We start from the raw sequence: 72,089 nt of genomic DNA on the forward strand, positions 1-72,089 counted from the left end.
CTGATGTATTCAGCCATCATCTGCCCCTAACAGCTGTGGGTGGAGCTCTGTCAGCGGCTGTTAACAGGGCCAGCGTCACCACACGGTACACCTGGGAAAGTGCCGAGTCCCTGGACTAAAGGGGGCCCACTCGCTGTCAGGGCCCGGGCCTCTCCCCCAGCAGCTGTGCAGGGCTGCCTCTTATTATTTTGGCACTGTTGATGGCCATCACTTTAGCATACATACAGTTGTGGCCAAAAGTATTGACACCCCTGCAATTCTGTCAGATAATACTCAGTTTCTTCCTGAAAATGATTGCAAACACAAATTCTTTGGTATTATTATCTTCATTTAATTTGTCTTAAATGAAAAAACACAAAAAGAATTGTCCTAAAGCCAAATTGGATATAGTTCCACACCAAACATAAAAAAGGGGGTGGACAAAAGTATTGGCACTGTTCGAAAAATCATGTGATGCTTCTCTAATTTGTGTAATTAACAGCACCTGTAACTTACCTGTGGCACCTAACAGGTGTTGGCAATAACTAAATCACACTTGCAGCCAGTTGACATGGATTAAAGTTGACTCAACCTCTGTCCTGTGTCCATGTGTGTACCACATTGAGCATGGAGAAAAGAAAGAAGACCAAAGAACTGTCTGAGGACTTGAGAAACCAAATTGTGAGGAAGCATGATCAATCTCAAGGCTGCAAGTCCATCTCTAAAGACCTGAATGTTCCTGTGCCTACCGTGCGCAGTGTCATCAAGAAGTTTAAAGCCCATGGCACTGTGGCTAACCTCCCTAGATGTGGACGGAAAAGAAAAATTGACAAGAGATTTCAACGCAAGATTGTGCGGATGTTGGATAAAGAACCTCAACTAACATCCAAACAAGTTCAAGCTGCCCTGCAGTCCAAGGGTACAACAGTGTAAACCCGTACTATCCATCGGCGTCTGAATGAAAAGGGACTGTATGGTAGGAGACCCAGGAAGACCCCACTTCTTACCCCGAGACATAAAAAAGCCAGGCTGGAGTTTGCCAAAACTTACCAGAAAAAGTCTAAAACGTTTTGGAAGAATGTTCTCTGGTCAGATGAGACAAAATTAGAGCTTTTTGAGCAAAGGCATCAACATAGAGTTTACAGGAGAAAAAAAGAGGCATTCAAAGAAAAGAACACGGTCCCTACAGTCAAACATGGCGGAGGTTCCCTGATGTTTTGGGGTTGCTTTGCTGCCTCTGGCACTGGACTGCTTGACCGTGTGCATGGCATTATGAAGTCAGAAGACTACCAACAAATTTTGCAGCATAATGTAGGGCCCAGTGTGAGAAAGCTGGGTCTCCCTCAGAGGTCATGGGTCTTCCAGCAGGACAATGACCCAAAACACACTTCAAAAAGCACCATAAAATAGTTTGAGAGAAAGCACTGGAGACTTCTAAGGTGGCCAGCAATGAGTCCAGACCTGAATCCCATAGAACACCTGTGGAGAGATCTAAAAATGGCATTTTGGAGAAGGCACGCTTCAAATATCAGTGACCTGAAGCAGTTTGCCAAAGAAGAATGGTCTAAAATTCCAGCAGAGCATTGCAAGAAACTCATTGATGGTTACCGGAAGCGGTTGGTCGCAGTTATTTTGACTAAAGGTTGTGCAACCAAGTATTAGGCTGAGGGTGCCAATACTTTTGTCTGGCCCATTTTTGGAGTTTTGTGTGAAATGATCAATGTTTTGCTTTTTGCTTCATTCTCTTTTGTGTTTTTTCATTTAAGACAAATTAAATGAAGATAATAATACCAAAGAATTTGTGTTTGCAATCATTTTCAGGGAGAAACTGAGTATTATCTGACAGAATTGCAGGGGTGTCAATACTTTTGGCCACAACTGTAGAATCATAGATTGTTAAAGTTGGAGGTGACCTCAAGGGTCATCCTGTCCAGCCTCTTGCTCAATGCAGGTTTCACTAAACCATCTCAGATGTCTGTCCAGCTTCTGTTTGAAGACTTCCATTGAAGGAGAACTCACCACTTCTCATGGCAGCCTGTTCCACTCATTGATCACCCTCTCTGTCAAAAAGCATTTCTAATATCTAACCTGTATTGTCTTTGTAGACAGCTATTAAGTCTCTTCTTAACCTTCTTTTTTGTATCCTAAACATCCCCAGATCTTTTAACAGTTCCTCATGGGACATACTTTGCAGTCCACTCACCGTCCTGGTAGCTCTTCTCTGAACTTGCTCCAGGTTTTCAATGTCTTTTTTAAAATGTGGTGCCTAGAACTGGACACAGTATTTCAGATGCTGTCTGACCAAGGAGGAGTAGAGGAGGATAATTACTTCACTTGATCTAGACTTTATGCTTCTCTTAATACATCCTAGAACTGTGTTTGACTATTTTGCTGCTGCATCATGTTGTTGACTCATGTGCACACTGTGAGCTATTGGTATACCCAGGTCTTTTTCACATGTGCTGTTGCTTAGTTCTATTCTTCCCATTCTCTAGATGTGTTTTTTGTTTTTCTTGCCCAGATGTAGAATCTTGCATTACTCCATTAAATGCCATTCTATTAGTTGCTGCCCATTGTTCAAGCTAATCTAGATCCTTCTGAATCCTTTCTCTGTCTTCTCGAGTATTAGCTATCCTTCCTAGCTTTAGATAGTCTGCAAATTTGATCAGTTCATCTTAAGTTCCATTATCTAGATCATTTATAATAATGTTGAACACCACTGGGGCCAGGAGAGAACCTTGTGGTACCCCACTTACAACACTCTTCCAATTGGAGATGCGATCATTTATTACCTCTCTTTGAGTACGATCACTGAGCCAGTTATGAATCCACCTAACCGTAGTCTTGTCTATCCCACACTTGGTCATTTTCTCAATAAGGCTAGTATAAGATACTTTATCAAATTCTTTGCTGATCCAACCAACCAAAGATTCCATCATAAAAGGAAATTAGATTAGTCTGGCATGACTTGTTTGCTTCAAACCCATGCTGGCTCTGGTTAATTACTGTATTCTTATCCATGTACTTACATGTTCTTTAAATTGTGTTCAAAGATCTTTCCTGATATAGAAGTAAGGTTCGCTGGCCTGTAATTTCCTGGCTCTGTCTTCTTTCCTTTTTTGAAGACAAGGACAACATTTCCCTTCTCCAATTTTCTTGGACTTCTCCTGTTCTCAAGAATTTTTCAAAGATTCTGACTAGTGGTTCTGCAATTTCCTCTGCTAACTCTTATGATGTACAGTAATTCATCTGGAACAGGAGATTTAAATTCATTTAAATTAGCTAAGTGTTCCCTCACCATCTGTTTATTGATAGTGTGGATTCTTTTATTCCTTTGATGGCACCGTGAAGATCAGTTGATGTTGGTTTCTTAGAGAACACAGATGCAATATAGAAATTTAAAAGTTCAGCCTTCTCAACATCTTTTTTGACCACTTCACCCTTTTCATCCTATAAAAATCCTATAGCATCTTTGACTTTTCTTTTGCTTTTGACATACCCCCAAATCCTTTTTTCACTGCTTGTAGTCTTCCTTTCAAGCCTCACTTCATTACTGGCTTTAGCTATTGTAACGCTTGACCAGCATTCCATGCAAACAGCATTATATTTTTCTTTAGATATGCCCCCCTCTTTCCATTTAATATACATTTATTTTTTCCTTTTTATGGCCGCGCACAGTCACTACTAGCAGACACAGCCGCACAGTGCACTATGCGTGGTCAGGTCAAAGTGACGGCCATCAAGCAGCGCGCCCTGCACAGCCACATGCCAGAGGAGTTGGACGGGAGACAATCCAATCTGGTGGGATGTGAGTGATGCTTGTTGCTGGCTTCCCCATATTAAAAATATTTGTAATGTGTCTGTATGTCTGTGTATATATTTATGTCTGTTTATATGTATTTTTGCAAATTTGTCTCCTAATATGTACAGTGGGTTTGGAAAGTATTCAGACCCTGAAACGATAATTTAAAATAAGACATAAGATTTCCCTGATGATCACATTTTCTGGAACTGTCAAGACTCTTCTATTCACACATTGAACTCTGCTAAGCCAGTGGTGAGGGATTGACCCCCCTTCCTTTCCTTAGCCTGCTAGCAGCTGCAAATTTCTTCACTCACAGCCTGTAACATGAGACTACAGCTCCCCTCACTTCCTCCCCCCCATGCACACACACTCAGTGTAACCTGAAATACCAGTGACTGGTTTCCCGCCTCACAGCAGGGGGCTACTTTGTCTTCTCATGTGCCCTCACTCCCCATAGACAATAATGAGAATCTAATTATTTGGTCATAAAACAGTGTGAGGTTGTGATAGAATAATAAAAACTACATATTTGTGACATGCGTTGACTAAGCTTCATAGCCCATGTTTTTTCCAGCACCAACAGAACCAGAGAAATGGATTTTTCCTGAACCAAGGTGAATAGACAGCCAGTGACTGGAGTCCCTAGAAAGCTAATATCAAAATAAGATGAATGATGGTTCTGCCAATATTCTGCTAGGTTCTCAAGCCCAGTTATTCTTAATATAAGTTTTCAGGACCAGATCTGTACTCTGAGAGAAGGGGAGGGTGGCCATAACTCAGCCCCTTTAGTGATGTCACAAGCCCAGATGTATAAGCCTGCAACTGTGCCCCCCCAGCCAGTTGCTACCTGAACGCTGTTGTCTCAAGACCTCTACATGCATTGGGATGTGTCGCCCATTCCCCAGCCTGGTTTTGCCTAAGATGATCTGACCAACATGTGAGTTTCTTTCTTTCCTTAATCCTGCTTTAGTTGTAATTGCATTGTACATACTTTTAATTGTCTCATTTTGTAAAATCCTTTTTATATCTTTTGTAAACACTGCCTACCTTTTTTTTGTAGTAAATATAAAATTGATTAGCTCCGTCTCCTTGCTCTGTGATGAATTCATTCGTGTCTGAAGATAATTACGCTACTAATTTGGGTTGGCTTCGTACCCCGTTATTAATTTTAAATATAAATAGAGAGAACGGAAGCTGGTGGCAGCAAAGTGTGTTTTGGGTAGGTGGGTAGCGCTGGCAGTGACTGAGCGGGTTTTATAAACTGATTGTGTGGCTGCGGCCAAAGCATTTATAACTCCCTCTCTGCAAGCGGGCCTAATAGCCATCACACAACAAGTAGCCCATCCGGTGACTAATTATCCTAGGTGCAGTTCTCTGACTGACCTGAGGGTAAGGGGGGCGCTGGAGAGCTGCAAGTTCCAAAGTGGAACTGAAAATGGGATATACATAAATCCCGGCAGCTTGTGACATATCGTGGCAGCAGTGGGATATCTACAATGAGCCCCTGCGATAAATTGTTAGGGCAAGACTAGCTTGCTGTTTTCATCACATTGTTGGCAGCAGTGGGATAACTAAGATAAGCCCCCCTGCACATTTGATAGCCGTGTGCGGCCAAAGGTCATACAAACCCCTGATTGTGACAGATCCTTTCAAATTTTTCACTCTTTGTTTCATTGCAGCCATATGGCAAATTCAAAAAAGTTCATTTTTTCTCATTAATGTACACTCTGCACCCCATCTTGACAGAAAAAAATCCAGAAATGTAGAAATTTTTGCAAATTTATTAAAAAAGAAAAACTGAAATATCACATGGTCATAAATATTCAGACCCTTTGCTCAGTATTGAGTATAAGCACACTTTTGAGCTAGTACAGCCATGAGTCTTTTTGGGAATGATGAAACAAGTTTTTCACACATGGATTTGGGTATCCTCTGTCATTCTTCTTTGCAGATCCTCTCCAGTTCCGTCAGGTTGGATGGTGAACGTTGGCGGACAGCCATTTTCAGGTCTCTCCAGAGATGCTCAATTGGGTTTACGTCAGGGCTCTAGCTGGTCCAGTCGAGAATGGTCACAAAGGATGATGCCGCCACCACCATGTTTCACTGTTGGGATGGTATTGGGCAGTTGATGAGCAGTGCCTGGTTTTCTCCACACATACGGCTTAGAATTATCACCAAAAAGTTCTGTCGTCGTCTCATCAGACCAGAGAATGTTATTTCTCATAGTCTGGAAGTCCTTCATGTGTTTTTTTAGTAAACTTTATGCGGACTTTCATATGTCTTGCACTGAGGAGAAGCTTCCGTCGGGCCACTCTGCCATAAAGACCTGACTGGTGGAGGGCTGCAGTGATAGTTGACATTGTGGAACTTTCTCCCATCTCCCTACTGCATCTGTGGAGCTTAATCACAGTGATCTTGAGGTTCTTCTTTACCTCTCTCACCAAGGCTCTTCTTCCATGATTGCTCAGTTTGGCTGGATGGCCATGTCTCGGAAGACCTCTGGTGGTCCCAAACTTCTTCCATTTAAGGATTATGGAGGCCACTGTGCTTTTAGGAACCTTGAGTACTGTAGAAATTCTTTTGTAACCTTGGCCAGATCTGTGCCTTGCCACAATTCTGTCTCTGAGCTCCTTGGCCAGTTCCTTTGACCACATGATTCTCATTTGGTCTGACATGCACCGTGAGCTGTGAGGTCTTAAGGGGGTTTTACACTAAGCGATATCGCTAGCAATATCGCTAAAACGTCACTGGTTTTGTGACGTTATAGCGATATTGCTAGCGATATTGCTAAGTGTGATACTTACCAACGACCGGCTCCCCGCTGTCCATCGCTGATCGCGCGAGAATGTCCGGCTCCATTTCTCGTTGGGCGCTTCCTGCTGGGACTTCCTGCTGTGACGTCCAGCGATGCGTGGAGGCGGGCGGGAGGACGCAGGATCGCTGTGTGTGAATGGTAAGTATCGTGTGCTGCGTCGCTGCTGCATCGCTGTGAGGTCTTTCTGTATGAAAGCTCACTAGCGATCATTTAGCGATGCACCAGCGATCCTGACCGGGTCGGATCGCCGGTCGGATCGCTGGTGCATCGCTAAATGTAAAAGGGCCTTTATATAGATTGGTGTGTACCTTTACAAATCAAGTCCTAACAGTTTAATTACAAACAGCTGGATTCCAATTAAGGAGTAGAATCATCTCAAGGAGGATCACAAGGAAATGGACAGGCTGTGACTTAAATATGAGTGTTTGAACAAAGAATATGAATATTTATGACCATTTGATATTTCAGTTTTTCTTTTTAATAAATTTGCAAAAATGTCTACATTTTTTTTCAGTCAAGATGGGGTGCAGAGTGTACATTAATGAGAAAAAAATGAACTTTTTTGAATTTACCAGATGGCTGCAATGAAACAAAGAGTGAAAAATGTAAAGAGGTCTGAATACTTTCCGTGTTCATAACAGTCCGATCTATCAAAATATAAAATAAGTTAAACCGACTGGTAAATGGCATAGCCTGAAAAAAAAAATCTAATTGTCAGAATTGCATTTTAGGCTGCAACAACAACACAAAAAAAAGTGATAAGAGGCGATCAAAATATTGCATCTACCCCAAAGTGATATCAATAAAAACATCTACTCAGGGCGCAAAAAATCAAGCCCCCACACAGGTACATATCCTGAAAATTGAAAATGCTGCAAGTGTCAACAGAAGTGAAATTTTTTTTTTTACAAATTTCTGATTTTTTTTCACCATTTAACTAAAATAAAAACGATACTTGTTTGGTATCTGCATGATTGTATTGACCTGTAGAATCATATTGCTAGATCATTTGTACTGTAAAATGAATGTTGTCAATATAAAAAACAAAAAACAATTGCAGAATTGTTTTTTTTTTACTATTTTACGACACTTAGATTTTTTCCCAGCTTACAGAACATTACATGATAAAACAGATGGTGTCATTCAAAAGTACAACTTTTTCTGCAAAAAAAAAGGCTCTTGGAACAAGAAAAGAAAAAACACCCGAAAGCTTAAAAATGGAAAATTGCCCGGTCGGGAAGGAGTTAAAGCTAGAAATGTTCTATTAATCTTCCCTGAACTTTATCTGATAGAATTTTAGATGGTTTTCTCAGAATTCAAAATTTCCATAAAGACTTTTTTGAAAATAAATTCTACATTTTGCACAAAGTTCAATCTTTACAGATGAGCCATGCATCTATCTATGCATAAAAGAATATAACTAGATGACATTAGAAAGAACAGAAAAAATACAATAGTTCATGTCTTTAGGACCTACCATTCAATAGTTACAGAAACATGGAAACTATTGGCCAGATATTGAGTTATGTCGAGCTCATAAACATTTTAGATAATATTTGTGGGTGTGTAGTGCAATGTGATGAAGTCTATGGATCTATGGCTGGCTGAATGCAGCTGTAGGATACCAGGTGTGTAGATTTCTATAATGCATCTGATTATTAATATACTGTACACAGTAATGTATTATTAGGAATAGAATATAGAAGAGAGAAGTTGGAAATATTGTCAAGATTTTCATCTGTAAATAGATTTCTACCTGTGCAAAGAGGACATTTTATTCCCAATGCTTCCATCATAAAGCTGACTTGTAAATAATAAAAATCGAAAGTTATTTTCTCCTGTCAAACATCTCAGACATTGGAGCTTTCTTCTGTTTCTGTTTTAAATTATTTCCCTCTTTGATACATTAACGCTCTCATTGCCAACAAGTCCTGCCAAGCTTGCGGGTTTGTTTTTATTGATGGAAAATGGCTGGTGTACAGTACTGCTGAACTTACCTTGCAGAATTCTAAAAGTAAAGCTCATTTTGCACTAGTGCAATGATTCACCAGTTAAGATTAGAATTTTCATTTATAATGGCATGTGATTAAAGTCCATGACCAAAATATGAAATAATATTTGAAATTACCATAATAATTTTGTATTATAGGTTTACAGCATAAAATATAATGAAAAACTGAAATTTTATAGTCTTCAATGTGAACTTCATTAATAATAAGGATATTCTAATTTATGGCCATCATGATAAAAGCATTTGAGGTCTTGACATATTGTATGTATTAATAATAGTGATCTTACTTATAGAGCACTAGATGTGTGCTGTAGCATCAGGAGGGCAGTAACATCACGATGGGGGCAGCTTTGTGGCGCTGGGGGTGGTGGCCCACCCACTTCCGTGCAGTCACATCCGGCAGGAAAGACGGTGTTTTGTGGCCTGTGCTGGAGATGGTGTGCGGCACCACCAGAGGGTGGCCGCACCGAATCTCCAGCACAGGCCTCAAGCCGCAGTCTTTCCTGCTGGCTGTGACTGCATGGAGGTGGGTGGGCAGGCAGCGGCGGGATCTGGCGTGTAGTCAGGCGGTGGGTCCTGGCGGGGGTCCGGGGACGGCATCCCTCTCATTACACCCCCTCATTACACCCTCTCATTATACCCCCTTCATTACACCCCTCTCATTATACCCCCTCTTTACACCCCTTTCACAGCCTCGTGATCGCAGTGGTGGCCTGGATCCGAGTGGCAGCCTGGATCCGAGCGGCAGCTGGGATCCCAGTGGTGGTTGGGATCGCAGCGGCAGCCTGGATCCGAGCGGCAGCTGAGATCCCAGCGACAGTCGGGATCGCAGCAGCCGTCGGCGTACTTCCGGTGCGGTGCATTGTGGGATTCGAGGATATCCAGATGGAAGTGGATGATGGATAATTTAAGGCAATTATATATATAGATAAACTTACAAAAAGAGAAACAATCCTGCCTGAAGAGCTTGCAATCTAAATAGAATTAGAAGACATTTTCTATTTAAATGCCAAAAATTTCTGTCTTAATATCCGTCAGAATTCCGCCACATGTGCCTAGAGATGATCGAATCCACCCGCTGCGAATCAACTTTGGGTCAAACTTCATGAAATTAGCAGACCTTGGCAAATTTGAACAATATGTGATTAAGTTCACTGGATACCAATAAAAATATGACTGTCTGACACCATTTCACACATTGATAAAGATTTCATCAACCAGAGAGTGGGCTCACATGATGTCGGGTGAGTCCACATGGGCTTCCTCATAATGCCTTGCAGATAGGTATAGAGAAAATCAAGATCTATGAATGCTAGCCATAGGCTAGCCTTAAAGTAGGATCGTAATGGTAGGCATGGGAGTCATCAACAGACCTCCAGCTGTCATGGCAACCGAAAAACACCCTGTGATCACGTCACAGGTGTGCCCCCCCTGCAGGTGCATGTTAAATGATGGCATCAGTGATTGACAGGAGGATTTAACCAGTTATCTGCCATGGGTGGAGCTCTACTCCACACACCGCTGTTGAAGGCACATCATGGCAGATTAAATCAGCAGTCATTTGCTGGGAAAAATGCAGACTCGTCATCTTTTCTTTATAACCAACCTTGCTATAGCTGAAAGCTGAGGGTTAAAACCTGCAGCTGTCAGTTTTGCTTGGCTGATTATCAAAAATACAGGGGAACCCCATGTCCTTTTGGAGATCCCACATTTTATTAACCAAGAAAGGCTAATTATACAGCTGTGAGCTGATATTACTAGCCTGGAAACCTTTATTAATATTGTCTTTTACAGTGGATCCCACTCTTTTTTTTTGCTTTTTTTAATTTTTTATTTACCAGTACAGTAAAATACAGTAAAATACATATCCAAGGTAACATTCGTTTACAGACTTCAGGCATTCCAGCAGCTGGAAACTTCAGTAACCTTAAAATGTACTTCAAAGCTTCATATGGTTTCTGGGCCTGTCAGTTGCACGGAGACCCAGTGGCTGTGAACACTGTTAACCTGAAAGGTTACCTGAGATCAAGCCACCAGGTCTCACGGTAGCTTCAGTGCCGGACTCTTGAATGCCGGAGTGTTGAGTGCCAGACTTGCGGCTGTTCATCAGTCTGGCATTGGCACTGGCAAAGCAAGAGAAACAGCTGCTATGAACTTTGGTGACCTTACTGCTCTTGGGGACAATTAAAAAAGTGATAGAAAAAAAAGCGTGATGGTCCACAATAATTTTAATAATCATCAGAGGGAAAGCCGACGGCTGGAGGCTGATGTTAATATTCTGAGAATGAGACAATATTCATAAAGGTTCCCAGGCGATTAATATTAGCTCAAAGTTGTATACTTATCCTTTCCTGGTTATTAAAATAGGGGCCCCACAGAAAATTGTTGCAGGGTCCCCCTATATTTAATAAACAGAAAAGGCTAGGCAGACACCTACACGCTACTATTAATATTCTAGGAAGAGGCCATGGATATTGCCCCCTCCCAGACTAAAAACATCAGCTCTCAGCTGCCCCAGAAATGGTACATCTGTTAGGGCTGGCGGAACGCACTAGATTATAAAATAATAGTAGGTGCGTTCGCAGCCCAGGGTCCACCGTGCAAAGGTGGTAGACTGCTGCTAGATAATGGCAGATGCTCAATGTGGCGGTATAATGGCGAAACACGCGCGGGTTAAACATCACCCGGTGTGCACAGAGCGAACTCTGTTGCTTCACAGATCTGCTGAACCGCTAAACACAAATACTGAGCCTGTTCTACAGTAGCTCACAGAGCTCGGGGAGATGAACGCTCAGTATATGGTCACAGGACTCGGGCCCAAGGACACAGGACCAGAGTCCCTCTAGACCTACTGAGTATACGGCATCGCAACCGCGAACGCCGCTAACTGAGGCTGACTGCAGCGGAGCGACAGTGACTGCCACGGTACGATAGTGCCCTATAGTAGGTGACACCATTGGACACTAGTGCTGCGGACTGATGTGCACTGTGGCCTATAGCTTAGCCACCGACTGGCGCTGACTCTAATACTGATACCCTAACCACATGCATAATATCCAAGGGAGGGGAATCTTAATAAGTCATTCACCAAGAGCGTGCATCCATCATCATCCACACATATAGCAACTAGAGTCTATACTAGCGCATGGCTGAGCGGCCATGCGAGTCTTTTATAGCCGAGACCTTACGGAACCTTCCAGATGCCCCTGATGGACCAATCAGAACTGGAGAAGGACCTGAGCATGTGACTCCCGATCCCCAATGGGGAATCATCCCATGAGCATGCTCAGTGGAGCGACGGAAGGACTTAGATTCTGGAGTCTTTTGCTGCTGGCCAGGGTGCATGGTCATACCTGAACCAGAGGTGGCAGCAGCAACCGATCCAACGCTGCTGATCTGGGAAGAGCGCCAGGACCGATGAGACTGCTGAGCAGGCTCCACTGCGGCTGAAGGAGAATGGGAGACCGCCGAGTGCAAGGCTCTGGATTCCTTCTGTGCAGTGGCAGGACCCCGACGCCTAACAGCATCCATCAGATGCTACAAATCTGAAACTTAGCCTTGCTCTTCCTACTTGCCCTGATGCGGTGGCAAGTAGGGTGATAGTTGGGAGGTTTATGTCACCTTTAAATTATCAGGTGACACCAAGCCCAGAGGTTAGTAATGGAGAGGTGTCTATAAGACACCCCCATTACTAGCCTCATTGTCATATTGTGTAAAAAAAACACATACCCAGAATAAAGTCCTTTAATTGAAAGAATGACACAGGCTCCTTTAATGAATCTAAGTTAAACCATACTTATGTCATTGCCCAATCCACAGAAGCCTTGGTCTCCTGTAAGAGATTTAAAATAATAAACAACAATATTCCTCACCTGTTCGTAGAGAAGATAATAATCTATTTGTCCCGTGACGGGTCTAGTTCTGCTACCTCTAGATGGCAGGCTGCATTGCTGCATGATGCGACTATACAGCCTGCCATCCAGCAGAAACACTCAGCAGCGTGTGCTACTGCTGCTTAGTGTCTCTCGGTGAACTCCTATGTCCTGACTGACATCACTGTGAGCATGAGCCAGTTCTCATGCTCATGGTACCGTCAGAGAGGTTCTAGGAGTTCACAGCCAGTGAACACAGTTCAACTCACTGTCATCAGCAAGAGCATGTTATATCTTTTACTACGGCACTTGCACTTACATCAATGAGTTGAACTGAGTTCATTGACCTTTCTGAAGGCTCCCAGGACCATTCTGATGGTCTTTTATTATTTTATATCTCTTACAAGGGACAATGGCTTCACTGGAATCAACGATGATGTGAGTATGGTTTAATTAAGAATGATTAAAGGATTCTGTGTCATTACTTCAATTAAAGGACTTCATTCTGGTTGTAGTGTGTTTTTATACAGTATGACTATGAGATTAGTAATGGAGGCATCTTATAGACGCCTCTCCATTGCTAATTCCTGGGCTTGATGTCACCAGACAATACAATAGATGCCTGCAGCTGTCAGTTTTTTCCTAGCTGGTTATCAAAAATACAGGGGAGCTCTACATCATTTTATTTTATTATTTATCTATTTATATTAAGGCCGGTGGCTAATGAATACTCCCATCAGCCGCCGCTTGCTCTTGCTGTTAACAGTTGACTAAAACTCTCAACATTGTCTCCTGCTAGTGCTGATCGAAGCATGAGCAGGGGACCATGATGTGAGTGGTCTTCACTTCAGCACCCGACACCAGGGAACCAGTACCACTTGATTCCCATGCACCGGCACGTATCACACTGATGACACAGGGATGTCATCCATGTGTCATCTGTGTGCACATGTGCAGTACTTTATGTGGCCCGAGCTGCAACCGAAAACACATCTGAAAGAGCCCTTAGTTAACTCGATCATTTACTGAACTTTGGCCGACTTTTGCCTATTTTTAAGAAAAAACCTCGGGAATCTGAAAACGAATCCGAATGAACTATGTTTGTACTGAATTTGAGATTGACGAATGTTTTCTGAGCAAGTTCGCTCATCTCTAGTCACTACACCACTAGATGAACTTTTCAAGCAGTTTTGAAACTGTGGTTATTTGTGGGGAAGGTTTTGCTGTTTTGGTAACTCGGGAGATCTGCAAATGTGAGATGACAATCTATTCCAGACAAATTTGCACTTGAAAAGTCGAATAGTGCTCCTTCTTTTCTGAACCCTGCCGTTTGCCCCAAAAAATAGCTTCTGACCATGCATAATGTTTAAGTGTATTCAGGAGGAATTGCACAGCAAATTGTAGAGTGCTCTATCCTATTACTCTTGTAAAAATGACAGATTTGTAGCAAAAGCAACATTTTAATAAAAAATGTAAGTTTTCTTTTATTTTCACCTTGCCTTTAATTTTTTAAATATTGACTGGTCCAGTTTTTAAAACGGCATTGTTTTGGATTTTTCTGATATATAGGCCCCTCAAAAATCGCTTTAAAGTTTAAGTGGTCCCTAAAAAATGCAGGTTTTCTATATTTCATTGAAATGAAAACCTGAAAAATTCCTGTTAGACTTTTAATCCTTTTAATATCTAAACAAAAAAAGCACAATTTAAAAAAATGATGCTGCTGTAAAGTAGAGATATGGTAAATGTTATTTATTACATTATTTTGTGTGACATGACTATCTATTTTATGGGCATGAGAGTTCAAAGTTCAAAAATGTGACTTGCTCTAAATATTCATCATATTTTACTTATTTTCATACTTAAATGCAAATTATTTAGCCCTAAATTTACCATGAACATAAAGTATGATTTGTGACGAAAAAACATTCTAAAAGAGGATTAGAAGAAGTGTTCCAGAGTTAGTACTATAAAAATTGACACGTGCTACATTTACAAATTTTTACATGATCAGGAAGATGAAATCAAGGCTTCTGCTGCAAAAGGTACAACTGGGTGGCACATGTTAAGGAGCTGAAACTCCTAAACCCTTCATCCAATTTTAATGTGGATACCTCAAATGAAAGCTGAAAGTCTGAACTTCAACTGCATCTGAATTGTTTTGTTTAAAATTCATTGTGGTAATGTCTAGAACCAAAATTAGAAAAATGTTGTCTCTGTCCAAATATATATGGACCTAACTGTACATATTTGATCAGTAAAGCATAGCACATCATATCTTTTGTTATATAAAATGACTTAAAGTTAAGTAGCATCTGTATAAAACAATTATGATGTCTCTGCTACTAAACAAGTAAATTGTTTAACTATTATAGACTGGAAAGTAGATTTCATTTAGCTGAATCCTGAGAATTATTGATCTTGCCAGTTCTTGCTTGCTTGGCTCTTGTACTCAGCATGTGGCTATAATTATTAGGATTTGATACGGAGCCAGTGAGTTTTGAATCAATCCCACAAGGCATTGCTGAAGTGGTGGAGTTAAAGAAGATAAGAAGCCTCGTAACCTAGGGACGGTGGGCCTCACTGAAAATAGCCTTGTCATTGAACAATGAGTAGAGAAATGGAATACAAAATACCTAATGACAAAATTTACAATGCAAAAAGTTTAGATTATTCTACTGAATATTTTAGCTAGTAATGTCAATTAGTAGTTAATCACTTTTGCATTGTGTGGTGCATTAAACTGACATTTATATAAAAAAAAAAGTGTTCTAATTTTTTTAGTTGTTTCTCCTGATCTGTCAGATAAAAATAAAATGATGACCATCAATTGAGGTAGATGGTTTTCTCTACAGATCACATTTTGAAATAACTGTCTGTATTACCCACATGTAACCACAGAAATGAGCACTTTCTATGTTTTTTAGGAGGACCATTTCTCCAAAAGACCCCTTTGCAATGCAATTTCTGGTGAGTTTCCTTTAGAATGAATTGCCATTTTTAATAAAAAATGAAAAATCTAAGGAAGGTGATCAATTATATTTTATTACTCAATTACAATACTTTTATATAGAGTTGAGCAAATAAATTTGAGTTGAATTGAACTCAAATTTCTCAAAAAATCCAAGTTTTCCAAAATGCTGATTTTTTTTTTCAATTTGCTCCCACTTGCAATTTTACCTAAAGTACCTGGTGTCCTATGCACCTTTACAATTATTAAGATTGTTGCCTACCTTAGCAGGCTGCCTTGGGTTACAGTTTACAGTATAGCTTTCCAAATTTCTTATTAATAATCCAGATCTTAATACAGTGAGTACGGAAAGTATTCAGACCCCTTTAAATTTTTCACTCTTTGTTTCATTGCAGCCATTTGGTAAATTCTAAAAAAGTTCATTTTTTTTCTCATTAATGTACACTCTGCAATCCATCTTGAGTGAAAAAAACAGAAATAATCAAAATAATGTCCACCAACATATCAATCTATAAGAGAGGCCTCAGATAGCCTGAAAACATTAAAAAAACACTTCACAAAGAGATATTTAATAAAAAAAATCAATCTTTACTAGAAATATCAACATACAAATACAGAGATAGCATGAACCGTGTGTACCACGAGACATGTATGAGGTATAGGAAAGATAGGGAATCAAGTCCATACATATAGTGGAGCAGACCAAAATTCAGGCTGCAACACAGTTAAATGATCATAGTAAAGCTCCACCAGGTCAGAGGCAACCCCCCCAACCAAATGGAACAGTAATTCATCAATTGATCTTACCCATGTTGCTGTAGACCTCTGTCTGTGATACCACTGAATGCCCCGCAGATGTGATTTCTCAAGGGGAGTGTGAGAAATGTAATGTAGAAATTATTGCAAATTTATTAAAAAAGAAAAACTGAAAAATCACATGGTCATAAGTATTCAGACCTTTTGCTTAGTATTGAGTAGAAGCACCCTTTTGAGCTAGTACAGCTATGAGTCTTCTTGGGAATGATACAACAAGATTTTCACACTTGGATTTGGGGATCCGCTGCCATTCTTCCTTGTAGATCCTCTCCAGTTCCGTCAAGTTGGATGATGAACGTTGGTGGACAGTCATTTTCAGGTCTCTGAGATGCTCAATTGGGTTTAGGTCAGGGCTCTGGCTGGGCCAGTTAAGAATGGTCACAGGGTTGTTCTGAAGCCACTCCTTTGTTATTTTAGCTGTGTGCTCAGGGCCATTGTCTTGTTGGAAGGTAAACCTTCTGCCAAGTCTGAGGTCCAGAGCACTCTGGAAGAGGCTTTCATCCAGGATATCTCTGTACTTGGCCACATTCATGTTTCTTCAATTGCAACCAATAGTCCTGTCCCTGCAGCTGAAAAACACCCCCATAGCATGATCCTGCCGCCACCATGTTTCACTGTTGATATTGTATTGGGCAGGTGATGATCGGTGCCTGGTTTTCGCCACACAAACTGCTTAGAATTATCACCAAGTTCTATCTTCATCTCATCAGACCAGAGAATCTTATTTCTCATAGTCTGGGAGTCACTCATGTGTTTTTTTTAGCAAACTCTATGAGGGCTTTCATAAGTCTGGCACTGAGGAGAGGCTTCCATCAGGCCACTCTGCCATAAAGGCCCAACTGATGGAGGACTGCAGTGATAGTTGACATTGTGGAACTTTCTAACCTCTCACTATTGCATCTGTGGTGCTCAGCCACAGTGATCTTGGGATTCTTCTTTACCTCTCTCCAAGGCTCTTCTCCCACAATTGCTCAGTTTGGCTGGATGGCCAGGTCTAGGAAGACTTCTGGTGGTCCCAAACTTCTTCCATTTAAGGATTATGGAGGCCACTGTGCTTTTAGGAACCTTGAGTACTGCAGAAATTCTTTTGTAACATTGGTCAGATCTGTGCCTTGCCACAATTCTGTCTCTGAGCTCCTTGGCCAGTTTCTTTGACCTCATGATTCTCATTTGGTCTGACATGCACTGTGAGCTGTGAACTCTTATATAGACAGATGTGTGCCTTTCCAAATCAAGTCCTATCAGTTTAATTAAACACAGCTGGACTGCAATGAAGGAGTAAAACCTTCTCAAGGAGGATAACAAGAAAATTGACAGCATGTGACTTAAATATGAGTGTCTGCGCAAAGAGTCTGAATACTTATGACCATGTGATATTTCAGTTTTTCTTTTTAATAAATTTGCAAAAATTTCTATATTTCTGTGTTTTTTCAGTCAAGATGGGGTGCAAAGTATACATTAATGAGAAAAAATGATCTTTTTTGAATTTACCAAATAGCTGCAATGAAACAAAGAGTGAAAAATTTAAAGGAGTCTGAATACTTTATGTACCCACTGTACATGAATACATATGTTCCCTGAGTGTTAGCAGGGAACTAAGCAGCCTCTGCATTATTTTCCATAGAGAGCAGACACATATGGGCTAATGGGCTAGCAGACTGGCAAGAATAAAGAGGCATAACAGAAAGTGTCTGTGTAACCGAAAATTTGCAAGAAAAGGGTGAGTAACACTGCTCGATTAGTGTGATATCCCCCAAAAATAATGTCAAAGATTAGCATGTAGAAAACTCCAGCCAGATCTGCATCAGTGTTGTTTGATCTAGGGACAAAAGGCCAGTTCACCGATATGAGCCATTTAGCTCATCTTGTGTGCCTTACTGGTCCTTGTCGATCCATCCTAGTAGCAAACCAGACTTCTTTCCAGGACTTGGGATGAGGGTAAATGGGTCACTGAGGTCCACAGAGTGAGCCAAAAAACATTAGGCTCACTTAGGAAATTTGAGTGGCCCCTTTCAACTCATTCCTATTGCATGCGCAAAATAAAATATATATTTTTAGTATTTACATTCAACTTTTTAAATAATTTTTTATTTTCCCCTGAAAACATTTTTTTGTTACAAATATTGAAATTTAAAGTACTTTGTTAAAGTTTGTTAAAGTACTCAACTTTGTTAAAGTACTTTGTTAAGTGCTGTGACTCCCATCCCTTCCTACATCTCCCCTGGCTCACTCTCCACATTTGATCCCATAACAGAAGAAGAAGTCTCCAGACTCCTCTCTTCTTCTCGTCCCACTACATGCACTACCGACCCCATTCCCTCACATCTCCTCCAGTCTCTCTCTCCAGTCGTCACAACCCACCTAACTACAATCTTTAATCTCTCCCTCTCCTCGGGCATTTTCCCATCCTCCTTCAAACACGCCATCGTTACTCCACTACTAAAGAAACCTGCTCTCGACCCATCCTGCACAAACAACTACAGACCAGTCTCCAATCTCCCCTTCATCTCTAAACTTTTGGAACGCCTAGTTTACTCCCGCCTTACCCGTTACCTCTCCATTCACTCCCTTCTAGACCCTTCACAGTCCGGCTTCCGCCCCCTACATTCGACTGAAACTGCACTCATCAAAGTGACCAATGACCTTCTGACAGCAAAACGTAACGGTGACCACTCTCTGCTCATTCTTCTTGACCTATCTGCAGCTTTCGATACTGTTGACCACCATCTCCTACTCTCTAGGCTCCAGTCACTAGCCATTAAGGACACTGCACTCTCCTGGTTCTCTTCCTATCTCTCTGACCGCTCCTTCAGTGTTTTGTTCTCTGGCTCCACGTCATCTCCTCTTCCTCTTGCTGTCGGGGTACCTCAGGGCTCAGTCCTTGGCCCCCTTCTTTTCTCTCTCTACACGGCCCCAATTGGACAGACCATCAGCAGATTTGGCTTTCAGTACCATCTTTATGCTGATGACACACAACTATATACGTCTTCCCCCGACCTTACCCCCGCTGTACTACAGAACGCCAGTGACTGTCTGTCCGCAGTCTCCAATATCATGTCCGCTCTCTATCTGAAACTCAACCTCTCCAAAACTGAACTTCTTCTGCTCCCGCCGTCTACTAACCTCCCTAAATCTGACATTTCCTTCTCCGTGGGTGGTACCACAATAACACCCCGGCAGCAGGTGTGCTGTCTGGGTGTTATGTTTGACACCAATCTCTCCTTTACATCCCATATACAATCCCTTGCCCGCTCTTGCCGCTTACACCTAAAGAACATCTCTAGAATCCGCCCTTTTCTTACTATGGAAACAACAAAAACCCTCACTGTTGCATTGATCCACTCTCGCCTGGATTACTGCAACGCTCTATTAATTGGCCTCCCCGTCACTCGACTATCCCCTCTCCAGTCCATACTCAATGCAGCAGCCAGGATCGTCCATCTGGGTAATCGGTACTCGGACGCGTCCGCTCTTCGCCAGTCCTTACATTGGCTGCCCATTCATTATAGGATCCAATTCAAAGTACTTGTTCTCACCCACAAAGCTCTCCACAGTGCGGCACCCCCTTACATCTCTTCTCTCATTTCTGTCTATCGGCCTAGCCGATCGCTGCGCTCTGCAAACGACTTTCGACTAACCTCTGCACTAATCCGTACCTCCCACTCCCGACTCCAAGACTTCTCCCGTGCTGCTCCTATCCTCTGGAATGCTCTACCCCAAGAAATCAGGACTATCCACAATTTGCATAGTTTTAGGCGCTCCCTCAAAACACACCTGTTCAGAGCGGCCTATCACATTCACTAATCAAAGTCATTCTCTGTGTAAGTGTGCGTGCGTAGCCCATTCACTATCTCCATCCATCCTTCACTCCTGCAAGATGGCTGGACCTTCATTGTAAATACACCATTGTAAATACACACCTGTACTCTGTATCTCCCTCACCTCATTGTAGATTGTACGCTCTCACGAGCAGGGTCGTCTTATTTCGTCTTATTTTGCTTTAATTATTGTATTGTTAGCGTTGTTACTTATGACTTGTGTTTTGAAACTGTTAAACTGTAAAGCACTGCGGAATATGTTGCCGCTATATAAATAAAGATTATTATTATTATTATTATTAAAGTTTTAGGCAGCTGCAGTAAGTAAGAATGCTTTCAAAAATAGAACTGTAAATTGTTTATTTTTATCAATTAACAAGAGAAATGAATGCACAAAAAAGAAATCCAAATCAAATGTATTTTTGGGATGACCACTTCCCTTGTACACAGTTTTTGAAGGAACTCGGCCTGAAAGTTGTTCCAAACATGTTGGAGAACTAACCATAGATATTCTGTGAATGTAGGTTTGCAGAAACCCTTCTGTCTCTTAATGTTATCCCAGATAGTAGACAAGAGTTACACAATTTGCTGAGGATCAAGTTTGAGTTGAATTTGCTGATATCTAAAGTCGGCAGCTTTACATGAATTCAAATATTCGCGGTTTGCAAAAATCTTCACCATCACCATCCTTCTTATTGCTTAAGCATCAGAAACAGGGCTAATGTTATTTTTGTGTTGTGCTGTAGACTTCCCTATAATTCTCTGCAGCTATGACATCTTATGGATTATCATAACTTGCACAATGATGGTCAGTACCGGGGTCATCACAGATCAGCGGTTCCCAATGGAACACCGTTTATACGGCAGAGTAATTTTCCATCTACAAAGTCAATGGGTATGTCTTTCTCTCCTTTAACTCACTCTTGTGGTAAACAATGTCCTCTCTCTTGCCTGTAGAGTGTAAGCTCTTATGGTCAGCAAGATCCTCTTTCTCTCTCAATCTCTCCTGTAGAGTGTAAGCTCTTTTGGACAGCAGAATCCTCTCTCTCTCTCTTTCCTGTAGAGTGTAAGCTTGAATGGTCAGCAAAATTCTCTCTCTCTCCTCTCTTTTATGTGCATTTTCTGAGCAATGACAACCTTTCCAGTAGTGAGATTCATGTGAATTTATTTGCCACATATTAAATTTTTGGGGAAATGAATCGAAGTTGGCGAATTTGAATTTCAAAGATCCACAAATCTCTACCAGTCAGACTCAATGATGATAAGACCAGAGACTTGGGGGCCATATCATCACTTCCAGGAGTCTTTGCTCTTCCTTATGCTCCAGATAGTTCTCTATGACATTGGCTGAATTCTTTGGGTCATAGTCCTGCTGCAGAATCAATCAGACTGTATTTCTGAGCAGTGGGTACACCAAGAAACGGGCAAAAAGGACTGTAGACGCCGTTGTAGGAGAAGGAAACTTGGTGCAGCAGACGAAAGACACATCCTGCTTAGATTCTTATGTCCCTTCAAAATCAAAAGATGTCCATCAGTGTCATCAGCTTAGAACAGGGTGCAACCAGTGAGACCCAGCTATATCCATCTGCTGTTTAGAGAAGTCTGAGGGAGGCAGAAGATGCTCTGGACTGATGAGTCAAAATGTGAAATATTTGGCTTTAACAGAGGCAGGTTGTTCATGAATGACTGGAGAGCGGTACAATAACCAGTATCAGCAGGCAGCAGTGAAGCATAGTGGAGATTCTTTCCAAGTTTACAATTCTGCAAATGAAGTTGAGGATTTGGTCAGAATTAATGGGATCATCAATGCTGAGAAATACTATCAAATACCTATCAAATACTTAACCATCATGTAATACCCTCAGGGAGTTGTTTGACCCTCAGGGAGCTGTTTGAGTTGAGACTTTATGGACCTATGTGCAGAAAAAAAACACACAACCCATATATATGTCACATGGATGTGTGAACATAGCATTATAATAATAGCTACTAGTCATTACGATTTGTAGTAGAAGTACTAGTACTACTACTACTACAACAACTACTACTACTACTACTACAACTACTACTGCTATTGCTACTGGTACTGCACACTACTTTTCTTTCTATGATGATAACTATATTCATTTTCATAGTTGTCTCTGCTCACGCTGCATATCAGGAACCAATGCATTGTATTTGTGGTCGAAATTGAAGCGGGTGAGGACACGTTGGGTAGAATTTTATGTCAGAAGTTTAATATGAATAAGTCTACAAAAAACATTTTAAACTATTTAAAAATGTATAATTAAAAGAAGAAAACTATCTCAATTCTTAGTCTCCATGGAGGAGGTGAAATGGTGTCACTAGGTGACAGCATTTTCAAACTGCAGAAAAAGAAAAACATATGGAGTTTTAGTGACTTTAGATGGTGAACAAAACTTTAGGTGCAAGATTATAATTAATGACTGTGAGAGGATCTCACAGAGGAAGGGGGTGTCGACTTCGCTCACCTCAGGGAAGGGGAGAGAAGGACCTGCAGGGATCGGCTCTCTGGCACCACCACTTGCTCCAGGTCAGTCAGGTAAGTGCACCGAGGGAAAAAAGTCACCAGAAAGGCTTTCCTTATAGGTACGAGTTAGTGAGGCGCTCCCAGTGAGGAGGGATATATATCACCAGTCCAGGCTGGGGATATATATTTAAACCTCCCGGCCATCACTGCCAGAGTTCCTCACTAAAACAATACGATATTCTGCCCCCAGTTCCTCGTTCGACATAAGCCCCATCCAAGAACAGGCTTATATCGGGTCAGAAACCAACCCGGGTAGCGTACAATTGACCAACCGAGAGTGCCGACCTGGGGATTCGTGAATGGAGCTAAAAGAGCAGCCCAAGATTAATTTTATATTTAATCACCAAAGAGGTATATATTTACAAGAACAATATACTGGTATACAGTCACAAGTGTAGTACAAGGATAGGGTATTGATAAGTTGCAATTACGGTGTTATGTAGCATGTGACCGCAGGGAGGCGCTGATGGATCACAGGTCCAAATCTTAGTTACGTGGTTACCTTGGCCTCGTCTGATAACGGGTCCTCCTGCCAGTAGAAAAACTAAGTCCAATATGAGGAACTGCCTCATATCTCCTAGGCTGTTCCCTCCCCCCACTTTGCTGCCAACCCTGGGCTGGGCCGCCTCCCTCCTCCCATGTCTGAGAATAAGATTTTCTGTCCAGAATTGTGGATGGCCCATAACTTTGCGCCCAAAGATCTGAATGGGTTAGTTGTGCCGCCACTGGGTTCTGCTGGATTTTATCTGCGCATAGAGGCCAAATATGCCTACTGTATGTAATTCCTGTTAGCAATGCTATATAACTCCATAATGCAGGGTTCTGGAGGTTGCTAAATAATATGGGCATGTTGGGAAAGGAATGCCGATTCCGATAATGTGCTTGGCTAGGTTCAGAGATATTGCGTTCTGCTATTATAGGTCATTTTCCAGATTCAATATCTCAGAGCCTGCTGTGACTTGTTGTTACATGGGGTATCCATGTGCTTCAGTCAAACAAAAGAGCCAGCTGGCTGCAGCTGCAAAAAAGTTTGCACTCTTGTGTTAAAAGCTTCAAAGAGTTTCTTCCTAGCTCTTTTAATTAAAGGAAAACAATGATCCTGTGGAATCCCAAGGGTGGGGGCACATTTCAGGAGGGGAGAGACTTTTATTTCATCCCTCACAATAACCAACTAATTTTAAATAAATTAAAGACCTTGAACTTTATTGCCAACCATGTCACTTCCATCTCCATTGCGATGTTCAATAAAGTATCATACGATAGCGTGTACTATGTCTATAAAAGCCAAGGACAGTATTACATTCGCTTTGTTTCACTGCAATATTACATCTTTTAGCTAGAAAAATATAGCAATTGCAACACATTTTTTTCATCAGTCACAGATTAAAAGTCAAACTAGAATCACACTGACTGGTATCTCCTGTGACCGCACGTTGTTAGTATGTAATAAGAAGCAGTAATATCCCTGAAGAGCCCTTGCAGGATGTGCCATTAATGAGGAGAGATTTCCATCCGCTGGCCAGGTGAAATGAGGAGGAGCCAAATTGTGCAGGAAGATTTGCAAGGGGAGCGACTTTGTGTGCTGGACCTCATCAGATGTCCCACAGGAAGGACTTTCTTGCCATAAAAGCATTGCTCGCCAAACCGTGGACAGATTTGGCACCAGGGAAGAGAGTGGAGCAGACGTGCTCCAGAGATGCCACTGAGACCAGCGTGACTGACCTCAGCGGGAAGTCTGTGCCACACAGGTTCCGGTCACTGCCTGGCAATGTCTGGATTCCCCTCAGGAGAACTCGTTCTCTGTGCGTTGCATCCAGACACCTGCAATAAAAGTACTTGATATTGACTTTAATAGATTGACACAATATCGGTCGAATATTTATTTTCGATGAAACACTTGTCATAATATGGTCCAAAACATTGTGTTACTATAAAAAGATAAATGGATGGATCAATGCATCAATAGATAGAAAGAAAGATGTATATAGCTATTTGAAGAACTAGGCAGTATGAAAGTTGTAGCTGCACTAGATAAGCTTTTTTCCATTTTTGTTTTCAGTTTTTTACTCCTCTTCTACCAAAAGCCAACCTTCAATCCACATAGCCATATCAGATCTTGTTTGACAAGTTGTAGTTTTGATTGACAAAATTAATTTTATTAAGTGCATCGTAACTGCTCAAAAAGTTCACAATTATTTTTTTTGTTTCATTTTTATAACTTTCACTGTGTCTTAAAAATATCTCAAAATATGATCCTCTGGGTCAGTATGATTACCTGGGTACGGTAATAAACATGTATATTTTTTATGAAAGTGGCAACATTTTTTTCAGAAACTTGATAAAAAAATTTTGCTTCTGTCACTACTGTATGTTCTGAAACTTGTAACAATTTAATTTTTTGGTTGATGGAGATGTGTGAGGACTTGATTTTTGTTGGCTGAGCTGAATTTATATTGACACTATTTTGGGTTAGATACTACATTTTGATTGTTTTTTATTGTGTTTTTTTGCTGTGCTGCAACACATGAAAAAGCACACTTCTGGCATTTCTGTTTTTTGTTGTTTTTTGAACTATGCCATTTACTGATTGGGTAAATTAATTTGAAATATTAATAGATTGGCCTTTTATGGACACTGCAATACTAAATATGTTTATTTTTTATTTACTTCTTTATTTTCAAAAGAAAAAATGCAGTGAGTCAAACTTTTATAGATTTTAATATTTTTAAAATACATAGTAACATAGTAACATAGTAACATAGTTATTAAGGTTGAAGGGAGACTTTAAGTCCATCTAGTTCAACCCATATCCTATCCTAACCTGCCCTAGCATGTTGATCCAGAGGAAGGCAAAAAAAACCCATGTGGCAAACAGTAAGCTTCACATTGGGGAAAAAAATTCCTTCCCGACTCCACATATGGCAATCAGACTAGCTCCCTGGATCAACGCAATATTAAGGAAACTAGTGTATATACTCTGTAATATTATACTTTTCAAGAAAGGCTTCCTGTCCCTTCTTAAATTTTAGTAGGGAATCACTCATTCCAACTTCATATGGCAGAGAGTTCCATAGTCTCATTGCTCTTACAGTAAAGAATCCACGTCTGTGAGTATGCTTAAACCTTCTTTCCTCCAGATGTAGAGGATGCCCCCTTGTCCCCGTCACAGGTCTAAGAGTAAAAAGATCATTAGAAAGGTCTTTGTACTGTCCCCGCATATATTTATACATTGTAATAAGATCACCCCTAAGCCTTCGATTTTCCAAACTAAATAACCCCAAGTGTAATAACCTGTCTTGGTATTGCAGACCCCCCAGTTCCCTAATAACCTTGGTCGCTCTTCTCTGCACCCGCTCCAGTTCAGCTATGTCTTTCTTATACACTGGAGACCAGAACTGTACACAGTATTCTGTGGTCGCACTAGTGACTTATACAGAAATAAAATTATGTTCTCCTCCTGAGCATCTATGTCTCTTTTAATGCATCCCATTATTTTATTTTCCTTTGCAGCAGCTGCCTGACACTGGCCACTAAATGTGAGTTTGTCGTCCACCCATACACCCAGGTCTTTTTCAGTGACAGATTTGCCCAGTGTTTTACAATTAAGCACATAATTATACATCTTGTTCGTTCTACCCAAGTGCATGACCTTACATTTATCCCCAGTAAAGCTCATTTGCCATTTATCAGTCCAAGCTTCTAGTTTACATAAATCCTCCTGTAATATAATATTGTCCCCCTCTGTACTGATTACCCTGCAGAGTTTCGTGTCATCTGCAAATATTGAAATTCTACTCTCTATGCCCCCTACAAGGTCATTAATAAATATGTTAAAAAGAAGCGGGCCCAATACTGACCCCTGTGGTACCCCACTGCTAACCGTGACCCAGTCCGAGTGTGCTCCATTAATAACCACCCTTTGTTTCCTATCCCTGAGCCAGCTCTTAACCCACCTACACATATTTTTCCCTATCCCCATTGTTCTCATTTTATGTATCAACCTTTTGTGTGGCACCGTATCAAAAGCTTTTGAAAAGTCCATGTACACCACATCCACTGCATTCCCTTGGTCCAGTCCGGAACTTACCTCTTCATAAAAGCTTATCAGATTAGTCTGACAGGAACGGTCCCTTGTAAACCCTTGTTGATATTGGGTCACGAGGTTATTCTTCTCCAGATACTCCAGTATAGTATCTCTTAGAAAACCCTCCAGGATTTTACCCACAGTTGAGGTTAAACTTACTGGCCTATAATTTCCGAGTTCAGTTTTTGTCCCCTTTTTAAATATTGGCACCACATTTGCTATACGCCAGTCCTGTGGTACAGACCCTGTTATTATGGAACCTTTAACCCCTTCACCCCCAAGGGTGGTTTGCACGTTCATGACCGGGCCAATTTTTACAATTCTGACCACTGTACCTTTATGAGGTCATAACTCTGGAACGCTTCCATGGATCCTGGTGATTCTGACATTGTTTTCTCGTGACATATTGTACTTCATGTTAGTGGTAAAATTTCATTCAAATAACTTGCGTTTATTTGTGAGAAAAACGGAAATTTGGCGAAAATTTTGAAAATTTTGCAATTTTCCAACTTTGAATTTTTATGCCCTTAAATCACAGAGATACGGCACACAAAAAACTTGATAACTAACATTTCCCACATGTTTACTTTACATCAGCACAATTTTGGAACCAAAATTTTTTATGGTTAGGAAGTTATATGGGTTAAAAGTTGACCAGCGATTTCTCATTTTTACAACACCATTTTATTTTTAGGACCACAGCACATTTGAAGCCACTTTGAGGGGTCTATATGATAGAAAATACCCAAAAGTGACACCATTCTAAAAACTGCACCCCTTAAGGTGCTCAAAACCACATTCAAGAAGTTTATTAACCCTTTAGGTGCGTCACAGGAATTTTTTTGAATATTTAAAAAAAAATGAACATCTAACTTTTTTTCATAAAAAAAATATTTCAGGTTCAATTTTTTTTATTTTACCAAGGGTAACAGGAGAAATTGGACTGCAAAAGTTATTGTGCAATTTGTCCTGAGTACGCAGATACCTGATATGTGGGGGGGAACGACTGTTTCGGCGCATGGCAGAGCTCAGAATGGAAGGCGCGCCGTTTGACTTTTTCAATGCAAAATTGGCTGGAATTCAGATTGGACGCCATGTCACGTTTGGAGAGTCCCTGATGTACCTAAACAGTGGAAACCCCATACAAGTGACCCCATTTTGGAAACTAGACCCCCCAAGGAACTTATCTAGATATGTGGTGAGAACTTTGAACCCACAAGGGCTTTACAAAAGTTTATAACGTACAGCGGTACAATTAAAAAATCATATTTTTTCCACAAAAATGATCTTTTCACCCCAATTTTTATTTTCCCAAGGGTAACAGGACCCTAAAAGTTATTGTGAAATTTGTCCTGAGTAAGCTGATACCCCACATGTGGGGGTAAACCACTATTTGGGCGCATGGCAGAGCGCGGAAGGGAAGCAGCGCCATTTGACGTTTTTGGCTGGAATTGAGATCGGACACCATGTCGCGTTTGGAAAACCCCTGATGTACCAAAACAGTGGAGACCCCCCACAAATGACACCATTTTGGAAACTAGACCCCCTAAGGAACTTATCTAGATGTGTGGTGAGAACTTTGAACCCCCATGGGCTTCACAGAAGTTTATAACATAAAGCCATACAATTAAAAAAATCATTTTTTTTCCACAAAAATGATCTTTTCACCCTCAATTCTTATTTTTCCAAGGGTAACAGGACCCTAAAAGTTATTGTGCAATTTGTCCTGAGTACGCTGATACCCCACATGTGGGGGTAAACCACTATTTGGGCGCATGGCAGAGCTCGGAAGGGAAGCAGCGCCATTTTACGTTTTTGGCTGGAATTGAGATCGGACACCATGTCGCGTTTGGAAAACTCCTGAAAAGTTGTTGTCCAATTTGTCCTGAGTATGCTGATACCCCATATGTGGGAGAAAACTACTGTATGGGCACACGTCGGGGCTCGGAAGGGAAGTAGTGACGTTTTGGAATGCAGACTTTGATGGAATGGTCTGCGGGTGTCATGTTGCCTTTGGAGAGCCCCTAATGTACCTAAACAGTGGAAACCCCCCACAAATGACACCATTTTGTAAACTAGACCCCCCAAGGAACTTATCTAGATGTGTGGTGAGCACTTTGAACCCCCCAGTGCTTCACAGAAGTTTATAACGCCCGGGCGTGAAAATAAAAAATTCATATTTTTTCCACAAACATGATCTTTTAGTCACCATTTTTTTATTTTCCCAAGGGTACCAGGAGAAATTGGACCTTGAAATTTGTTGTCCAATTTGTCCTGAGTATGCTGATACCCCATATGTGGGAGAAAACTACTGTATGGGCACACGTCGGGGCTCGGAAGGGAAGTAGTGACGTTTTGGAATGCAGACTTTGATGGAATGGTCTGCGGGTGTCATGTGCGTTTGGAGAGCCCCTGATGTACCAAAACTATTGAAACTCCCCACAAGTGACCCCATTTTGGACACTAGACCCCCCACGGAACTTATCTAGATGTGTGGTGAGCACTTTGAACCCCCAAGTGCTTCACAGAAGTTTATAACACTCGGACGTGAAAATAAAAAAATCATTTTTTTCCACAAAAATGATATTTTTGCCCCCAATTTTTTTATTTTCCTAAGGGTAACAGGCGAAATTGGACCCCAAAAATTGTTTTGCAATTTGTCCTGAGTAGGCTGATACCCTACATGTGGGGGTAAAACACTGTTTGGGCGCATGGCAGAGCTTGGAAGGGAAGGAGCACCATTTTTCAACTCAGAATTGGCTGGAATTGAGATCAGACGCCATGTTGCATTTGGAGAGCCCCTGATGTGCCCAAACAGTGGAAACCCCCAATTCTAACTCCAACCCGAACCCCAACATGCCTCTAGCCCTAACCCTAACCCTAGCCCTAACCCTAGCCCTAACCCTAACCCTAACCCTAACCCTACCCTAACCCTAACCCTAGCCCTAACCCTACCCCAACACACCCCTAGCCCTAACCCTAGCCCTAACCCTAATGGAAAAATGGAAATAAATACATTTTTTTTATTTTATTATTTTTCCCTAACTAAGGGGGTGATAACGGGGGGTTTGATTTACTATTTATGGCGGTTTTTATTTTTGGCAGCTGTCGCACGCTAAAAGACGCTTTTTATTGTAAAAATAGTTTTTGCATCACCACATATTGAGAGCTATAATTTTTCCGTATTTTGACACACCGGGTCATGTGAAGTCTTATTTTTTGCGGGACGAGTTGACGTTTTTATTGGTACCATTTTCGGGCACGTGAAATTTTTTGATCGCTTTTTATTCCGATTTTTGGGACGCAGAATGAAGAAAAACCAGCGTTTCATGAATTTCTTTTGGGGGGGTGTGTTTACACCGTTCCGTGTGCGGTAAAATTGATAAAGCGGTTTTATTCTTTGGGTCAGTACGGTTACAGCGATACCTCATTTAGTTTTTTTTTATGTTTTTGTCGGTTTTATGCAATGAAAACTATTTTATATAAAAAATAATTATTTTTGCATCGCTTTATTCTGCGAGCTATAACTTTTTTATTTTTTTGCTGATGATGCTGTGTCGTGGCTCGTTTTTTGCGGGACAAGATGACGTTTTCAGCGGTACCATGGATATTTATATGCGTCTTTTTGATCGCGCGTTATTACACTTTTTGTTTGGCAGTATGATAATAAATCATTATTTTTTGCTTCGTTTTTTATTTTTATTTTTTAAGGGGTTCGCTAAAGGGGTTAACTAATTGGACAGTTTTATAGGGCGGGTCGTTATGGACGCGGCGATACCTAATATGTGTACTTTTATTGTTTTTTTTTTTATTATTTCCAAAAAATGGATTTATTGGGGGAATATTTTTTTTTTTTTTTCTAATTTATTTGGCGATTTTTTTTTAATTATTTTTACACTTTTTTTTATTTTTCTTTTAACTTTATTAAATAGTCCCAGGTGGGACATCACTGTCCTGTGACAGATCGCTGATCTGTCACATCACAGATCACTGTGACAGATCAGCGATCTGACACAGGCACTGCAGAAGGCTTCCTCATGCCTGCGCTGCGCACATTGTGCCGGGTGTCAGCTGTGATAATCAGCTGACACCAGGCCGCGATCAGCGGCGCTCACCACGTGGGCGCCGCTGATCGCGCCCGACGTACTATCCCGTCCATGGGCATAGGGGCCCAGGTCCCATGGACGGGATATACCGTCGGATGTCAGGAAGGGGTTAAAGATTAAAAATAATGGTCTATCTATGACTGTGCTTAAATCCTGCAGTACTCGGGGGTGTATCCCATCCGGGCCCAGGGATTTGTCAATTTTAGTGATTTTTAGACGCCGCCATACCTCCTGCTGGGTTAAGCAGGTGACATTTAATGGAGAATTTTTATCACTGATCATGTTATCCGTCATGGGATTTTTTGTGTAAATACTATTGAAAAAAAGTCATTTAGCATTGGCTTTTTCCTCATCCTCATCCACCATTTCACCCAGACTATTTTTAAGGGGACCAACACTATCATTTTTAAGTTTCTTACTATTTATGTAGTTAAAGAATATTTTGGGATTATTTTTACTTTCTCTGGCAATGAGTCTCTCTGTCTCAATCTTTGCTGTCTTGATTTGCTTTTTACAGAATTTATTTAATCTTCTGTATTTAGTTAACGCCTCACTACTACCTACTTGCTTTAATTCTCTAAATGCTTTATTTTTATCTCTTATTGCGCCCCTTACAGCTCTATTTAGCCATAGTGGTTTCCTCCTATTTCTCGCATGTTTATTCCCATATGGTATATATTGTGCACAGGTCCTATTCAGGATGGTAATAAACGTCTCCCATTTTCTTTGTGTATTTTTATGTCTCAGTATATCGTCCCAGTTAATTGCACCAAGAAGTTTAGTGTCCTTGTAACCCCTCTGCTACACATCTTATTAAAGGATACATGAAAACTTATTAATTTGTGATCACTATTACCCAAGTGACCCCCAACCCTTACATTTGATATGCGGTCTGGTCTGTTGGTTAATATTAGGTCTAGCAGTGCCCCCCCTCTTGTTGGGTCCTGAACCAGTTGTGAAAGGTAATTGTCTCTCATAGTTGTCAAAAACCTATTACCTTTGCTGAAACTGCAGGTTTCGGTTCCCCAATGTATTTCAGGGTAGTTGAAGTCCCCCATAATAATGACTTCTCCTTGAGTCGCAGCTTCATCTATTTGCTTTATGAGGATATTCTCTGTTGCTTCCATTATTTTTGGAGACTTATAACAAACCCCTATCAGTATTTTATTATTTTTCCCCCTCCCCTTATCTCCACCCACAGGAACTCTACATTTTCATTAGATTCACATATATTATCACGCAGGATGGGTTTTAACCCCTTAACGACCAAGCCATTTTGTAGGTTAAAGACCAGGCCTTAATTTTGAAATCGGATCACTGTCACTTTATATGGTTATAATTCTGGAACGCTTCAACATAGCCCGCTGATTCTGAGACTGTTTTTTCGTGATATATTGTACTTAATGTTAGTGGTAAAATTTCTTCGATATGACTTGCGTTTATTTATGAAAAAAATGGAAATATGGCAAAAAAATTTAAAATTTTGCAATTTTCAAACTTTTAAGTTTTATGCCTTTAAATCAGAGAGATATGTCACAAAAAATAGTTAATAAATAACATTTTCCACATGTCTACTTTACATCAGCACAATTTTGGAACCAAAATTTTTTTTTCTTAGGAAGTTATAAGGGTTAGAAGTTGATTTCTCATTTTTCCAACAAAATTTACAAAACCATTTTTTTAGGGACCACCTCACATTTGAAGTGAGTTTGGGGGGTCAATATAACAGAAAATACCCAAAAGTGACACCATTCTAAAAACTGCACCCCTCAACGTGTTCAAAACCACATTCAAGAAGTTTATTAACCGTTTAGGTACTTCAAAAGAATTGAAGCAATGTGGAAGGAAAAAATGAACATTTAACTTTTTTCAAAAATTTTTTTTATTTGGACACAATTTTTTTTATTTTGTCAAGGGTATCAGGAGAATTGAACCACAATATTTGTTGTGCAATTTCTTCTGAGTACACTGATACCCCATATGTGGAGGAAGACCAATCTTTAGGCGCACGGCAGTGCTCAGAAGGGAAGGAGCATCATTTGAGATTTTGAATGTCAAATTGGCTGGAATCGAGAGCGGACGCCATGTCGCGCTTGGAGAGCCCCTGATGTACCTAAACAGTGGAAACCCCCCACAAGTGACCCCATTTTGGAAACTAGACCCCCAAGGAACTTATCTAAATGTGTGTTGAGCACTTTGAACCCGAAAGGGCTTCACAGAAGGTTATAACATAGAGCCATAAAATTAAAAAACATATTTTTTCCACAAAAATGATCTTCAATGATCTATAATTTTTCCATATTTCGGCCGACAGTCATGTGCGGGCTTGATTTTTGCGGGAAGAGCTGACGTTTTTATTGGTACCATTTTCGGGCACATAAAGTTTTTTGATCACTTTCTATTCTTATTTTTCTGTTCATTTTTTGAATGAACAAAAACCAGCAATTTAGGAATGCTTTTCTTTTTCCCCTTCTGTTCCGCATGTGGTAAAATTAGTATGGCAGCTTTATTCTTCAGGTCACTACGATCACAGCGATACCTCATTTATATCTTTTTTTATGTTTTGGTGTTTTCTACACAATAAAAACTTTTATAGAAAAAATATTTTTGCATCACTTTATTCTGCGAGCTATAACTTTTTTACTTTTTTGCTAATGATGCTGTATGGCGGCTCGTTTTTTGCGGGACAAGGTGACGTTTTCAGCGGTACCATGTTTATTTATATTCGTCTTTTTGATCGCGTGTTATTGCACTTTTTCCAAGCGGTATGATGATACTGCTTGGAAAAAGTATAACTTACTACTTTTTTGTTTTTTTTATGGCATTCACTGAACGGGTTAACTAGGGTGACACTTTTATGGATGGGATTTTTACGGACGTGGCGATACCAAACGTGTATTTTTTTGTTTATTTTATATTTTTTTTTACATAAAAATGTGTAATTTTTAGGGGATTTTTTAGGGAATTTTTATATTATTTTTTAATAATTTTTTTTACATATTTTTTAAAAAAATGTTGTTTTTTTTTACCTTGTCCCTTTCTGGGACTTTCACTTTCGCTTTCACTTTAGGTATAATACATTACAATGCTCCAGCATTGTAATGCATTATACCAATGCTGAGAGCTGCTGACACCATGCTGTGAGCATGATCTCACCAGCTCTCCGTAGGTAAATGACCCGGAGGTTGTCATGACTCATGACACCTCCGGGTCATCATGTCACAGGTCAGGCCCCGTGATTACATCGCAGGGACGCCGACCTGAGGCAGAGGGAGCCCCCTACCCTCTGCCTCCCCCTCTGAACGCTGCGATCACGCTCGATCACAGCAGTGAGGGGGTTAACAGCCAGGGGCGGTGGGGGCTCCGCTCCTAGCTGTCAGTGCAGGAAGCTCAGCCACTGCAACGCTGGGCTCCTACACTGATCAGGCAAGGGGAAGCTCAAATTTCAGCTTCTCCTGCTGATCAATGCTGTGTTTGGTCTGTCATATTGACCGACCAATCACAGTGCTGTGGGTGCAGGGACCAAGTGCAAGGGTCCCTGCCCCCCTTCCTGTGCTTCTCATCTGTCATAGACAGCTGTTGGCACTGAACTGAAACTGCGTGTTTACACGCAGTGACAGTTCAAAGGCAGGACGTGCAGAGTCCGTCATTGTGCTGAAAGTTACCTCCTGCCATGACGGACTGTGCACATCCATAGTCATTAAGGGGTTAAGGATGATTTTACATATAAACACATGCCTCCCCCTCGTTTATTTGTACGGTCATTTCTGAACAGACTATAGCCCTGTAAATTTACCGCCCAGTCATGGCTCTCGTCCAGCCATGTCTCAGATATCCCCACCATGTCATAATTATGTTCCAACAACATTAACTCCAATTCCTCCATTTTGTTGGCGAGGCTTCTGGCATTAGTATACATGCACTTTATGTATCTCTCTGTACCTCTATTTCTTCTTAAATTATTAACTGTTCTAACCCCACCCCCAATTTCATTATTTGTGCCCAGGTCTCTATCTGCACTATCTTCCCCTCCTATAAAAGGAATACCCTCCCCCATCCCTAGTTTAAACACTCCTCCAACCTTCTAGCCATTTTCTCCCACAGCACAGCTGCACCCTCCCCATTGAGGTGCAGCCTGTCCCTAGCACAGAACCTGTAGCCAACTGAGAAGTCGTCCCAGTTCTGCAGGAACCCAAACCCCTCCTTCCTACACCAATTCCTGAGGCACTTATTAACCTCCCTAATCTCCCGTTGCCTCTCTGGCGTGGCACGTGGTACAGGAAGTATTTCCGAAAATACCACCTTGGATGTCCTTGCTTTAAGCTTACAGCCTAATTCCCTGAAATCATCTTTAAGGACCTTCCACCTACCTCTAACTTTGTCATTTGTGCCAATGTGCACCATGACCGCTGGATCCTCACCAGCCCCTCCCAGTAATCTGTCAACCCGATCAGCGATGTGTCGGACTCGAGCTCCAGGTAGGCAGCACACCGTTGGACGAATCCCTGTCTTTGTGACAGATTGCCTTATCTGTTCCCCTAATAATTGAGTCTCCCACTACCAGAGCCTGTCTGGCCTGCCCTGCTCTCCTAATTCCCCCCTTACTGGAGCAGACACTCCTCCGGCTTTCAGAGGACATGCCTTGCTGCAGCAGTGCTACTCCTGCACTAACACTCCCATCATCTGCCAACTTAGCAAACTTATTGGGGTGTGCCAGATCAGGACTAGCCTCCCTGGTGTTCTTCCCTCTACCCCGCCTTCTAACTGTCACCCAGCTAGCTGCTTCATTGTCCTGCAGTTCTAGTCTAGCATCCCCTCCTCATCTATCCCATTGAGCGTCTGCTCAGTGAGCAGAAGAGTCCTTTCCATATTGTCTATGGATCTCAGTGTTGGCAGCTGCACATTTAGATCCAGTATCTGGGCTTCCAAATGCACAATGTGCTCACATCTCGCACAGCAGTATGCACCCTCGACCGGCTGTTCAAGGATTTCATACATGCGGCAAGACGTGCACTGGTGGCATTGGCAATAGTGGAGCACATCCTAATGGGGATTGCACCAGACAATAAGATAAGCAAAAATAAATAAAAAGTATTAATAAAATATAACAGCAATTCAGTAATACCTCCCTTGGAAACTCCCTGAATCCAAAGTCACTGAATCTCAAGTCACACACTTACCACAGTTCGCACTTACACTCAGGTCACACTCAGCTTGTTCACACTCGCTCAGGCAGAAGGTTTAAAAGATTTTTTTTTCCCTTTTACCAGTACACCACCCTGCTGCTCAATGCACTTCCAAAAATATATAGTAAAAATTATGGTCAACTATGAAGTCCACCTACACCCTAGGAGGTTAATATGGTGAGTACTGCAGCTAAAACTTTCATGTGGTTTCATACTTGCTAAGTATCCTCTTCAAAGTACTAGGAAATGGAAAATGGAACTTCAATAACCATCATGTACATTCTAAATTAATAAATGAATATATATAGTGCATAAAATTATCTGCACATGCACGCTCCATAAAACTTACCAAACTTTTTTGACAGGTAATGCTGCAATTCTCTATACTCTGGGCCTGAGGCCTGGAAATCTGGTGATTTTGGTGTTGGCGGTTGAATAGCTGAATCATGAATCCAAAATGGTGGCTCCCATGTTACATTGGGGTTTAATCTGGTCACTAGAGTTTCCGCTTCTCAGCTGTAGTGTTCTGGTCATGCATAATGTTACAATAATGGATACAATGATACATAGCATAAGAAATAGCAATGAAAAGTATCTATTTCTCATAGTCGTCAATGTTTTTAAAAAAAAGTTGTGCAGACTACTAAAAACAGATAGATAGAAATAAGGCAAATAGAAGACATTTTATGAAACTTTCATTTCTACTATTGTAATGAATGGGTCTTGTTCTGGAATGTTTTATTTCTGTTTTTAATGATTTGTGATCTCAAAATTCATTTAAAATTGAAAATATCTACTTGATTTGGTAACATCAGGAGCACGTGGCGGTTGATGGGCATAGTCATCAGCTGGCGCCTGTACTCTAAGTAAAGAAAAAAAAAAGTTAAAATAAAGAAATAAATATTGAAATAAAAAAGATAAAAAACATAGCACACACTCATTTTGCACTAATCCCGGCAGCCATTGTCTTCTGTAAAAAATAAAAAAACACATATTCACATTAACGCCTAATCCCCTATGTCCTTATCACCTTGAAAAGAGAAAAAAAAATAAACTACCATATCCCTCACTTATCCACCATAATCCATACTGTCCCATGATGATTCGGATCACTTGTAGAGCAATTACATCAGCTCATGGGACTGCTCTACCCAGCAGCCGGCGACAGGAGTGTGTCTAATGCTATGTGTAATGCTGAGCTTCGGTAAGAAAGAAAAAAATGAGGGGGTATCCATTACGTTTTTTAAAATTATTTATTTAAATAATTATAAAAATAGCATGGGAACTCCTGCTTTCTTTATAACCAGCCTTGAAGCTGACAGCTGAGGGTTGCAGCCTGTAGCTGTCAGCTTTACCTGGCTGGTAATCATAAATACAGGGGGACCCACATAATTTTTTTTTAAATTATTCATTTATAGTGCAATTAATGGGTCAATTGATGGCACTTTTCCTGGTGTCTGCCCCATAATTTGACACTTTTGGGCCTCCTTGATGGTGTTGTCTATGCGTTTGGTTTTGCCTCCCATTGAATTCAATTGGGTTCAGCTATGTTCGGAGAACTGTTTCAGCAAACATCAGGAAGTTTGCCGAATCGAGCCAAACCAAACCTTAAAAGGTTTGCTCATCTCTAGTCTTCTCCTTATAGTTTATTCAAAGTTTTGACTGCTGGAGGTTTTTTTGAGTATTTTTGTGTTGACTTCTGTTCTGCCGTTTTCCAATAATTATATTTTTATCCATTTAACATTTCCTTGAGAGGAAAAAAGGATACAAGATGCACTGATCCTAAAGGACTTTTGCTGAAAAACAGGTCTTTTGTTGTCTAAAACATTTCAGACCTGCTTTGTCCTTTCTCAAATGACAACCCAGTGTTGTCACTTGAAAATGGAGCAAGCAGCTCCAAAACGCGTTGTTTTAGACATCAAAATAAAGAGTTTGGATCTGAGCAACTTGGATCCTTTTTTGTTTTTTCCTCTTGAGGAAATTCATCATGTTTTATGCAGCGCAGCAACCTTGGCTGGGTAGTGTATGGAATCGGAAAGCATCCTGTAAGCAACAATCTATGCATATCAAAGACTTGTGCCTAGCATAGTTAATTAAAATCACATGGATATTTAAAAGAAGAAGAGACCAAAAAATATGACAGTAATATAACCAAATCCAAAAAAGACACAATTAGTAAAGGACAGCTATCCATAATTTTTGAAAATACTGAACACACATACACAACCGATACAATCTCAATGATGAAACATCAGTTCTTTGCGGGCATTTGGATTTGGTTATATTTCTGTCTGATTTTTTGGTCTCTTCTTTTAATTATCCTTGTGATTTTAATTAACTATGTTCGGCATCATGTGATGAGAGAATCATTTCTTATTGGTTAACACCAGTATAAATTATATGGAGGTTTCACTATGTGTAGCTTGAGAAAGGTCACTTTGTGTTCGAAACATGTAGCTATTCAAGCTATTCAGGATGTCTATATTATGTCAATCATCATTTTTTAATTTTTGTCAAATAAAATTGATTTTATAAGAAGCTGTAGCAGGACCCATTTTCCTTGATTATTGCACATGAGACTACATGGGCTCTGTGCTTCTACACGCCGCATGCTGCTGCAGGTGCGCTGTTATGTGCTTTTCCTTTTTTACATTTGTCCACTATCTATTCTAGCCAATTTTGCACTTCAAGAGTCAAATGGTGCTCTTTCACTTCCAAGCCCTGCCGTGCACCCAAACAGTCGTTTGGCTCCACATATAGCATACAGCATACTCAGAAGAAACTGCACAGCAAATTGTATGCTTCATTTTTTCATGTTACCCTTGTGAAAATGCAAAATTTTGTGCTAAAAAACATTTTTGTGGGAAAAAGTAAAATGTTATTTTTTTCCTTCCACATTTCTTTAATTCCTGTGAAGTGAAGCACCTAAAGGATTAATACACTTTGAGGGGTTATGCTTTTTAAAATTATATTACTATTGGGTATTTTCTGTCATATAGGCCCCTCAAGGTCATTGCAGATGTGATTTGATCCCTCAAAAAATTGGTTTTGTAAATTTTGTTGGAAAAATAATAAATTGCTGATAAATATTTAATCTTTCTAACTTCCAAATGAAAAAAAATTATATTTCAAAAATAATGCTGATGTAAAGAAGACATTTGGGAAATGTTTTTCATTAACTATTGTGTGTGATTTAACTCTCTGAGAGACTAGTTGTACTTTTGAACGACACCATTGGTTTTAACTAGAGTTGACATTCATCCACTCAATGCTGACTTTTATTCCCCATTGACTTGCATTGGGGTCGGGTTTCGGACGAAACTCTGACTTTTTTTTGCCCTAGTTGGACCAGTTTCATCTGAAACAAATTTTGTTTCATGAAACCCGATTCGACCAAAATCGCTCAACTCTAGTTTTAACATATAGAATTCTGGAAAATGGGATAAAAATTCCAAGTGCGGTGAAATTGCAATTTCCACAGGTTTTCTTTTATCATGTTCACTAAATGCTTAAACTGAGCTGCCATTATGATAGTGCCATTTTCTGAGGCGTGTACCATCTCCATTTTTCGTGATCTGGAGCTGGGTTAGGGCTTTTCTCTAGAGCTGCAGTTTTTATTGATACCATTTTGGTGCAGATGTGATCTTTTAATTCTTGCATTTTGATTTTTTTGTTGTTACGAAGTTTAGCGATCGGGTTACTTCTATTTTTATATTGATGGATCGGACAATTCTGAACGCGGTGATACCAAATACAGTGGGGAAAAAAAGTATTTAGTCAGCCACCAATTGTGCAAGTTCTCCCACTTAAAAAGATGAGAGAGGCCTGTAATTGACATCAAAGGTAGACCACAACTATGAGAGTCAAAATGAGAAAACAAATCCAGAAAATCACATGGCAAGATTTATTTTTCAAATTATGGTGGAAAATAAGTATTTGGTCATTAACAAAAGTTCATCTCAATATTTTATTATATATCCTTTGTTGGCAATGACAGAGGTCAAACGTTTTTTGTATGTCTTCACAAGGTTGGCACACACTGTTGGTGGTATGTTGGCCCATTCCTCCATGCAGATCTCCTCTAAAGAAGTGATGTTTTGGGCCTGTCACTGGGCAACATGGACTTTCAAATCCCTCCAAAGGTTTTCTATGGGGTTGAGATCTGGAGATTGGCTAGGCCACTCCAGGACCTTCATTTGCTTCTTACGAAGCCACTCCTTCGCTGCCCTAGTGGTGTGCTTGGAGTCATTAACATACTGAAAGACCCATCCACATTTCATCTTCAATCCCCTTGCTGATGGAAGGAGGTTTGCACTCAAAATCTCACGATACATGACCCCATGCATTATTTCATGTATTTCAGTCATCTTGGTCCCTTTGCAGAGAAACAGCCTCAAAGCATGATGTTGCCACCCCCATGCCTTACAGTACGTATGGTGCTCCTTGGATACAAATCAGCATTCTGTTTCCTCCAAACACAAGTTTTGTTTCTACCAAACAGTTCTACTTTGGTTTCATCAGATCATATGACATTCTCCCAATACTCTTCTGGATAATCCAAATGCTCTCTAGCAAACTTCAGACGGGCCTGGACATGTACTGGCTTAAGCAAGGGGACATGTCTGGCACTGCAGGATCTGAATCCCTGGTGGCATAGTGTGTTACTGATTCATTACCTGTAGTAATGGCACCTATTTGAACTTGTTATCAGTATAAAAGACACCTGTCCACAACCTTAAATAGTCACACTCCAAACTCCACTATGGTGAAGACCAAAGAGCAGTGAAAGGACACCAGAAACAAAATTGTAGCCCTGTACCAGGCTGGGAAGACTGAATCTGCAATAGGCAAGCAGCTTGGTGCGATAAAATCAACTGTGGGAGCAATAATAAGAAAATGGTCCCAGCTCTATGCAGGTCATTCACTAGGTCCCCTCGTGTGGTTCTGAGATTTTTGCTCGCTGTTCTTGAGATCATTTTGATCCCACGGGGTGAGATCTTGCGTGGAGCCACAGAACGAGGAAGATTATCAGTGGTCTTGTATGTCTTCCATTTTCTTATTATTCCTCCCACAGTTGAGTTTATCGCACCAAGCCGCTTGTCTATTGCAGATTCAGTCTTCCCAGCCTGGTGCAGGGCTACAATTTTGTTTCTGGTGTCCTTTCACTGCTCTTTGGTCTTCACCATAGTGGAGTTTGGAGTGTGACTATTTAAGGTTGTGGACAGGTGTCTTTTATACTGATAACAAGTTCAAATAGGTGCCATTACTACAGGTAATGAATGGAGGACAGAGGAGCCACTTAAAGAAGAAGTTACAGGTCTGTGAGAGGCAGAAATCTTGCGTGATTTTAGATGACCAAATACTTATTTTCCACAATAATTTGCTAAATAAGTCTTGCCAAATCAGACAAGGTGATTTTCTGGATTGGTTTTCTCATTTTGACTCTCATAGTTGTGGTTTACTTATGATATCAATTACAGGCCTCTCTCATCTTTTTAAGTGGGATAACTTGCACAATTGGTGGCTGACTAATTACTTATTTTCTCCACTGTATGTGTGTGTTTGATGTTTTCATTGTTTTATTTTGAATGGGGCAAAAGGGGGGTGATTTGAACTTTTATATTTTTTAAATTTATTTTTTACTTTTTGCATACTTCAATAGTCTCCAGGGGAGACTCGAAGCTGCAGTACTTTGATCGCCTCTGCTACACACAGTCAATTATCAGATCGGGGCGGCGTTCATACCAATCTGGCAATGACAACTATCAAAGTCTGCTGCAGACCTCTGGTTGTCATGCCGACCCATCGGTGACCCGCAATCATGTGACAGGGTCACCGATGGGTGGGATTAGTGACACGTTTCCTATAAGTGTGAGTTAAATGGCACTGTCAGAGATTCACAGCAGCATTTAACTAGATTGCGATTCCACCTGCGACTGTTGTGGGCACATATCAGCTGTACAGTTCAGCGCCGAAGCCTGCACCAAACTGGGGGAGTCCGACATGTGCGTACTATGATGCCACATGTCGGAAAGGGGTTAAAATTTGGAAAATTACAAAATTTTTGCCAAATTTCCGATATTTTCACAAATGAATGCAAACAAAATCCTAATTTTACTACTAACATAAAGTACAATGTGACAGGGAAAAAAATAGTCTTTGAATCATTGGGATTCGTTGAAGCGTTCCACAGTTATTACCACATAAAGTGACACTTGTCAGATTGTGAAATTTAGTCTGATCAGGAAGGTGATAACAGACTGTGTGGTGAAGAGGTTAAAGAATAACCATCATTTTTTTTCCCATGAAGCAAATAGTATACATGAAAATAAGTAACATTTGTAATTTTTCTTATCAGAGAAATCTGTTTCTTTCTCTGCCAGACTTTCTTTGATAAGATATATTTCAAAGTTGTTTATTTTTGTATATACTCTTTAAGTATAGCGCTTCTTCTGAACGGAGGGTGCCTGAAAAATGGATTGGTCACTTCTTTAAGCCACTTGGATTCTTTTGAAGACACTCAAAAGACTAAACGTGTTCATTCTTTTGAGCATATTCTGAGTCATTTTCCAGGTTTTTTTGTAGCCGACCAACCTGAAAAAGATGTCGTGTGGACAAAATCCTATTGGTTACATTCCTGCTCTGGCGTCTTCAATATACAGAATAAGTTCGATGGAAGATCAGCTGGTAACTGTAAAGAAAAAAGTGAACCACATCTAAGTAGGAAAGATCAAAACATCATGGTTTCAACTGCTATTATAACACAAGATTATCTCGCTGACACTAAATCTTTCAGAAACTGAGCAGCAGTAGGCGTTTCTGTGATAGGATTAGAGATGTATCATCTAAAATAACTCCTTATAATGAATAAATGCCCCATTGCTATCGTAAACACGCTCTGTAAGACTTTCAAAGTATCAAATAATTTATGTGCTACGGTCTACTACATCTCCATAGCCCGGTCTGTTTCTGTTTAATTCTGGGATACCTAATTGCAGTGGAACACTTTAACACCGTTAAATTAAAACAAGCTCGGCTACTAGCTTGTTCTTGCCTAGGACCTGGCACAACTTCAAAAAAGTAAAATCCCAAAGCAATCTCAGATGTTAAATTCCTACCAAATATTCAATGTAACAAAGGCCACGCAAAATACCATTATCAGCCTGAAATAATTCGGAGAGGGGGAGACACGTGAAATGAGATATTTCATCTGCAAAGTGCTTTAATAGCTCTATCAGTGTCTATTTGGAATACTTTCAGCCACATTAAAGCTCGGGGTTCGGAGCCAAGCAAGGATGTGTTTAAATGAGAGTACGGACAAATCAGCGTAATTTGATGTTTGTGTATTATTTTACACCACAGCGTTTACATTTTCATCACGTGTCCTTAACAATTGCTTTGTATGATCTCATTTCTTTCCGACTTTGAAAATTAACTTACAAATTAGAGAAGGTAAAACTTCTACTAAACTGTGGAAGAGACTGATAAAGTGAAGCAACTCCAGTGTCGTAGCTTCATTCACAGACATATTTTGTTTAGCTGACAGTTTTTCTTTCAAGATTAATGTGCTTATGAAAACCGTGTGCGTTACTCCATGAGGCAAGCTCGAAATCCATCAACATTACCATCATAATGACACAATGCTGGGAGAGCAAACTAAATGACAAACAGAATCTAGTTTTCACAGAGACCAGTGTGTGTTAGGGGAAATGGTCTGTAGCAGATCCTGGCTTGGATCCAAAACTATTCCTGCTTGGTTTTTAACACTCGAAGAAAAAAAATACATATATGTGGGATGTAGACTTATTGTGAAAAAAACCTCCTCTCTGGTAACATTAATCTTCACGAGTTGTGCAAGTGGTAATTTGCTTAATCTGTCATATCAGTGGTGTAATATTGTCAAGTAATAATATAGATATGAAATATGACACATTTCACCTGCACTGCCCTGGTGGTGATCCCAAGGAAGAGGGCAAAATATTTTTATTACTGTCTTCCTTTGCAAATTTCAACAAATTTGATGGGGAGAACAGTGTGGCATACTGCACTATTTTTTGTTGTAGAACAATGGACACCACTATAAACCTCACTATCAGGGCCCGCTCACACGAGCGTAAATCCCGGTCGAATGCTATCCAATGTTTTATTGCATCAATTTTATTATATGGGGCACTGCAGATTTACATGCGTAAAAAAAGTAGCATGCTGCGAGTGGCTCCGCAATTCGGATAAGATGCACCCATTCAAGTCTATGGGTGTAAAATGTCAGACTGCAGTCTGATTTACGCAGAGACCCAGACAATGGAGAAGATGGAGAAATTAAGTTCTCAGTCTTCTCCACACCTTTGATACGATTCTCTCACGTGAGAGAATCAGGTCACATTAAACTGACACTCAGCTCGATCTCTAAGGTAGTTCATGGTTGTGGACAGGAAGGTCGCGCTTCTTGGCGCAAGACTCTTTTCAGTGACATGTGCACCGAGATGAAGAGGCGTGGGGATCTCGTTTTTGTGCGCGAGATGTATATTACATGGTCCTAATGATATGCGCGAGACACGGATCAGTGACATGCGCACTGAGAAGAAGGGTGTGAGTATAATGCCTTGTGGAGCAAGATGCGAGGCACACGCCTTACGGACATGCGCATTGGGGGTATTAGGTGTGTCCTTGCACAGCGTTCGGGGTGCTGGCGAATACTGTGGCGGTATGTTTAAATGGAGGGGTATCATGGCCGTCTAAGCTACTATACCACATCAGGACACAAGTCATGTTGAGATCGGGCCTCCTAATGAGCCCAGACGGGGCAAAACGCATTGAGGCGCTATAAGCTATATGGCAAATGGCGGGTAATACGATGAGTAGAGTTGAGCGAAACGGGTTGAACAATTTCAAAAGTCGCCGACTTTTGGCAAAGTCAGGTTTCATGAAACGAAACCCGACCCTAGGATGAGGTCGGCCACGAGGTCGGCGACTTACGCGCCAAAGTCGCGTTTCAAAAGTTTGTTTAGCGCTCTTTTTCAGCCAATCAGGATCCACGGACACTGTGGGCAACGTGATGACATAGGCAGGGGTCGCCACCATCTTTCAGAAGGGCATACAAGTGATTGGCTTGCTTTGGTGGGCGTCACAGGGGTTATAAAAGGGCGTGCACGCCGACCGCCATCTTACTTCTGCCGATCTTAGCATAGGGAGAGGTTGCTGATTCTGTAGGGAGAGCGTTAGGCAGGGAAGAAGACAAAAAAACTGCTTCTGCTGCTAGCGATTTTGCCTGTGCAACACACTAGTCACTGTGTGTGCAGTGCAAGGGGAGGCTATATTGTGGTGGATCAGCGGTGTTGGTTGTTAGGCTGCCTTCTAAGGCTTCCTGACAGCTGCATTGCTGTTTCCCCACTGCTCTGCAAACTGCTTTTTTAAAAGCAATCCCAATTTTTTTTTTGTCCTGCTAAGGTACTGAGCGTGCATTTATTCACACACCATACAGCGGTGTACGCTCCTCACACAGTACCGTTTAACGGCTGTTATCACAGCCACAGTGAAGCTATCTGTGTGTCACTGTGGAAGGATAAGTGGAGGACTTGTTCTGTTCTTACAGACCTACACTCTAGGGAGATTCCTATTCTGCCCAATTCTACAATTCACTTTTTTCACACCTGTGCCATCGAGCCTGTGACATAGCGCTGTGATATTCATTGGGCCTCACACAATCCAAAAGTGTCCAGTGTCCACAAGTGTCTGCAGAAATTCAAAATCTCCCTTATCCTGTAGTCACTTTTTTCACACCTGCTGCATCGAGCCTGTGACATAGCGCTCTGATATTCATTGGGCCTCACACAATCCAAAAGTGTCCAGTGTCTGCAGAAATTCAAAATCTCCCTTATCCTGTAGTCACTTTTTTCACACCTGCTGCATCGAGCCTGTGACATAGCGCTCTGATATTCATTGGGCCTCACACAATTCAAAAGTGTCCAGTGTCTGCAGAAATTCAAAATCTCCCTTATCCTGTAGTCACTTTTTTCACACCTGCTGCATCGAGCCTGTGACATAGCGCTCTGATATTCATTGGGCCTCACACAATCCAAAAGTGTCCAGTGTCCACAAGTGTCTGCAGAAATTCAAAATCTCCCTTATCCTGTAGTCACTTTTTTCACACCTGTGCCATCGAGCCTGTGACATAGCGCTGTGATATTCAGTGGGCCTCACACAATCCAAGTGTCCAGTGTCCACAAGTGTCTGCAGAAATTTAAAATCTCCCTTATCCTGTAGTCACTTTTTTCACACCTGTGCCATCGAGCCTGTCACATAGCGCTCTGATATTCAGTGGGCCTCACACAATCCAAGTGTCCAGTGTCCACAAGTGTCTGCAGAAATTCAAAATCTCCCAGAAATTCAAAATCTCCCTTATCCTGTAGTCACTTTTTTCACACCTGTGCCATCGAGCCTGTGACATAGCACTGTGATATTCAGTGGGCCTCACACAATCCAAGTGTCCAGTGTCCACAAGTGTCTGCAGAAATTCAAAATCTCCCTTATCCTGTAGTCACTTTTTTCACACCTGTGCCATCGAGCCTGTGACATAGCGCTGTGATATTCAGTGGGCCTCACACAATCCAAGTGTCCAGTGTCCACAAGTGTCTGCAATCTCCCAGAAATTCAAAATCTCCCTTATCCTGTAGTCACTTTTTTCACACCTGTGCCATCGAGCCTGTGACATAGCACTGTGATATTCAGTGGGCCTCACACAATCCAAGTGTCCAGTGTCCACAAGTGTCTGCAGAAATTCAAAATCTCCCTTATCCTGTAGTCACTTTTTTCACACCTGTGCCATCGAGCCTGTGACATAGCGCTGTGATATTCAGTGGGCCTCACACAATCCAAGTGTCCAGTGTCCACAAGTGTCTGCAGAAATTCTAAATCTCCCCTGTCCTATAGGCACCTTGTACCTTGTTTTACATTACTATATAGTTTGTAGGATTTTGTCTACATTTCTACCAAAAATGAGGAAGGCTGGTGGAAGAGGCCGTGGAATTGGGCGGGGGTTGGCAGCTGGTAATGATGGTGTTGGTGGTGGATCTGATGGTAGTGGCAAAAGCAAAATAGGACCGAATGCAGGAGGTGTTGAGCCTGCGTCATCGTCTGGCTCCATAAGGCTTCGAAGGCTTAGTTTTCTAGGAGTTGGCAAACCGCTTTTAATGCCAGAGCATCAGGAAAAAGTTTTGTCTTACATTGCTGACTCAGCCTCCAGCTCTATCGCCTCCTCTTCTTCAGTTGTAAAAAGTAAAAGCACTGAGTCGTCATTGGAGGCTCATGTTCATGAACCACACCTTTTCTTGTGTCCTTCACCACAACCAAGATTGAAGGATGACGCAGGCCATACTACTGATTTCTCCATGGAGCTGTTTTCACATACCATGCCTGGATTATCAAGTGAAATGGTCAATTACCCAGGTCAAGATGAATCTGACATGGAGTGCACTGATGCACAGCCGCTGATAGATGATTCTGCTGGTACATTCACTCAGAGCACTACATTGCCCTCGCAGTGTACAGAGCCAGATTCTGACCCTGATGAGACTCAGGTGCCCCTTCCCGCACACTATACCACCATAAACGGTGACACAGAGGAAGGTGCACATGACATTGAAGAGGAGGTGATGGATGACCCAGTTGTTGACCAAGATTGGCATCCATTGGGGGAAGAGGGTGCTGCTTCCAATAGCTCAGATGAGGAGCATCCACAGCAGACATCAACATCGCAACAGCTGTTATCTGGCAGGCCCGGAGCACTCCAAAGACAGGTTTCAAAAATCAAGAGTTGCTGGACAGCTTGTCCAGAGGGTCAAAACATCACAGCGTGCTAGGCCGCAAAATGTCTGCCAAAGTAGGAAGAGTGCAGTGTGGCACTTTTTTGAACAAAATCCTCATGATCAGGCCAAGGTTATCTGTAAGAAGTGCGCAAAGACCTTTAGCCGAGGGAAAAATCTGAAAAATTTGAATACCAGTTGCATGCTTAGAAATTTAACCAGCATGCACTTGCAAGCGTGGACACAACACCAAACCTCAAGTGCCACATGTGCAACTGATCACAAAGAAGGTAGTCAGCAATGCTACATTGTTTCCCCCACTGTAAGCCCACCGGTTAGCACAGCAGCAAATGTTGAGGTGTCGTTGCAAGGCCACAGCAGTCATGGAATCCCACTGTTATATCAACGAAATACTGAATCTAGGCCATCAGAAAGAACACCAACTCCATCACCATCATCAACCCTCTCTCAGTCCGCCCTGTCCACCGCTACTTCCACCATATGCAGCTCTCAAGTCCAGCTCACCCTCCCAGACACTATGAGTAGGTCAAGAAAGTACTCAGTCTCTCATCCACGTACACTGGGTTTGAACGCCCACATTGTCAAACTAATCTCGTTTGAGATGATGCCCTATCGGTTGGTGGAAAGCGCAGCTTTCCGCTAACTCATGGCCTATGCAGTACCACGCTATGACCTACCCAGTCGCCACTTCTTCTCTCGCAAAGCCATCCCAGCCCTCCACCATCATGTGAAAGACCGCATTGTCCATGCACTCAAGCAGTCAGTGAGTGGAAAGGTGCACCTCACAACTGATGCATGGTCCAGTCGGCATGGCCAGGGCCGTTACGTGTCCATCACTGCGCACTGGGTTAATGTGGTGGATGCAGGGTCCACAGGGGACAGCGGTGGTGGGAAAGTGCTGCCTAGCCCACGGTATAGGAAACAGTTGGCTATAGGCGTTCCACCCTCCTCCTCCTCCAGAAGCGAAAGCTCGTCCACAGAGCGCAGTCATACGAGCACACCATCTGCAGCTGCCACTGTTGCACACGAGGTGTCCCCCTATCGAGCAGCTAGTGGAAAGCGTCAGCAGGCTGTGTTGCAGATGATGTGTTTGGGCGACAGACACACCGCCGAGGTGCTGGCCGAGTACTTGAAGTGACAAACTGAGTCATGGCTGGGCAGTGTACATCTTGAGGCAGGCAAGGTAGTTAGTGATAACGGCCGTAATTTTGTGGCAGCCATAGCCCTTTCAAAACTCAGCCACATACCTTGCTTGGCTCACACCTTGAACCTGGTGGTGCAGTGCTTCCTCAAAAATTATCCGGAGTTAACAGCCCTGCTCCATAAGGTGCGAAGACTGTGCGCGCACATCCGCCGCTCGCCTGTACACTCCGTTCGTATGCCGAAGCTGCAGCGAATGCTCCACCTTCCCAACCACCGCCTCATTATCGACATTGCAACAAGGTGGAACTCCACCCTGCACATGGTGGAGCGGCTGTGCGAGCAGAGGCAGGCCATAATGCATTTGTGGGAGGATACACGGCCAGGCACTTTGACAGCAGACATGGAGTTGACAGGTGTGCAGTGGTCGAAGCTGAAAGACCTCTGTAAAGTCCTTCAGTGTTTTGAGGAATGCACACGGCTGGTAAGCGCAGACGACGCCATCCTAAGCATGAGCATCCCACTTATGCATCTGCTCATGCAAACTGACGCACCTTAAGGAGCAGGCGTCTGCAGCCAATGTTGATGAGGAGGAAGAGGTGGAGGGAATCCTTGATGACATTCAGCCATTGTCTGCTCAGGGACCTCTCCTGGACGAGTTGGAGGAAGAAGAGGAGGAGGAGGATGATGATGGGGATGATTACTTAGGGGAGGAGGATGCATCTCGCGGGGCAAGTGAAAATGTTGGCGTGGCAAGGTCTGGTACAGGGTTTGTGCGTGACTGGAGGGATGTGGATTTGCCAGAAAGTGCTCCTCCAACCAGCACTCGCAGTGCATCATTGACACCGGGAACATTGGCCCACATGTCAGATTATGCCTTGCGGATCCTAAAAAGGGACCCCCGCATTGCCAAAATGATGAACGATGACGACTACTGGTTGGCCAGCATCCTGGATCCACGCTATAAAGGCAAATTACAAAACATCATGCCACAGGAGAACCTTGACCTAATATTGGCTAATAAACAAGCAACTCTGGTAAATCGGTTGCTTGAGGCATTCCCAGCACACAGCAGCGGTGATGGTTCTCACACGAGCCGTACGGGCCGGGGGCAGCTTGGCAGAGGTGTTCATGGTGCACACAGCAGAAGTGGCGTTGGAGACAGGGGTTTCATGACAATGTTGTGGACTGATTTTTCAAGTACCGCTCACACAACTGGTAATACAGCATCGATGGAAAGTGACAGGAGACAGCAGTTGTCAACTATGGTTACAAACTACTTTTCCTCCCATATCGATGTTCTCCCACACAGGTCATTCCCCTTTGACTATTGGGCTGCTAAACTGGACACCTGGCCTGAATTGGCACAATATGCCTTACAGGAGCTCGCTTGCCCAGCTGCAAGTATGCTATCGGAAAGAGTCTTCAGTGCAGCTGGATCAATCCTGACAGAAAAAAGGACCCGTCTGTCAACCCAAAATGTGGATGATCTAACCTTCATTAAAATGAACCGTGCATGGGTTTCCAAGGATTTTGTCCCACCTTCCCCTGATGACACATAGGGTGACAGAAAAATGGCTTGCTTTGGTCCACCTCTTCCTGGGACTTGACCTATTTCGCCTTTTGCATCAGCTGAATGTCCAACATCAGCATATGCCACTTTCTAAAACTCCCTAACTGTGCTGCCTCCCCCCCATGGCCGGGGTCACCACCTAGCGCACGACACCGTGCGAGTGCCGTTGCCCTGGACAGGTGGGTAGGCCGACTCTTGGGCGCGGGCACTGGCACAGGGTCCCTCATAGTGCAATCAAGTGTCTCTGACGGTGGTGGTGCACACCCGCCGTCAGACACACCGCCGTACTATGAGGGGCCCAGTGCCAGTACCGACGCCCACGAGTGGGCCCCCCTTGCTTGGGCAGGGCCCCAGCATTTGCAATCTTTACCTCTCCCTGCTCCTCCGCTGTGTAGTCTGGGCCGTCAAATCCATACTGTGCCTGACACCGTCTGAGCCTGCCTCCTGGTGTATTGACATAAATTTTGAATGTGTACGCTATCCATACATGTTATCCGGTGATACGTTACCCTTTCTCACCTTTGTGCAATCACATGCAATCCATACTGGGCCTAACACCATCTGAGCCTGCATCCTGATGTATAGACATATCTTTTGAATGTGTACGCTATCCATACATGTTATCCGGGGATACGGTACCCTTTCTCACCTTTGTGCAATCACTTGCAAGCCATACTGGGCCTTTACACCGTCTGAGCCTGCCTCCTTTTGTATAGACATATCTTTTGAATGTGTACGCTATCCATACATGTTATCCGGGGATACGGTACCCTTTCTAACCTTTGTGCAATCACTTGCAAGCCATACTGGGCCTTACACCGTCTGAGCCTGCCTCCTGATGTATAGACATATCTTTTGAATGTGTACGCTATCCATACATGTTATCTGGGGATACGGTACCCTTTCTCACCTTTGTGCAATCAGGTGCAAGCCATACTGGGCCTAACACCGTCTGAGCCTGCCTCCTGATGTATAGACATATCTTTTGAATGTGTACGCTATCCATACATGTTATCCGGGGATACGGTACCCTTTCTCACCTTTGTGCAATCACTTGCAAGCCATACTGGGCCTTACACCGTCTGAGCCTGCCTCCTGATGTATAGACATATCTTTTTAATGTGTACTCTATCCATACATGTTATCCGGGGATACGGTACCCTTTCTCACCTTTGTGCATTCACGTGCAAGCCATACTGGGCCTAACACCGTCTGAGCCTGCCTCCTGATGTATAGACATATCTTTTGAATGTGTACCCTATCCATATATGTTATCCGGGGATACGGTACCCTTTCTCACCTTTGTGCAATCACTTGCAAGCCATACTGGGCCTTACACCGTCTGAGCCTGCCTCCTGATGTATAGACATATCTTTTGAATGTGTACGCTATCCATACATGTTATCCAGGGATACGGTACCCTTTCTCACATTTGTGCAATCACTTGCAAGCCATACTGGGCCTTACACCGTCTGAGCCTGCCTCCTGATGTATAGACATATCTTTTGAATGTGTACGCTATCCATACATGTTATCCGGGGATACGGTACCCTTTCTCACCTTTGTGCAATCACATGCAATCCATACTGGGCCTAACACCGTCTGAGCCTGCCTCCTGATGTATAGACATATATTTTGAATGTGTACACTATCCATACATGTTATCCGGGGATACGGTACCCTTTCTCACCTTTGTGCAATCACGTGCAAGCCATACTGGGCCTAACACCGTCTGAGCCTGCCTCCTGATGTATAGACATATATTTTGAATGTGTACGCTATCCATACATGTTATCCGGGGATACGGTACCCTTTCTCACCTTTGTGCAATCACGTGTAACCCATACTGGGCGTGAGAACGGCTGGCGAGCTGTTAAGCAAGCTACAGCACCTGTGGTTTGCACACGTAAGTTTTTCATTTTTTTCAGGAATGACGGTTAGGCCTAATTCCGGAACTGCGGTTGACCTGCACTTACTGGGAAATCATCGTTCGCGAGTAGAGTTGAGCGAGTTTTCCAAAAGTCGGGTTGAGCAAGATCGTCCGACTATAGGGAAAAGTCGGGGTCGTCCCGAAACACGAAACCCAATGTAAGTCAATGGGGAATAAAAGTCGGCAGTGAGAGGAGGACAGGAAACACACCTACAGTGCCCATTTGAATGCCAAAAGCATCAATTCTTCTTACTTAAGCTTGTCAACCTTAATTAACTTCATAATACAAGTTACGCACTGAAAAATGGGGGTTATTTGGCTAAAGTTGTGGGGGGGAGGGCTGGCTGCAGGTTTTCATGTGCCCTGGGCGAAAGAGCGCCCCTTTAACACATACCACAACTCATCATGCTCCGATACGGCAGAGAAATAGCGGTATAGTACAATGAAAAATACTTCACTTTTTACATCTCATGACGAGGCCCATCTATTTCTCCATACAGAATCATTGGTCCCATATAATGTTTGAAACAGTATATGATGAGCTCCACATAATGCTACAGTATGTGTTGGTCCCCATGGATGAAGCTCCACTGTCTTATGGGCCCAAATAATGCTCCAAACATAATGGGCCCCATTTCTAATGCTCTAGTGTATAATGGGCCCTGTAAATGCTGCTCCAGTGTCTGATGTCCAGCTTTGGAATGTTCCAGTGTATGGTGGGCCCCATCTATCATTCTCCAGAGTATAGTGCTCCCCAAAAATTGCTGTCCCAACATTGAAAACAATCAAATAACTCTCCTCGCTAGGGAATCCCTGTACTTGTCTGGACTCCTCGTCGTCCCCATCTTCCATCTCACTGCACAGTATTTCAACTTTGCAAGTGCTGTGATCCTGAGCAAGCAGGGGGGGCCCACTCGTTGGCGACGGCACTGGCACAGGGCCCCTGATAGTACGGTGGTGTGTCTGATGGCGGGTGGGCCGAACCTGCACTTTCATCTGCAGCTTCCTCTTTGTCACCGTGTAAGATGGAACTGTATATGGGAAGGGTAACCTGAGTTTCATCAGGGTCAGATTCAGGTCGTGTAGCGTGCGAGGGGAATGTAGTGGTCTGGGTCAATGTACCAGCAGATTCATCGAGCAGTGGCTGGGCATCAGTGCACTTGTGTCGCCCCCAGGAGTACGGTCGCCACAGTGGCATAACCTTCTTCCTAGGGAGTGTGATGTCATGCTTGGGAGCAACGAACGATCTCTCTAGCAGGTTAACTGATTGGGCGGCGTTATTCCCACGAGTCATGACCCTACAAACAGCGTTCATGAAGGCAAAGTGTTTGTTTTACGTGGGCAGTATGGTTGCAAAGCTGAACCTTAAAGGAATGTCCAGAAGGGCACCACCAGGAGTGGAGCCTACGGTTAAATTCGACTCCACCTGGGAAACCTCAACCATGCCAGCTACAGAACAGATGCATACATTGCAAGCTTAATTCCGTTAACGAACGAGACTCCGTCATGCCCCGCGGTCCGAGTCCGGCTTACTAGAGGGACACGTGAGGCTCTGGCACATGAGATTGGCCAATAACTGGTGTGTCATGCCCTTACATGTCCGTGGCTGCATGTGCGCTACACTGAAAAGGCCAGCGTTTGTTGCTTACAGGTGCAGATAACCCGCTGAACAACGTTAGTGATGGGGATCACTGATTACAATTATTACCCGCGAACAATGATTTCCCAGTAAGTGCAGGTCAACCGCAGTTCCGGAATTAGGCCTAACCGTCATTCCTGAAAAAATGAAAAACTTACGTGTGCAAACCACAGGTGCTGTAGCTTGCTTAACAGCTCGCCAGCCGTTCTCACGCCCAGTATGGATTACACGTGATTGCACAAAGGTGAGAAAGGGTACCGTATCCCCGGATAACATGTATGGATAGCGTACACATTCAAAATATATGTCTATACATCAGGAGGCAGGCTCAGACGGTGTTAGGCCCAGTATGGATTGCACGTGATTGCACAAAGGTTAGAAAGGGTACCGTATCCCCAGATAACATGTATGGATAGCGTACACATTCAAAATATATGTCTATACATCAGGAGGCAGGCTCAGACGGTGTTAGGCCCAGTATGGATTGCACGTGATTGCACAAAGGTTAGAAAGGGTACCGTATCCCCAGATAACATGTATGGATAACGTACACATTCAAAATATATGTCTATACATCAGGAGGCAGGCTCAGACGGTGTTAGGCCCAGTATGGATTGCACGTGATTGCACAAAGGTTAGAAAGGGTACCGTTTCCTCGGATAACATGTATGGATAGCGTACACATTCAAAATATATGTCTATACATCAGGAGGCAGGCTCAGACGGTGTTAGGCCCAGTATGGATTGCACGTGATTGCACAAAGGTTAGAAAGGGTACCGTATCCCCAGATAACATGTATGGATAGCGTACACATTCAAAAGATATGTCTATACATCAGGAGGCAGGCTCAGACGGTGTTAGGCCCAGTATGGATTGCACGTGATTGCACAAAGGTTAGAAAGGGTACCGTTTCCCCGGATAACATGTATGGATAGCGTACACATTCAAAATATATGTCTATACATCAGGAGGCAGGCTCAGACGGTGTTAGGCCCAGTATGGATTGCACGTGATTGCACAAAGGTTAGAAAGGGTACCGTATCCCCAGATAACATGTATGGATAGCGTACACATTCAAAAGATATGTCTATACATCAGGAGGCAGGCTCAGACGGTGTTAGGCCCAGTATGGATTGCACGTGATTGCACAAAGGTTAGAAAGGGTACCGTATCCCCAGATAACATGTATGGATAGCGTACACATTCAAAATATATGTCTATACATCAGGAGGCAGGCTCAGACGGTGTTAGGCCCAGTATGGATTGCACGTGATTGTACAAAGGTTAGAAAGGGTACCGTATCCCCGGATAACATGTATGGATAGCGTACACATTCAAAATATATGTCTATACATCAGGAGGCAGGCTCAGACGGTGTTAGGCCCAGTATGGATTGCACGTGATTGCACAAAGGTTAGAAAGGGTACCGTATCCCCAGATAACATGTATGGATAGCGTACACATTCAAAATATATGTCTATACATCAGGAGGCAGGCTCAGACGGTGTTAGGCCCAGTATGGATTGCACGTGATTGCACAAAGGTTAGAAAGGGTACCGTATCCCCGGATAACATGTATGGATAGCGTACACATTCAAAATATGTGTCTATACATCAGGAGGCAGGCTTAGACGGTGTCAAGCACAGTATGGATTTGACGGCCCAGACTACACAGCGGAGGAGCAGGGAGAGGTAAAGATTGCAAATGCTGGGGCCCTGCCCAAGCAAGGGGGGCCCACTCGTGGGCGTCGGTACTGGCACTGGGCCCCTCATAGTACGGCGGTGTGTCTGACGGCGGGTGTGCACCACCACCGTCAGAGACACTTGATTGCACTATGAAGGACCCTGTGCCAGTGCCCGCGCCCAAGAGTCGGCCTACCCACCTGTCCAGGGCAACGGCACTCGCATGGTGTCGTGCGCTAGGTGGTGACCCCGGCCATGGGGGGGGGCAGCACAGTTAGGGAGTTTTAGAAAGTGGCATATGTTGATGTTGGACATTCAGCTGATGCAAAAGGTGAAATAGGTCAAGTCCCAGGAAGAGGTGGACCAAAGCAAGCCATTTTTCTGTCACCCTATGTGTCATCAGGGGAAGGTGGGACAAAATCCTTGGAAACCCATGCGTGGTTCATTTTAATGAAGGTTAGATCATCCACATTTTGGGTTGACAGACGGGTCCTCTTTTCTGTCAGGATTGATCCAGCTGCACTGAAGACTCTTTCCGATAGCATACTTGCAGCTGGGCAAGCGAGCTCCTGTAAGGCATATTGTGCCAATTCAGGCCAGGTGTCCAGTTTAGCGGCCCAATAGTCAAAGGGGAATGACCTGTGTGGGAGAACATCGATATGGGAGGAAAAGTAGTTTGTAACCATAGTTGACAACTGCTGTCTCCTGTCACTTTCCATCGATGCAGTATTACCAGTTGTGTGAGCGGTACTTGAAAAATCAGTCCACAACATTGTCATGAAACCCCTGTCTCCAACGCCACTTCTGCTGTGTGCACCACGAACACCTCTGCCAAGCTGCCTCCGGCCCGTACGGCTCGTGTGAGAACCATCACCGCTGCTGTGTGCTGGGAATGCCTCAAGCAACCGATTTACCAAAGTTGCTTGTTTATTAGCCAATATTAGGTCAAGGTTCTCCTGTGGCATGATGTTTTGTAATTTGCCTTTATAGCGTGGATCCAGGATGCTGGCCAACCAGTAGTCATCATCGTTCATCATTTTGGCAATGCGGGGGTCCCTTTTTAGGATCCGCAAGGCATAATCTGACATGTGGGCCAATGTTCCCGGTGTCAATGATGCACTGCGAGTGCTGGTTGGAGGAGCACTTTCTGGCAAATCCACATCCCTCCAGTCACGCACAAACCCTGTACCAGACCTTGCCACGCCAACATTCTCACTTGCCCCACGAGATGCATCCTCCTCCCCTAAGTAATCATCCCCATCATCCTCCTCCTCCTCCTCTTCTTCCTCCACCTCGTCCAGGAGAGGTCCCTGAGCAGACAATGGCTGAAAGTCATCAAGGATTCCCTCCTCCTCTTCCTCCTCATCAACATTGGCTGCAGAAGCCTGCTCCTTAAGGTGCGTCAAAGTTTGCATGAGCAGACGCATAAGTGGGATGCTCATGCTTAGGATGGCGTCGTCTGCACTTACCAGCCGTGTGCATTCCTCAAAACACTGAAGGACTTTACAGAGGTCTTTCAGCTTCGACCACTGCACACCGGTCAACTCCATGTCTGCTCTCAAAGTGCCTGGCCGTGTATCCTCCCACAAATGCATTATGGCCTGCCTCTGCTCGCACAGCCGCTCCACCATGTGCAGGGTGGAGTTCCACCTTGTTGCAATGTCGATAATGAGGCGGTGGTTGGGAAGGTGGAGCAATCGCTGCAGCTTATGCATACGAACGGAGTGTACAGGCGACCGGCGGATGTGCGCGCACAGTCTTCACACCTTCTGGAGCAGGGCTGTTAACTTCGGATAATTTTTGAGGAAGCACTGCACCACCAGGTTCAAGGTGTGAGCCAAGCAAGGTATGAGGCTGAGTTTTGAAAGGGCTATGGCTGCCACAAAATTACGCCCGTTATCACTAACTACCTTGCCTGCCTCAAGATGTACACTGCCCAGCCATGACTCAGTTTGTCGCTGAAAGTACTCGGCCAGCACCTCGGCGGTGTGTCTGTCGCCCAAACACATCATCTGCAACACTGCCTGCTGACGCTTTCCACTAGCTGCTCGATAGGGGGACACCTCGTGTGCAACAGTGGCAGCTGCAGATGGAGTGCTCGTACGACTGCGCTCTGTGGACGAGCTTTCGCTTCTGGAGGAGGAGGAGGAGGATGGTCGAACGACTACAGCCAACTGTTTCCTATACCGTGGGCTAGGCAGCACTGTCCCACCACCGCTGTCCCCTGTGGACCCTGCATCCACCACATTAACCCAGTGCGCAGTGATGGACACGTAACGGCCCTGGCCATGCCGACTGGACCATGCATCAGTTGTGAGGTGCACCTTTCCGCTCACTGACTGCTTGAGTGCATGGACAATGCGGTCTTTCACATGATGGTGGAGGGCTGGGATTGCTTTGCGAGAGAAGAAGTGGCGACTGGGTAGGTCATAGCGTGGTACTGCATAAGCCATGAGTTCGCGGAAAGCTGCGCTTTCCACCAACCGAAAGGGCATCATCTCAAACGAGATTAGTTTGGCAATGTGGGCGTTCAAACCCAGTGTACGCGGATGAGAGACTGAGTACTTTCTTGACCTACTCATAGTGTCTGGGAGGGTGAGCTGGACTTGAGAGCTGCATATGGTGGAAGTAGCGGTGGACAGGGCGGACTGAGAGAGGGTTGATGATGGTGATGGAGTTGGTGTTCTTTCTGATGGCCTAGAATCAGTCTTTCGTTGATATAACAGTGGGATTCCCTGACTGCTGTGGCCTTGCAACGACACCTCAACATTTGCTGCTGTGCTAACCGGTGGGCTTACAGTGGGGGAAACAATGTAGCGTTGCTGACTACCTTCATTGTGATCAGTTGCACATGTGGCACTTGAGGTTTGGTGTTGTGTCCACGCTTGCAAGTGCATGCTGGTTAAATGTCTAAGCATGCAACTGGTATTCAAATTTTTCAGATTTTTCCCTCGGCTAAAGGTCTTTGCGCACTTCTTACAGATAACCTTGGCCTGATCATGAGGATTTTGTTCAAAAAAGTGCCACACTGCACTCTTACAACTTTGGCAGACATTTTGCGGCCTAGCACACTGTGATCTTTTGACCCTCTGGACAAGCTGTCCAGCAACTCTTGATTTTTGAAACCTGTCTTTGGAGTGCTCCGGGCCTGCCAGATAACAGCTGTTGCGATGTCGATGTCTGCTGTGGATGCTCCTCATCTGAGCTATTGGAAGCAGCACCCTCTTCCCCCAATGGATGCCAATCTGGGTCAACAACTGGGTCATCCATCACCTCCTCTTCTATGTCATGTGCACCTTCCTCTGTGTCACCGTGTATGGTGGTATAGTGTGCGGGAAGGGGCACCTGAGTCTCATCAGGGTCAGAATCTGGCTCTGTAAACTGCGAGGACAATGTAGTGCTCTGAGTGAATGTACCAGCAGAATCATCCATCAGCGGCTGTGCATCAGTGCACTCCATGTCAGATTCATCTTGACCTGGGTAATTCACCATTTCACTTGATAATCCAGGCATGGTATGTGAAAACAGCTCCATGGAGTAATCAGTAGTATGGCCTGCGTCATCCTTCAATCTTGGTTGGGGTGAAGGACACAAGGAAAGGTGTGGTTCATGAACATGAGCCTCCAATGACGACTCAGTGCTTTTACTTTTTACAACTGAAGAAGAGGAGGCGATAGAGCTGGAGGCTGAGTCAGCAATGTAAGACAAAACTTTTTCCTGATGCTCTGGCTTTAAAAGCGGTTTGCCAACTCCTAGAAAACTAAGCGTTCGAGGCCTTATGTAGCCAGACAATGACGCAGGCTCAACACCTCCTGCATTCGGTCCTATTTTGCTCTTGCCACTACCATCAGATCCACCACCCACACCATCATTACCAGCTGCCAACCCCCACCCAATTCCACGGCCTCTTCCACCAGCCTTCCTCATTTTTGGTAGAAATGTAGACAAAATCCAACAAACTATATAGTAATGTAAAACAAGGTACAAGGTGTCTATAGGACAGGGGAGATTTTGAATTTCTGCAGACACTTGTGGACACTGGACACTTTTGGATTGTGTGAGGCCCAATGAATATCTGAGCGCTATGTGACAGGCTCGATGGCACAGCTGTGACAAAAGTGACGAGGGGATAAGGGAGATTTTGAATTTCTGCAGACACTTGTGGACACTGGACACTTTTGGATTGTGTGAGGCCCAATGAATATCTGAGCGCTATGTCACAGGCTCGATGGCACAGCTGTGACAAAAGTGACTAGAGGATAAGTGAGATTTTGAATTTCAGCAGACACTTGTGGACACTGGACACTTTTGGATTGTGTGAGGCCCAATGAATATCTGAGCGCTATGTGACAGGTTCGATGGCACAGCTGTGACAAAAGTGACGAGAGGATAAGGGAGATTTTGAATTTCTGCAGACACTTGTGGACACTGGACACTTTTGGATTGTGTGAGGCCCAATGAATATCTGAGCGCTATGTGACAGGCTCGATGGCACAGCTGTGACAAAAGTGACGAGAGGATAAGGGAGATTTTGAATTTCTGCAGACACTTGTGGACACTGGACACTTTTGGATTGTGTGAGGCCCACTGATATCTGAGCGCTATGTCACAGGCTCGATGGCACAGCTGTGACAAAAGTGACTAGAGGATAAGGGAGATTTTGAATTTCAGCAGACACTTGTGGACACTGGACACTTTTGGATTGTGTGAGGCCCAATGAATATCTGAGCGCTATGTGACAGGCTCGATGGCACAGCTGTGACAAAAGTGACGAGAGGATAAGGGAGATTTTGAATTTCTGCAGACACTTGTGGACACTGGACACTTTTGGATTGTGTGAGGCCCTCTGATATCTGAGTGCTATGTCACAGGCTCGATGGCACAGCTGTGACAAAAGCGACTAGAGGATAAGGGAGATTTTGAATTTCAGCAGACACTTGTGGACACTGGACACTTTTGGATTGTGTGAGGCCCAATGAATATCTGAGCGCTATGTGACAGGCTCGATGGCACAGCTGTGACCAAAGTGACTAGAGGATAAGTGAGATTTTGAATTTCAGCAGACACTTGTGGACTCTGGACACTTGGATTGTGTGAGGCCCAATGAATATCTGACCGCTATGTGACAGGCTCGATGGCACAGCTGTGACAAAAGTGACGAGAGGATAAGGGAGATTTTGAATTTCTGCAGACACTTGTGGACACTGGACACTTTTGGATTGTGTGAGGCCCACTGATATCTGAGCGCTATGTCACAGGCTCGATGGCACAGCTGTGACAAAAGTGACTAGAGGATAAGGGAGATTTTGAATTTCAGCAGACACTTGTGGACACTGGACACTTTTGGATTGTGTGAGGCCCAATGAATATCTGAGCGCTATGTGACAGGCTCGATGGCACAGCTGTGACAAAAGTGACGAGAGGATAAGGGAGATTTTGAATTTCTGCAGACACTTGTGGACACTGGACACTTTTGGATTGTGTGAGGCCCACTGATATCTGAGCGCTATGTCACAGGCTCGATGGCACAGCTGTGACAAAAGTGACTAGAGGATAAGGGAGATTTTGAATTTCAGCAGACACTTGTGGACACTGGACACTTTTGGATTGTGTGAGGCCCAATGAATATCTGAGCGCAATGTGACAGGCTCGATGGCACAGCTGTGACAAAAGTGACGAGAGGATAAGGGAGATTTTGAATTTCTGCAGACACTTGTGGACACTGGACACTTTTGGATTGTGTGAGGCCCACTCATATCTGAGCGCTATGTCACAGGCTCGATGGCACAGCTGTGACAAAAGTGACTAGAGGATAAGGGAGATTTTGAATTTCAGCAGACACTTGTGCACACTGGACACTTTTGGATTGTGTGAGGCCCAGTGAATATCTGAGCGCTATGTGACTGGCTCGATGGCACAGCTGTGACCAAAGTGACTAGAGGATAAGTGAGATTTTGAATTTCAGCAGACACTTGTGGACACCGGACACTTTTGGATTGTGTGAGGCCCAATGAATATCTGAGCGCTATGTGACAGGCTCGATGGCACAGCTGTGACAAAAGTGACGAGAGGATAAGGGAGATTTTGAATTTCTGCAGACACTTGTGGACACTGGACACTTTTGGATTGTGTGAGGCCCACTGATATCTGAGCGCTATGTCACAGGCTCGATGGCACAGCTGTGACAAAAGTGACGCGAGGATAAGTGAGATTTTGAATTTCAGCAGACACTTGTGGACACTGGACACTTTTGGATTGTGTGAGGCCCAATTAATATCTGAGCGCTATGTGACAGGCTCGATGGCACAGCTGTGACCAAAGTGACTAGAGGATAAGTGAGATTTTGAATTTCAGCAGACACTTGTGGACACTGGACACTTTTGGATTGTGTGAGGCCCAATGAATATCTGAGCGCTATGTGACAGGCTCGATGGCACAGCTGTGACTAAAGTGACTAGAGGATAAGTGAGATTTTGAATTTCAGCAGACACTTGTGGACACTGGACACTTTTGGATTGTGTGAGGCCCAATGAATATCTGAGCGCTATGTGACAGGCTCGATGGCACAGCTGTGACCAAAGTGACTAGAGGATAAGTGAGATTTTGAATTTCAGCAGACACTTGTGGACACTGGACACTTTTGGATTGTGTGAGGCCCAATGAATATCTGAGCGCTATGTGACAGGCTCGATGGCACAGCTGTGACCAAAGTGACTAGAGGATAAGGGAGATTTTGAATTTCTGCACACACTTGTGGACACTGGACACTTATGGATTGTGTGAGGCCCACTGAATATCTGAGCGCTCTGACACAGGCTCGATGGCACAGCTGTGACCAAAGTGACTAGAGGATAAGGGAGATTTTGAATTTCTGCACACACTTGTGGACACTGGACACTTTTGGATTGTGTGAGGCCCACTGAATATCTGAGCGCTCTGTCACAGGCTCGATGGCACATCTGTGACCAAAGTGACTAGAGGATAAGGGAGATTTTGAATTTCTGCACACACTTGTGGACACTGGACACTTATGGATTGTGTGAGGCCCACTGAATATCACAGCGCTATGTCACAGGCAGAAATTGGCTAGTGTATCACAAACTACAAGGTGTATGTAGAATTGGGCAGAATAGGAATCTCCCTAGAGTGCAGGTCTGTAAGAACGGAACATGTCCTCGTTTTATTCTCACAGAGTGACACACTGATAGCTTCACTGTGGCTGTGATAACAGCCGTTACACGGTACTGTGTGAGGAGCGTACACCGCTGTATGGTGTGAAAAAATGCACGCTCAGTACCTCAGCAGGACAAAAAAAAAAAATTGGGATTGCTTTTAAAAAAGCAGTTTGCGGAGCAGTGGGTAAACAGCAATGCAGGAATGTCAGGAAGCCTTAGAAGGCAGCCCAACAACCAACACCACTGATACACCACTATATAGCCTCCCCTTGCACTGCACACACAGTGACTGATGTGTTGTACAGGCAAAATCTCTAGCAGCAGAAGCAGTTTTTTTTTCTTCTCAGCAGGACAAAAAAAAAAATTGGGATTGCTTTTAAAAAAGCAGTTTGCGGAGCAGTGGGTAAACAGCAATGCAGGAATGTCAGGAAGCCTTAGAAGGCAGCCCAACAACCAACACCACTGATACACCACTATATAGCCTCCCCTTGCACTGCACACACAGTGACTGGTGTGTTGTACAGGCAAAATCGCTAGCAGCAGAAGCAGTTTTTGGTGTCTTCTTCCCTGCCTAACGCTCTCCCTACAAAATCATCAGCAGCAGCAGCTCTCCCTATTCTGAGATCAGCATGAGTAACATGGCGGTCGGCGTGCACGCCCTTTTATACCCCCTGTGACGCCCCCCAAAGCAAGCCAATCACTTGCATGCCCTTCTGAAAGATGGTGGTGACCCGTGCCTATGTCATCACGTTGCCCACAGTGTCCGTGGATCCTGATTGGCTGAAAAAGAGCGCAAAACAAACTTTTGAAACGCGACTTTGGCGCGTAAGTCGTCGACTTTTGAAATTTTTCGACCCGTTTCGCTCAACTCTATTCGCGAGTAATAATTGTAATCAGTGATCCCCATCACTAACGTTGTTCAGCGGGTTATCTGCACCTGTAAGCGACAAACGCTGGCCTTTTCAGTGTAGCACACATGCAGCCACGGACATGTAAGGGCATGACACACCAGTTATTGGCCAATCTCATGTGCCAGAGCCTCACGTGTCCCTCTAGTAAGCCAGACTCGGACCGCGGGGCATGACGGAGTCTCGTTCGTTAACGGAATTAAGCTTGCAATGTGTGCATCTGTTCTGTAGCTGGCATGGTTGAGGTTGCCCGTGTTGAGTCAAATTACGCCGTAGACTCCACACCTGGTGGTGCCCTTCTGGACATTCCTTTAAGGTTTTTAACAGGGAGAAATGCAAAGTACTACATCTGGGCAATAAAAATGAAAAAAGCATATATAGAATGGGAGGAATAGGGCTAAGTGACAGCACATGTGAAAAAGACTTGGGTATACTAATAGATCACAGACTGAATATGAGTCAACAGTGTGATGCAGCAGCAAAAAAGGCAAATGCAATTCTAGGATGTATTAACAGAAGCATACAGTCTAGATCACGTGAAGTAATTATTTCCCTCTACTCCTCTTTGGTCAGACCTCATCTGGAATATTGTGTCCAATTTTGGGCACCACATTTTAAAAAAGACATCAACAAACTGGAGCAAGTTCAGAAAAGAGCGACCAGAATGGTGACCGGTCTGCAAACCCTGTCTTATGAGGAAAGGTTGCAGGATTTGGGAATGTTTAGTTTGCAAAAGAGAAGACTGAGAGGAGACTTAATAGCTGTCTACAAATATCTAAAGGGCTGTCACATTGTAGAAGGATCAACTTTATTCTCATTTGCACAAGGAAAGACTAGAAGCAATGGGATGAAGCTGAATGGGAGGAGACACAGATTAGATATTAGAAAAAACTTTTTGACAGTTAGAGTGATCAATGAGTGGAACAGGCTGCCACGAGAAGTGGTGAGTTCTCCTTCAATGGAAGTCTTCAAACAGAGGCTGGACAGACATCTAACTGGGATGATTTAGCGAATCCTGCTTTGAGCAGGGGGTTGGACCAGATGGCCCAGGAGGTCCCTTCCAACTCTACGATTCTATGATTCTATGGTTCAGCTTTGCAACCATACTGCCCATGTAAAACAAACACTTTGCCTTCATGAACGCTGTTTGGAGGGTCATGACTCGTGGGAATAACGCCGCCCAATCAGTTAACCTGCTAGAGAGATCGTTCGTTGCTCCCAAGCATGACATCACACTCCCTAGGAGGAAGGTAATGCCACTGTGGCGACCGTACTCCTGGGGGCGACACAAGTGCACTGATGCCCAGCCACTGCTCGATGAATCTGCTGGTACATTGACCCAGACCACTACATTCCCCTCGCACGCTACCCGGCCTGAATCTGACCCTGATGAAACTCAGGTTACCCTTCCCATATACAGTTCCATCTTACACGGTGACAAAGAGGAAGCTGCAGATGAAAGTGCAGGTTCGGCCCAGCTGCCATCAGACACACCACCATACTATCAGGGGCCCTGTGCCAGTGCCGTCGCCAATGAGTGGGCCCCCCTGCTTGCTCAGGATCACAGCACTTGCAAGGTTGAAATACTGTGCAGTGAGATGGAAGATGGGGACGACGAGGAGTCCAGACTAGTACAGGGATTCCCTAGCGAGGAGACTTATTTGATTGTTTTCAATGTTGGGACAGCAATTTTTGGGGAGCACTATACTCTGGAGAATGATAGATGGGGCCCACCATACACTGGAACATTCCAAAGGTGGACATCAGACACTGGAGCAGCATTTACAGGGCCCATTATACACTAGAGCATTAGAAATGGGGCCCATTATGTTTGGAGCATTATTTGGGCCAATAAGACAGTGGAGCTTCATCCATGGGGACCAACATATACTGTAGCATTATGTGGAGCTCATCATATACTGTTTCAAACATTATATGGGACCAATGATTCTGTATGGAGAAATAGATGGGCCTCGTCATGAGATGTAAAAAGTGAAGTATTTTTCATTGTACTATACCGCTATTTCTCTGCCGTATCGGAGCATGATGAGTTGTGGTATTATGTGTTAAAGGGGCGCTCTTTCGCCCAGGGCACATGAAAACCTGGAGCCAGCCCTACCCCCCCACAACTTTAGCCAAATAACCCCCATTTTTCAGTGCGTAACTTGTATTATGAAGTTAATTAAGGTTGACCAGCTTAAGTAAGAAGAATTGATGCTTTTGGCATTCAAATGAGCACTGTAGGTGTGTTTCCTGTCCTCCTCTCACTGCCGACTTTTATTCCCCATTGACTTACATTGGGTTTCGTGTTTCGGGACGACCCCGACTTTTCCCTATAATCGGCCGATCTTGCTCGACCCGACTTTTGGAAAAGTCGGGTTTCACGAAACGAAACTCGACCATAAAAAACCAAAAGTCGGTCAACTCTAATGTTAACCCAACTGCTGCAGAAGATAATTGGAGGAGTGGTGGTAGTAACTGGGACTACATAAGCGAGCAGACTTCTCTCAGCGACTGCTGGTGATACTCCTTTCTTTGCTTACTGAGGATTTCTGTCTGCTGCCTGATCCTGCATTTTTTCTGCTTATTGTCATTTGCTAAACCCTTTTCATCTGTTTTTGCCTTGCCGTCAGGGGTCAGCTAGCTCCCCCTGGGGTTGCTGGCTCCTGCCCTGTATTTTTGTGTCTTGTGTTTGTTTGCTCAGTCACCTGTTGTATTAGCCTGTGGCTAGCCACCAGTTCACACCTGAGTGCTGATATAGTGGGGGTGAGGTTGTTCAAACCTCAGTAATTTTGGACATCAGTTGTGTTGGATTTATTAGGGCTTTTGCGTGATTGCAGACAGTGCCTTTTCTGTCCTGTCCTATCTAGCCAGTGTGGGCCCCATCATTTGCTCAGTGTATTTTCTGTCTGTGTTTGTGTTTCATCTTGTCTCACCGACAATATATGTTTGGGGGCTGTATATTCCTTTGGGGATCTGCTCCGGGGCAGTTTAGATTTCACCTTTCTGTCTTTAGGCTTAGTTAGTCCTCTGGCTGTGACGAGGTGTCTAGGGCAACGTAGGAACGCTCCACGGCTACTGCTAGTTGTGTTGTTAAGATCAGGGGTCTGCAATCCGCTGAGCGACCAACCTCTCTGGTGTTCTGGTGGCATAGTATATTGCGCTCTCCTCCTCGGTGACCCATTCATAACATTAATGCTTATAAAATAACCGTATATACTTATATATTCCATTAACTCTTGATATCCATATATTCTTATTCTTTTCAAGATATCAGCAGAGCTTGTATTATTTAAATATCAGGGACCAACCCCCACCATATGGACAGAAAGGGATAGGACTATGTCTATAACATAGTGTATTGTACACCCCTAATGTTCATCATATATCTGGGTAAATATTTCAATAATCCATTCAGCATTCTTGCACTATTGTCCCTTAGGATATTATACCCTGAATGTTATACTGCAACAGGATGTACTCTTGTCCCTTATGATATTCTATATGGTCTTCTATCAAGCATTTTGCATTATGCCCCTTACTCATCTGGAGCATTCACGAATGTTGGGCATCCAATCCTATTATATCCTTTAGGTTTTATTTAGCCCTACATACTCCCATATAGATCATATCGATATAGGTGTGAATTCATAGATCTACCAAGTGTGAATATTCCTTTATTATCCAAGCTTTCACCCAAGATATTGCACTCTACCTGTTGCAGCTCTGGAACAAATCCTATTTTTGTTACTACTGACATATTATTCTTTTTCCTTCTGTTTCACAGAGGGGTACCTGTGTGTATTTGCACACATATATACATGTATCATGTGTTTCTTTTCTGTTTCATATTTCCTATTTTAATTAGGTGACCCAATTCTGGGTAGCATGCCAATAATGGGGGAAACATTTTCGGAATGAGAAACAGTTAAAATTTCTCAAGAAATTCTTTTCTAAAAAAATGTGTTTGGAAAAAATGTTTTTATATACTATATATTTAGGCACTTTATGTGTTTTCTAACACTACTGTAAGTAAATTGTATTATTTGATTACAATATGCTGTCACATCATTCTTCATCATTAGTCCACATTAAAAATATTGTATTTTTCACATTTTATATATTAAGGCTGGGACTATTATATGTGTCCCTATAATGATTGGAAATCATATTTTTTTTCACATCCACATTTTTAGGAATATTCAAGCACTATGAACACACATAAGACACTAGTTCGCATTTCCTTTAGTAATAGGAATCAACTTTTTTCTTTGCGGTACATTTTCTCAGCACTGCACACTTTCATATATCCCTAGTCTTCCTTCTCCTTCCCTCAGTTCCCGGTGGTGTGCGCTTGTAATCATTGCCGGTCAGTGCATCACCATGGCAATGTGTCCTGAGCGTGGCCCTCCCTCCTCCTTGCCCTGACGCATTGGGCTGAGGAATCATGGGTTGGTCACGTGGGACGCTGAGCCGTCTGAAGTCACTCCACTGGCGATGTGAAGCCAGCGCCATTACAGACCGCCCAGGTAATAGGAGACATGACTATAAATAGACCACACAGTAATACTTGACATCTACTCACCCCCCAATTGAAGAAGCTTATGCGAAACGCGCGTCGGGGAACCTCTGCCGCTAACAGGTCAGATATCTTTATCCAGCTGCCATGTTCATTTAACACACAGGTCTCTCACTGCAATACTGGGCTTTTTCCACATAGAAACATGCTTACCTGGGTTGGACATGATTGAGTTTAATTAAACTAAGGCTGTTATTTATAAATTATTATTAGGTAATTTATATGCAATCTTGTTGGCACTTATCGGCCTCTTTGGCTATAAAGAGATATATTTACATATATTTTGGCACTTTGCACATAGCACTTTAATATTTACATCTCTGATAGCCAATTCTCAGCCTATTTTTGCCCTTTTGCAGCAGTTTAGAGAACATTCAGTATTCATACAATATACATTTTTGGCAGTTTTTCTTCAATTAGCCTTTTTTGGCAATATATATAAAAAAAATTTTTTTTAGACATTGTTCTACAAGGTTTGGGAATAACTTAACTAAACCTTACATTTGTGTGATGCATAGGTGTCAAAATTAAGCCGCATGATGTTATTATCAGCGTATATTTTTTTGTAAACACATATCTTGTGCACTATACTGCACAATTATGTGTTATTTTTCCCTGAATTGTCTATTGTGATACCTCCTGTTGGTGGTTATATTGTGCACCGTGTATCTCTATTTTTTGTGACTTATACAATGAGTATGTATTTTACATGTGACCAAATAAATGTTGATTTTAACCAAACTTGAATGTCTGTTATATAGTTGTTGTGTATGCTTCCTTTGTTTTTGCCTGAAGTATGACATATTATTCTATAGTCTTAAACGTCTGATTGTCAACTTGACTTATCTATATACAGGTAATACAGCAATTCAGATATTAAACTGCCCTATTTAAACACTCCTTTATTATCTGAGTATTATATGTGGTTCAGGGATTCCTATGCATTCTATCCCTGCACTCGTAAAATTCTTTTACATTGCCTCTATGCGTTTCACCCCCACATATTTGGTGGGCACATCAGGAGGGTTTTACTTTACTCTATTAAATTTGTACTAGATAGATTACAGCACAGGGGTTTTTCTCTCAATCTCCTGGCCACGATAAGAGCTGCACGCTGCGGCACGGATGCCCGATATTTATAGAATAGAATTGTGTAAAAATTTGTACAGTTCAATTTCTCCTATTATCCCTTTTGAAAATTAAAAACTTGGGGCCTAAGCAACATTTTATTGGAAAAAAATGGTAATTTTCCATTTACTCAGCTCAATGTTTTACCATTCTGTGAATCGCTGAAGGTTAAAAATGCTCTCTACACCACTAGATTAATTACTCGAGAAGTGTAATTTCCAAATTTGGGTCACTTGTGGTGGTCTCTGCTGTTTTGGCATGTGACATGGCATCCACAATCTACTCCAGCCAAAATTCAATTGGCACTTCTTCCCTTCTGAACCCTGCCGTGTTCCCAAACAGTAGTTTTCCACTGCATGTGGGGTATTGTTGTAGTCAGAAGAACTTGCACAACAAATTGACAAATTGTATTGTCCATTTTCTCCTGTTACCCTCGTGAAAAAGAAAAAAATTAAAAAATTTAAATTTTCATTTCTTCCTTCCACATTTCTTTAATTACTGCAAAGCACCTAAGAGTTAATAAACATGTTTAATGTAATTTGGAGCACTTTGGGGATTGCAGTTTTTAAAACTGTGTCACTTTTGGGTATTTTCTGTCACCCCTTTTGTCATTTCAAATGTGATGTGGTCTGTAAAAAAATTGGTTTTGTAAAGTTTTCTTGGAAAATGGAAAATTGCTGATAAACTTTTAACCCTACTAACATCCTAACAAAAAAAATATTTAAAAATGATGCTAATATAAAGTAGACATCAGGTAAATGTTATTGATTATCTTTTTGTATGGTATAATTATCTGGTTTAAGGGCATAAAAATTCAAAGTTTTTTGATAAAAGTTTTGAGATTTTCATAAATAAGCTTAAATTATGTTGATTTTACCACTAACATGAAGTACAATGTGTCACAAAAAAACTGGGATATGTTGAAGTGTTTTCGAGTTATTGCCTCATAAATTGGTCAGAATTGTAAAAGTTGTCCTAGTCAGGAATAGGAAGACACACTTGGGGAGGAATCAGTTAAATACATATTGACTGGGTCATGTTGACCATGAATATTTTCTTTTGTACGCACTAGATTTTCTTTTGAAAAATAAAAAGAAAAGAAAAATCCAGTCCTGTTGAGCCGTAGTCCAATTTTTTCTCTTGTTCTTGAAGGGAGGCCAGTATCTGTGTAAGGGACACAAAGGAGTGTCCGTAAGTGTACAGATATAATGTCGGATGTTATGTACTCTTTCCGTTTAACGTTATTCATATTTCTTGTACATGTCATGTAAATGTCTATTTATTGCATCTGTTATATGTATTTAACATTGGACACTGTTATATAGATAGGGAAAGTGTAGTACCCTTGTTTTGCCCACTAGATGGGGTTAGAGATACTCAGCTTGTAAATAGTTAAAGTAGGAGGGGCTAACAGCTGTTAAGCCAGGGAGCATCTGGAATTTGAATCAGTTGGGCGGGAGTGCCCTGACAGGGCTGGTGGCTCCGTAACATTAAAGTCAAGAGCCCAGTTGTCATGGTTTGGACAGTATTCTTGCCCTGCTCTCACACGGATAAGTGTACGTGGCCTCTTTCTGGATCTGGGAGGGGTATTTATACTCACTCTTTACCAGGGTTCTCTGTCAGCTACTGTATACTGTTGTTATGATTGTGTGTCTGACCCCCCTGGTGTATGTGTGCACTGCATTGCTTGTTTGCTTCCCGTGTATGACCCGGTCTGTCTCCTCACTCTGTACTCCGTCTCTCATTTTGGTGTTATTGTCTTTTCCGGTTCTGACCTCCTGGCTTGGCTATCGTTACTCTGTTACAGTTTGTCCCTATTGTACCGTCTATTACCCGTTCTGGTTTTCTGACCTATTGCTACGTCCTGACTATCCATTCTGCCTAACCCTTTGGTACTGTCATGCTATCTTGTGCTTTGACCCTGGCTTGATCTGGTTTCTGTCTCTTTCTATGCCCCTTGGTAACATTGTCCTGTAGTTACCTTTCTAGGAGTTTTCCTCAGCTTCTAGCTCTCTGGAGTTTAGACCATGCCCTCAGCAGTCACATGCTTCAGGTCCTGTGAGCCTGGAGCATGCATCTTCACCACTGCTGCCCCATTCCACAGGTATCTTTGTGCACAGTTTTGTATTCAGGACACGTGTGCTGGCTCAGTGAGCAGGTGCAGTGCGGTGTTCCTGACACCAGTCATATAGAGTTCGGGCCAGTATCTCATCAGGGAGTAGCAACAGGAGAAGTGCTGACAGTGCAGAATCAGTGGGTCTGCAGTTGTCAGAAGAAGACTAAGCAGTACGGGCAGGTCACTCAGAATGTGGAGGCTTATTTCATCTGTGGATATTCTTGAGACCGGGGTTAAATGGTTAAGAGGGTCCCCTACTGGAGTAAGACAGAGCAGAGTTGATGCTGAAAGACCGGAGAGCACGGTCCGTCCCGGAAGCGAGCTTAGTAGGAGAGAGGGAAAGACAGGGACAGAGGAGAAAATGTCTATTGCCAACCTTGATGC

This window comes from Dendrobates tinctorius, unplaced genomic scaffold (assembly GCF_039654945.1).
Source record: "Dendrobates tinctorius isolate UK_male_01 unplaced genomic scaffold, ASM3965494v1 ptg000250l, whole genome shotgun sequence".
Lineage (NCBI taxonomy): Eukaryota > Metazoa > Chordata > Amphibia > Anura > Dendrobatidae > Dendrobates > Dendrobates tinctorius.